This window comes from Nannospalax galili, unplaced genomic scaffold (assembly GCF_000622305.1).
Source record: "Nannospalax galili isolate Female #2095 unplaced genomic scaffold, S.galili_v1.0 scaffold87, whole genome shotgun sequence".
In the NCBI taxonomy this organism is placed as follows: domain Eukaryota; kingdom Metazoa; phylum Chordata; class Mammalia; order Rodentia; family Spalacidae; genus Nannospalax; species Nannospalax galili.
Window position 1 is genome coordinate 13871345 of NW_008360320.1, and position 58338 is coordinate 13929682.

Below are 58338 nucleotides of genomic sequence, written 5' to 3' on the forward strand. Positions count from 1 at the left end.
GACCCTCCTACTCTGCCCTTTCTTCTCCCCCCTCCATCCATTAGTCCCCTTTATTTTCCTGTAGAATTTCACTTCTACTTCTATGTCATATATAAATATGTGATTTAGGTATCTATATAAAATGTAGACACCACAAATGAGAGAACGCATCCAATATTTCTTTTTCTGAGAGTTCCAGTTTACTTAATATGTTTATTTCCACTTGTTTCCACTGTTGTGTTAATGATATAACTTAATTCCTCCAGAATGAATGGGGAAGAGGCTCATGAAATCCAACACTTCCCTGAGTAGCTATGAGGAATTATTGCCTGGGTAAGGGTGTTGTCAGTTTTCTTCAGGGATGTGGTTCCTGAGTGGCTACCCATGCTCCCGTAGATGATCCTATACCCATGCACATGCAGGCAACAATAGGCTTTAAAAATAGATAAACTTGGGAGGGAAAAGTGGGGGTGGGATGGTTAGGGGAAGAATTGGAGAGGAGAAAATGAGGGGTGGATTATCAAAACACCTTATGTAGAGCTATGAAATTCTCAATTCCAATATATGGGGTCAAGTAAAAGAAGAGGATAGGCAGGGCAAATAATTCATAAAGTTCTTTAAATAGATCCAAATCCTAGAGAAAAGAGAAGATCAAGAGAGCAAAAGATGTACCTGGCACATTGTCTAACAGGCCTAGTGAGTATTCATCTGGAATTAAAGACAGGGACATTCCAGGAGTTTCTCCAAAGATAAAAAATATGAGAAAGAAAATATTTTGGTTTTAGAGCATCATTCAGTCAAAAAAGTATTATCTCGGAAGCTCTGATTTATTATAAGATCAGATGGAAACTATCACTAATTTTTTTCCCCTGAGTTGTTTTTAAAAATTGTTTTCCTCTTGACAATGAAAGCTGTTTTGTATTTATAGGACTCCATTTAAAAATAATTTAGGAAACCAAAAGGCTGTACAAGAAGATGCAGTGGCAGAAAAATCTGTCTACTCATCTATCTGATGAGGATACTGCTCAGATCACTCGTATTATGTGAAATGAATACGGGTCTCAAAGTTCTTGAAAGAAGATTTCATAGTTCATGAAGGGAATCTTGAAATTAAAGATTAATATTATAGAACAAAATGTATGTAATATGTGTAATATGTGAATATCTAAATTCTAGTTCTGCCACAAAGTCGCTGTGTAGTTTCTATGATGTTAAAGACTCAAATGAAATTTTGTGACTTTCTATATTGTCATGAAGAAATTACAAGAATTTATTTCAGTTATGAAATTAGATAACATAATGTATGTAATTAACAGTTCAGGTGCTATAATGTCCTTACCAAGTGGCAGATATGTTTTCTTTACCTACTGCTTTATCTATACCAATCTGTCTATATACATATATATATATATATATCATCTATCTATTTATTTATCTATCTATCTCTATATCTACCTATCTATCTAATCTATCTATCTATCTATCTATCTATCTATTCTTTTAAATTTCTATTTCCTATGAGAAACGTCAGCAGAAAGCACTCTTATTGCAGTAATAAGCTTTGAAATTTGTATGTGGTATGTGTTGGGGGAGAAGGAGACAAACAGGTAATTTCTCTCACCAAATCACTCCACAGGACAGCAAAAGTGAAAAGGAACTGAGGGAGGAAAAGCCAGGAGGCCAAGATCAGCAGAGCCAAGCACCAAAACTCAGGAATGCTGAAGCTGTGGTGACCAGCATTATTTTTTAGAGAATACTCAAGGTGTTGTCATGATAACTGGCCATCCATCAGGTGCTAAGTCTACAAACAGTACTTTCAATTAAAATTTTCTATTAAAGGGGCTGAAGAGATGGTTCAGTGGTTAAGAGCACTGGCTGCTCTTGCAGAGGACCCAGGTTTGATTCCCAGCACTCACATAGCAGCTAATAACTATCTGTGACTCCAGTTCCAGGAGAATCCATCATTCTCTTCTGACTTCCGGGCACTGCATGACAAAGGTGCACTTACATACATGCAGACAATACACTCATACACATAAAAAATAAATAAAAATTTAAAAGACCCTTGCTATTAAAGTTCTTAAATTTAGGAAGTAGATCTTGGATAGTTGCTAGATTACAAAAGTCCTGAAAATCCATTAGGAAAACCATAGAATGAAAATTTTTAAAAATCAAGCCAGGTCACAAAGAAGACTTCAAAGGTCCCTGTTGGCCTAGGGGCAGATAGTTATAGTGTCTAACACTGCAGTGAAATGGGACCTGCTTTTAAAGGCAGAGGGTTTGGGGGCACTGGGAGGGGCTGGAAGATGCAAAGACTCCCCCTTCCCATTTCAGATTGGGCAGAGCTTTGAACGTAACAGAAGGATCTTCCTTATATTGGAGAATAATCCAGCCCTCAATACCATCTTATATCTGCTATGGCTCTAGAGCACAGCAGCAAGAGTGTCTTAATATATAATAGATAAAATTTCATCCAAAAAATAAAATAAAATAAATATTATTGTAAACCCAACCCCCAACAACAATTCCTATTTTAAGTTTAAACCCACAACTTGTGCTGTTAATACTTAATATACTTAATTGGAAACCTAGATCCAAAAAATTGAAATGGAATCTTTCACCCTCAAACAAAATGAGTAACTTTAGGTTTATGGCATATCGTTTAGATCAACACACATTCAAAAAGGAGGCAGGGGATACAGAGGTTTCCAAAGCAAAGCTGTGATTGAACACATCCAATTAGGTAGATGTCTATACAGAGTGTAGTGGGACATCTGGTAAGGCTCTGCATGGATTTATGTGCACACACCTGGAGACCCCAGATCCCTCCATGACACATCTATGTACAGGGAGCTAAGGGAGGAAGTCACTTTCATCATTCCTGTTTTAGAAGCTCCCTATCAAAGATAGAGTGGTGTGTGGTAGGATGATACCAGGGTGCTAGGTAGGGTAGCTTCTTAGGCATAGTCTAAGGAGATTGTCAGCTTGGTGCTCTGACACACACTCATCTGAAACAATCCTTCTTCCCAGCTTTGGACCATCCCCTGGTTGCCTAGCATAAATGTAAAAGTCTTGATTTTGTCTTAGGAGGAATCAAATTTCTTGCTATCTTCAAGAATCAGGGTGAAGTGTACCATATAGGTCTTCAGGAAGGTGCACCCATTTCTGGGGGTGATAGCCTCCACTGCATTGCCATTTCTGATTGATAGTGGCAGAGCAGGACTCTATTCCTCATAGTTTTGTAGACTGTGAAAAACCGTGATCAAGATGCTAAGCAGGATTTAGCTAGAAATAGACAAGTGTTGATTGTGCCTAAGATAAGAGTGCCACTATTGTACCAATAAGCATAATTTGCTGAGTCAGCCATTGTTGTGTTTATTAGGCTTTACACATAGCTGGGTAGGACCACTGATGGTCTTCTCCCTTGGCAGCTTGCCTAGTATCCTGATACAATGAGATCTATCTAGTCTTCCCTGAAGAGGCTTCCAGGTCAGTTCCAGCTGGATTTCCTCAAGTCCTGTGTCTGAATTATGGCCTGCCTTCAGCAACAGGGCCTTACTTTCAAGTTCTGGGAGGAAATCAAGGGCTGTGGCAATGGCCTGTGTTATCTGAGGAGTCTCTTGGACAACCCTGAACAACCATGTAAAGGGAGGTTTCTCTGGCCTGGCAGTCTGTTTTTTGTTATATAGCCTTCAGCTATACACATGCACTGGTACATATACTGTATGTGTATTTGTCAGTAAGCTGTTGAAAGTAATCCATTTTCCTCCAGGTTCATGCCACCAGTGTTATTTATTCTTCCAGTGTCTCCCTCTGTATGGCCCTTCCTCCTCCTTCCACTCTTAATGCACCTTATTTTCCCCATTTCATCTTTGATAAAACTTGCCTTCTATATCCCCCTCTCTCCAGCTCCTTCTTTCCCTTTATCCCCAAAGTTTCTTTCCATTTTCCTGCCTCCTGTGGTTACAACAGGATATATACTCATGTCTAAGGATTTTTAGCTATCATTCAAAAATGAGAGTAAATATATTTCACATACTTCGGTTGTTATTTCTGAGTATGTGTGACTTAGTATAACAGCTTCTAGTTTCATCCATTTACCTGAAACTAAGGCCTGCTCAATGTGTGTGGGGGGACTTATGTTTGGTATTGTAAACAAAGCCAAATACACAAGGCTGGAGAGGTCATAAGTTCCTAGAGAAAAACCTAATTTCATTACATGGCTAGACTGTACTCTAATTATGCATCCTTATATAACAGACAAGTGTGTATATCATAACTCATCAAACAGGCTTCTTTCTGAAAAAGATAGAGACTACTACAGAGTACTAGGTTGACCACAACTGGTCAAATGGAGAGAATAAGTGTCTGTGAGATGCCCATCCCAAAGTGACACATCTACAATGCAATCTCTATACCTATGGCTCAAGGAACATAATGGAACAGGGGCCAGAAAAAATATTAATGCATCTCTCAGCTCACACCAGTGAAGCTTCCTCATGCAACAGATGGTGATTAACCCAGAAGGCTATAACTGGCCAAAGTGCAGAGAATAAGAGACTGCTTATCCCTGGGGAGGACACCTATATCAAACCACACGAGGCTCAGGAACCATTGCAGAAGAGGGAGCAGTAAGGCTGTAAGAGCCAGGGGTGGTGGATGAGCATAAGGAAACAGTTTTCCAGACAGCTGGGAAGTTACTCATAGGAACTTACAGAAATGGTGACAGCACACACAAGACCTGTGCAGGCTCAAACAGACAAAACTTGCACAGAAATGGTGAAATGATAAGAAGTCTGACCTTAGCTGAGGATATTTGCAACTGATGACTACCAGTAGAGGGAGAGTTGGTTTTCTTTATGGGAGTGACTCTAAATAGGCTGACTAGGCTCCAGTGGATGGACTCACACTGAAGGACACTGTGGGACACACTTGGCTCATGGCTCCACAAGCCTTAACATATATGACAGGATACATGAAATCCAGTTGGGGGTTATGAGGAAAGTTGTGGTTGGAAAAGGGATCCAAATATGATCAAGACGTGTTGTACAAAATTCACAAAAATTCAATGAAACTTTTTTCTAAGAAAAAAAAAAGATGTTGAACAAGGCTGGTTGTAGTGGTTCACACCTTTAATCTCAGCACTTGGGAAGCAGAGACAGGTGATCTCTGTGAGAATACAAGCTGCCTGGTCTACATAGAGAGTTCTAGGCCACCTGGGGCTACAGGGAGGCCTGAACAGTCATTCACTGCTGGTGGGAATGCAAACTCGTGCAACCACTATGGAAAACAGTGTGGAGAACCCTCAAAAATCTAAAAATGTACTTACCATGTGATCCAGTTGTACCACTCCTTGGCATATACCAAAAGGACTCATCCTACTGTAGATACCTGTACATGCATGTTTGTCGCTGCTCTCTTCACAATAGCTAAGAAATAAAAACAACCTAAATGTCACCCAACTGATGAATGGTTAATGAAAATGTGGTCCATATACACGATGGAGTTCTACTCAGCAGTAAGAAAAGATGAAATTTTCAAGTACATGGATGGAACTAAAGAATGTTAAATTAAGTGAAGAAACTCAAAGGCAGAAAAGCAAGTGAAGTATGTTCTCCCTCATTTGAGGATTGTAGCACCAATCCCTTATATGTGACTATATAAATTCTGATATAACACCAGGAACCAGGGAAAGGGGAGGGATACATGGAGGTAAAGGAAAAGAAAGAACCTGAAAGGGGAATAGTAGGGAACAGATGTTACCAGGGGGAGATGGAAAAGAGGGAGTATTCAGCAGGATGAAAAGGAGGGAGGGACATGCAAGGGGCTATGGTGTAGGGGAGGGAGTGAAGTCAGGAGAGGGAGGATGATGGGAGGTTGGTGGTACTAGGGGAAGGTGGGGATAATGTGGGGCACTATAAGGAGGGAGGGAAGAGGGAAGTCATATTGGGGGAAAAAAAAGAGTAAAGATGAATGAATCCTAAAGGGCTAAGAAACCCAGAAGGAAAAGTGATGTCCTCAAACCCCTATGAGAAATGCATATACAGTATCTGAAAATTAATGCATATGTATGCCTGGGAGCTGCTTGGCAGGGAGCACAGTGCCAGAGAGAAAAGACCTCCCTTAGAGAGGTTGGTGAAAGGTGGTCCAGGAGACTCCCAAAATAACAGGATATTGACAAACCTCTTGGTTATCTCCCAGAACTAGTAGATAAAATCCTATTGTAGAGGACAAGACATACTTAGGGTACAGGACTTGAAATAATGGAGGAGGAATTGACTTGGAAGTCTTCTAAGTGAAGTTTGGCTACTATAATGCCAGCTGATGATATGCAAACTGCCAAGGGAGAAAAACAATCAATTGTCCAACCCAGCCCTAAAGCCTAATAACCATAACAACTGGTGTGGTAAACTACCTCTGTTGGTGCAATAGTGGCACTGTTATCTGGGGAGCAATAAACAGCTATCTAATTGGACTTGAAGTTCTCTCAATAGGGAGGGAGCTCATGGATGCACTGTAAACTCAGCCAAATATACATGACAGGAAACAGCACAGATCCTGGAGGAAACCCTACCTCTGTCATATCTCAAGACAAATGAAACTTCTTACTATATGCTAAATATCAATCCTTATAATTACAGACAAGCATACCATACAGAACTCATCGAAGAAGCTTCTTTTTGCAATAGATGGAGGCTACTACCGAACTGCACATCTGGTTGGATACAGAGAACATTTGTCTGACAGATGTCCAGCACTGGGTGACACATCTACAGTTGAACCTCTACAACCACAGCTCATGGAACACAGAAGAATAAGGGGTGGAGAGGAAACCCCTACATTCTTCAACTCTCACCAGTAAAGCTTCCTTATACAATACACTATAATGCACACAGAAGGGCACAACTGGCCGTATTTTAAAGAATAAGAGATTGTAGAGTGTAAGATAGGACTCCTATGTGGAACCTCATTCACCTATGGCTCAGAGACCATTACAGAAGAAGGGGTGGAAAGATTATAAGAGCCAGGGCTGGTGCATGAACACAGGGAAGTGAAGCTTCTTGCCACTGGAAGCTTGCACATGAGAACTTGTGACAATAGTGGTGTCACACACAGGACCCATGTCAACTCAGTTGTGTGCGGACCCAGAAGAGAGGAGAGAAATGGGTGGCCGGAGGCACTAGAATGAGAACTGTTGGACACTGATTGCTGCTGGGTGAGGATGAGTATGACTTACATAAGATCACTACGTGGGCTTACTGGACTCCAGTGGACCATTTGTGCTGAAGGACACTTGGGTACAAATGCCTGAATGAATAGGACTTAGCATGTATGGCTGAATACATGAGGTTCAGTGGGTGGATAACGAAGACATGAATGGGGTGGAGGGTCTGCTTTTGATTAAGAACTGTTGTATGAAGGTGCAAAAGCTCAATTTAAAAAATGAACTAAGAAAAGTAAAATATTCTTTGTATCCTGAGTGAAGAGCCAGTGAGATGGGGTCCTGCACATTGCCTCCTGTAGAGGGCCTTCCATTAGGGTCTTACCTGGCTTAAGAATGGAAGGTCAAACCCTTATGTCTGTTAAAGGACATTATCTCATCATGAAGAAGAAGCCCTTTTACCCTCAGCACCTCCTAAAAGCCTCATCTGCTCCAAGCTGCTACATAAAGGATTAGCTTTCAGAATTAACCATTCATCTTAAAGCCATTATCAAATGCCACTTAGAGTTTTTCAAATTAAACGTAGTATGTATATATCTAACACCTAACTTTGGAAACACATAGTTACAAGAAAACTCTATTTAATAATAAAAGAATATTGAGAGAATTCTCTGCTTTAGCAAAGGTAGTAGAACAGTATTAGAAATGAATTTAACAACTAAAACATTATTGTAACTCACTATAAGATAAACATTCACATCAGCCAGAAGTTTTTAATAAACTCAAGGCATTTCACGAAGAAGAAAAACATAGTAAGTCAATGTTTAGAGAAAAAACTGGCAATAAAGGAAGCAGTTGTTGGCTTCTCTTTACACTAATGTTTGCCAGCTTTAGCTAATGCATTTTATATTTTAAACTTGGCCTGAAATTTTAAATCATATGTATGTTATTGTCTATTTGAACAACTTATTTTTATTTCATTTTTAACAGAGAGAAATGTTTACAATTACTAATAGAATTATCCTCTATAAAATCTATACCTAAAACTATTAGGCCACTAAGCCTATGGTACAATAATCAAAACTACCAATCACTTGGAAGCACTTCCACTGAAATTAAAGGCAAGCAGAGTTTGTTTCTTTGAGGCGTCCTCTGAAACATCAATTCTTGAAAGGAATTAGAGAGCTCAGTAAGGAGGCAGAATTTTCAGAAGAAAGTTGTTTCTTCTGTGTTTTTCCCCACCCCTCTTAGGGCCTACATCCTGAGAAATGAACTAAAAATGTATTTACTAAAAGGAATTATAAAGTGGATTATTACTGTTATTAATGCAGTTTTATTTCAAAGCCATTCTCATTTACAGAATCAAAAGGGCTAAGAGTAATGTTGTGAGGCAGCGTGATCACACCTGTGACACTAAGAATGACAACTCTGGAGGCGTAATTCAGAGTCTAGTACAGACTTCTTAGACATCAAATTCCTCCAGTAAAACTTTCCCTAGGAGAAAGTTACTTGAATTGGGAATCCATTTGGGATTCCCTCTTCACAACCACCCCCAAATGGGTCTTGTTTTTTTAACATGTACTATGTCAGAAACAGACAAATACAGTTAGTCTTTCCAGGATGTCAGAATTAATTTAATAACTAAAAAATTGAAAGTTATATGGTTTTGATGTAGCAATTTGAAAGATACTTGTACTTCCTTGATAATTCTAACTCAGGTATTTTATTTCAATCTCAATTACTAATATTAACTCTCATATTATACATTACACATCACATAATAAATCTAAGTGTAGAGATCAATAGATAAATGTATATGTGGGTTAAAGTGTGACCTCAACAGATTAAAGAAGCAAGAAATTTCAAAGAGACCTTATAAGCCAAAACTAGGACACCAACAGGGAAGCAAGAGATCTGTGTTGATGACTAACCAAACCACCAAACTGAGCTGGAGAAGGAGCTGCCATTGGGAGTCAGGCCACTGTGGGTCACAGGTTCGAAAGCAAACTGGAGAGCAGAATTCAGTTATAGAGGCAAAAGAGCATGACTGGGTCCACATGAAAGGACAGATAGGTGGATGGACTGCAGGTCCAGGCAAGCACTCAAGAGCAAATGGCAGTTTCAGCAGGCTGAATCAACGGCATGTACCGAACTGAGCTGAAGCCCTGAGAACTCCCGAATTCTCTGAGTGTTGGTCATTGACTCACCCACCACATAGTTAGATGACATGTCAGTGGAGGCAAACATCATTGTTTTGTGTCCTCCTCTTTTGCTGTCTGAGTAAGGGCATTACACCCTTTCTTTGGTCTGGTGTTTCCAATAAGTTCTTTGAGACCGGATTTCCTGATTAGTTTTAACACATCCTTGTGCCATTCAGCCAATTTTAATTGGCTTAATAATAAATTTATAGGGTGGTAAACTTTAAACTCCAAAAAAATAAGCCATTCATCAGAATGCTCTCCATGGGTTGTCTGGATAAGTTTCCTGTGAAATATTTCTACCAGGGAAGGTCCACTTGTCCACAGTTGAACAGTCATTCTTCATCCTCGAAATGAAGTAAAATGGAGTCTCTCGGGACAAGAAATAATCTGAAAAATCAAAGCTTCACACAAATGGAGTAATTTAGAACAAAGTACAGCCTTACTTCAATGATCTTACCAATTGCTATGTGTGATGGTTAGTTAGTACCGACTTGACAGAACCTAGAATGACCTGGAAAGAGTCTCAATGAGTCTAGATCAGCTTGACCTGTAGTGTGGTTATGGGGGACTGCCCTCATTTCCTTGGTTGATGTGGGAAGACACAGCCTGAAAGCAGACAGCAACATTCCCAGATCTGCAGCCCTGTGCTATGTACAAATAGACAAATCTAGCTGATCACAAACTGTGTTGGCATTTATTTCCCTCTGCCTTTGACTGTGACTGTGACCAGCTGCTTCCAGCGTCTGTACTGAGACTTCCAGCTATGATGGATTGTAACTTGGAATTGAAAACTGGCTATACTCCTTTCTCTTCTAAATAGTTTTTTTGGGGATATTTGATGGTAGCAACAGACATGAATCTAGGCTACCATACCATCTGATTTCTTCAAAGATGTCTCTCCTCCTCCTCCTCCTCCTCTGAGATAAACTTCCAGGATCACCTTTGGCACATGATCAGAGCATTGAGAACAAGGTTGAAGTCAATAAAAATTATATATTTGTTATGACCTAATAAACACACAGAACTGAGTTCCTTACTTCAGATCTTCTAAAACACTTGTCTTATACAATCTGCATTTCTCACCTTCATTTAGACAAATTCTCAGAATTCCAAGTTTGGGTGAGCAATTTTCTATAAACATCCTTGCTGATACAATGATTGAAATACCCATATACCACAATATACATTCACCCCAGCCCTCCACCCAGTGTACATATACCACCAATAATATTCTAGGGAAAAATTGTTAGTTTTTAAATATGAAGTCAGCTTTTATTTCAGCCCAAATGCCATACCTCTACTATTTAGCATTAATAAATGGCTGTATACAGTTTTCCTACAGGGGTTCACATTGAGAATAAACTGGCTATTAAAGTTAAATCCTTAATTGTGATCAACTACTATCAATCAAATCCAATATTTTTAGTAATTTCATGTTTTGGAAACACTTTTATGTTATCAAATGTGACTGTCTTTATTTAAAGATACATCCCAAAAGATACATTGCAACTGTAGCATAGAACTGTTCTCCAAATACAAACCTGACTGTTGACACACTGCAAGACCTCCCAACCAATCAATTGGCCCAAGTTGCACCAGGGGGAGGGACTAAGGATAGCAAAAACCACCATGAAACACCGTCCATGGTCATTTTAGATAGCTGCTAGAAAGTCAACCCATGCCAGGGTGGGGTGAGGGGACTGCCTACACGCCTGTAAAGTAACTCCTCACCCGTCACTACTCTGTATGGACACCCAATGAACTCTTTAGTTCTCCAAACTGCAGTTTGGAGAACTGGGGCCTCAGTTTGTTGTAAGGCCAGTGGCAGGAGGGGTTTCAAGGGTGTTCCTGCTTCCCAGAAGGAATTTTAGCAATAGCAATGTGTTAATGTTTCTAATCTCTCAGCCTTGATTTCTTTACCAAATGTGTTTGTTGTCTGTGGTAATGAATGTTCTTTATGTCACAACCCTTGGGATACACAGTATGATACTAATGCCTACAGAGCTACTAATGGAGATGCCTTCACCAAAATTTCCAATTATCCTAGATCTCTTTTCAAAAGTAAACTTCTTTAAAATTTTACCCTGAAATCTGATTCCTTTTTCTGTTCATGTGGTACATAGAATTCAAAAGTAAGAGGCTACTGATGTTACAACTTGGTCACTCCTGGTTGTTAGGTTCCTGGAAGGCTGCTAAACAAGGTGGCACAGCTCCCAACATTCTAAAATGGTGGGTTCAAATTTAGCTCCGGGAAAGTCCCTCTGCTTATTTGGAAACCAACCAATCCTGAGCTAAATTGCCCAGTCAACATCATGTAAAGTTGCCCAACCACCTAACTGCCTATAAAAGATATCTGACTTCTCCTGCTTGTTGCTGTTTCTCAGCTACCAGAGAGGCAGCCCAGAGGTCTGTTTGCTCTTGAATAAACCACTGTCCCCCATGGAGTTGTCTGGTCAATGGTCTTCACTGCACCTCTCCATACACTGGTAATTATTTGCAAGCTGACAGTTTCTATTTAACTGCAAAATTAAATATTTCTGCAAACATGTAACAGGATGGTAATATTGGGGCTTGTTATTATAGACATTTCTTATTGTTCACTTACTGGTTATGTGGAAATTATCAGTAACTATTTGTTCTATGACATTATTCCTGGAGAGAAGTAAACAAAAGTCTTCTTACCACAAATAAAGAACCAACAAAGACCAACTTGGTGAGGCAATGAGTTTTACTGGGTTTACTTACAGAGTATGAGTGAGAGGTAATTATAGGGGTGGAAGTGACTCAATGACAGCTATATCACCAAAAGCCCATCCCAGCATGGGTGACACTTCACAAAACAGGAGGCCTAGAGTGTGTACAACCTGCAGGCATCTCAACAGGTTGTAGAGTGTCCTTTCTAGGTAACTAAGTTGGTCTGAGCCCTTTCAGGCAGCTGGGCAGCTCTGCCTCTTCCAGGTGGCTTGTTTTGTCTGAGAACGTCTCTCAGCAGTTCTTAGGATTTTAATATGCTTGGGAAGGGAGGGTACTAGTGATTCCGGTCAGTTTCCAGGACTTCCTCAACCTATTGAACTGTGAATTATCTGAGCTTAATGAGCTTTCCTGAGGGATGGAATATTTCAGCACCCCTTACAACATCCTGTTTACCTCCCTTTAGAACGTCATGCTTTAGGGAGCTTTCCTCCAAGATGGAATGTTTTATTTCAGATGAAATTGCTACACACCATGATTCTACACAAAATCTGATGATTTTCCTTAACTCTTGGGACTATAATACTCTCTATGACTTAAACTATGTGTAGTAATATTCAGCCTTGTTTGGTCTCCAATGTGTTCAAGATATCCAAATAGTCCAGTTTTTCATTTGGTGCCGTATCTTGAAACATATATCCAAAGCATCAAGCACTATTCAGATAAATATGATATAAAGTACAAGTCAATGAGGAGTTAGTGTTGATATGTTAGATTTGTATTTGGCTAAGTTGACTTAGCACCATTCATTAAGAAATGATTTTTCCAATTCTCATTGTATGTATTAGTACAATGTTCTCCTAACTAATATAGCAGTATTTTCCTTTTGTTGCCTACATGTTGTAACTTTTAGTTTTATTATAATTTAGTGCAGATATCAGGGAGAAGGAGAATACTTTCAATTGAATATGCCTTACAGATAAACTGTTTAGTTAATCATATCTGGAACAGGAACAAGTTGCCAATTAGGACACTTTTGCTTTAAAAAGAAGCTTGATCCCCTTGAGTGAACATTTCATGCAAGCTGTTGGCAGAATTCCTAAAACAGCAGACAGTTGACAATTCACTGAGCTGAAAGAGTGAATTTCATGAATAATTTTTATGTGATTATTGGTCAGTGCTTGTATGTATGGCATTATTCATTCTGAGAACTGCTTTTGTTTTGTTGTTTTGTTTTTGTTTGCTTTTCTACCTACATGGTAGTGCAGTGGAAAGCAAGAGCTCTACAATCTTCATCCACTTTTAATGATCTTAAATTTGGAAAATATACTAAACATAATAATTTGTGGATTAACAAATTCTGAGTGTTCACATTATCTCAATCTTTATATCTCCACTCATTAAGCTTCACAGGTACTTTCAGAATATAACATGTAATATAGCACATATTACAAGAACATGTCTGTCATCTTTCCATTTACCTTACTATTTCGCTTATTCCTTTTAAAATTTGCTGGATCTTATGGAAACCAACTTTAACTCTTTCATTTATTTCATTTATTTGATATTTTCATCACCACCGGAGGCAGAAGCACAGCATAAAATGTGTATAAACTTTAGAATCATATGACAACACTATACAACTTTATAGCCATGGGACTTTCAGTAAGTAATTGACAATTACAACACCTCAGTTATGGTCCATGAGAGGCAGACATGACACACAACTGAGTTGAGCATATGACAAATAAGTCTATGGAAATAAATTGCTGGCCATAATGATAGACATAAAGCACATGCTCTAAAATTACTGGTTGCCTTCCTTTTTACTTAGTAGAGTACTAAAGCATGCAAATTAAGAACTCAGAAAATACTTGCTGGTTGATTTGCAAGTGCACATCAACTTTTATTGTGTGAGTTAAGAAATAATTTCATTTTGGTTAAATATGTTTCATAATTGTCTCCAATGCCAATAGTGTAATGTTCATGTAGTCCCCTTGGTGGTAAATATAGATCACTGATTATGCAGTATCTAATTAGTTCCTGGAAGACAAATGGTCATGAATGCCAATTGAATTATCAAATAAACCGTAAGCATGAATGGCCAAAATAAACACATAAAACATTTAAGAATAACTTGCTTAACGACACGATAATTAACAAGGTTCTATATGTTCATTCTTCAACAGAATGTTGACATTGGATATTTCAGCTAATGTTAAAAACATCAATTAAACCCAAATTCAAAAATTAAATACCCATTTCATTTATACTAAAAAGAAATAAAGAGAAACAACCTCACAGAAAAGGTAGTAGTTTAAATTAACTATCATTTATAGGAAAAGGCAAAAGAAGCAAAATGTCAATGAAACCCAAAGCACATAAAGGTTGATAAGCAAAGAGTGACACATTTCCATTTCTCTTGTTTATTGGAAAAGTCAATTATAAGCTTTGCTCTACTGATCTAAAATGATTTCTATAGCATCTGGACTTATGTTGATATATAGAGAAAGCTAAAAAAAATGTGTCTAGTCTTGGCTGATTTGTATTCTCTATGTCAGTTTTATCTTTTTGTTATTCAGGTCCAAGTAATGCAATGAATCAGGAGAATGGTGTCTGTGCATCACATCAAGTTTGATGAGTTTGTGTCATTGTGGTGTGTTATTTCATCTGCTTGTCACTATCTTTGGAGGTGACATATTGGTCTGAGGTTACTTATGTATGTGTGAATTCTGCCTTTATTTTCATACATATTTAAGCTTCAAATCTTTTATTATTTTGGAAGCATTCAGTCTATATCAGAAATAATTAATTTTATGTCAGTATTTTTAAATTTTTATTATTTATTTGTCATCAATTATGGAAGAGCAATGAAATTTTAAACTACAGATGCCACGGATTACTGTCTAAGAATCCTTCCTATAGTAGAAGTATTTTAATTTTTGTATTCCGTGAATATAAAATACTATATTACCATAGTACAAAAGTTTTTCAAAATCAATAGGCTATATTCAACACAAAAACCAACACAGCTGATTGACCAAACACAAACATACAGCTGGTATGGAAAATGGTAATTTAAATCATTATCAACAGATTAAAAGTAAATTCTTTCTGTGGGGGTCTGGGGAAATGGCTTGTTGGTTGGTTAAGAGCACAGATGCTCTTGCAGAGAACCCGGGTTCAATTCCCAGCACCCACATGGTAGCTAACAACCTTCTGTAACTTGATTTTCAGAGGATTCAGTGCCCATCTTCTGACCTCCATGGGCACTGCATGACACAGGTATACTTACACACATGTAGGCAATATATTCATTCACATAAAATAAAAATAGAAAAAATAAAATAAAATGTTTAAATTAAAAAATTTAGTCTGTGCATACTTAGGCTACTTATTTACTGCTACTTATACCGATATACAAAATTTTAAATATATATCAGATCTTTGTCAATGTGTTCTTTTATACTAATACACAAATATATCATAAATATACAAATTCAGCAAAAAAATGTGTAAAACACATGAAATAGATATTTGTCTAACCCAGCATGAAAGAATTCTTGAATGTAGTTGTTTTGTCATCTGTGACACTGTCTCTGAACCAAGATTTTGTGGGTCCAAATCTCAGAACCTCTTCTGTGGCATGCGATGTTGATCAAGATATTAGGCCACCTCTCCCAAATGAAAATAAGATATAATAAGATGTAACACATACAGTTTGTGAAAATTAAATGATTTCAGTCATATGAGGTATCATATAATAATGTTCATGAACTACAAATACTATGAATTTGTTGTTTTTTCCCAAATATACATTTACTTGAGACCATAGTAATTGTGATCATTTTGGTATTCAGGATAACTCTTTTACAGAGCCATAGAATGTGGGTGATATTTCATAGATCTGATTTTAGCTTAGTTTGTTAAATAAAACAATTACATTTCATTAAATATCTAATACCAATCAATCAAGACATAAGAACTCTATATGGATACTGGAATATTTTCATGTACTAAAGTAAATCAAGTGCTATTATAGCCCTCACATTACACAGGAGATAAAAGCCTAAGAAATATGGGCATTTCATTTAAATTGCATGGCAAGTATATTTTAAAACTGGATTCTGGAACAGATTGATTTAAGGCCAACATTTGTGTTCCTGGTTATTCACGTTACGCCACTTGCAAATGAAACAACAGCATCTTGTTGAAAGGATACGGCAAGCAATTAACTTTAAAGAAGTTCCTTATAAGTGCTAAAATTATTTACTTGCTGCATAACCTACTCTGCTAATTTGTTCTTATATAAGATGCAGTCCTGTGGAATGGAGAAGCAGAGTTGATACACACTGTAAAATTAAACATAGTTACATTAAGTAATATAATATCTTTAAATCTTTTCAAAAGTTTTGTGTGTAAATGTGTACTTACATGTATTTGTACATGTGTACACATGCATGTGAAGGCCACATCTTGACACTGTGTTTTTCTCAATCCATCCCCACTTTATTTGTTCTTAGAGTCTCTCACTGAACCTAGAGGTAGCAAATTCTGCAAGATTAACAGACCAGCAAGCCCCAGTGTGGTCTAGCAATTTATTTCACTATAAAACTTTCCATCCTGGAGGGAAGCTGAGTTAACAACAGAATGTTCTAAAGGAAGGTAAACAACAGAATGTCTGAAAGGAGGTAAACACAGGATATCTAAAGGAAGGTAAACAGCAAGATGTCTGAGGGGAGGTGAAACAGTCCATCCTTCAGGGAAGCTCCTTAACTCAGGAAGTAAACAACTCAGTAGCTTCAGGGAGTCCCAAAATTGACCAGGTTCACTAGGGTCCTCCCTCCCAAAGAGACACTCTCAGACCAGCCAACTGCCTGGAAAAAACAAAGACCAGCAGAGCTGACTAGAAGCAACAGAAACCAGCTAAGTTCTGTCGAAGAGGCTCAGACTAACTGAACTGTGTGAACAACAGCGCCCAACACGTTGAGCTGCCTGAAGATTGTGCGATGCACTCCATGTTTCTTGTTTCATGAGCTGTTCCTCCTGTGGTGGGCTTTGGTGATGAAACGTTGAGTCATTTCTGCTCCTGTAACACATCACCTTTATCCTGTAAGTAACCCCAATAAAATTCATTTGTTCAACAAGTTGGATTTTAGTGGATTCCCTCTTTGGTCTGTCATTAGTTCCCTATCTGGGATGAGTAAACAGTTGTTCGTGTCTCCCCAGGAATAGCATCACACAATACCCAGAGGTCCCTGAGTCTCAGCCTCTACAGTATTGGGATTACAAGTAAGCACTGACACACCATTTTATTATGCGTGCTGGGGACTGAACTCTGTTCCTCGTGCTTTCATGACTAGTACTTTACTGACAGAGTAAAGTCATCCCTCTAGACCCTAGTTCTCAAATATTTTCAAAAGATTTATTTTATGTATTTGTATGTGTGTGTGTGTGTGTGTGTGTGTGTGTGTGTTTAAATATATATGTGTATGTGTATGCACAAATCTCTGGGTGCGTGGAGACCAGAAAAGGGTATCAGATCATTCAGAGATGAAGTTCCAGGTATTTGTTGCATGGCCGTCTTGTTGCTTGGATGCTAGGATATAAACTCTGATCATTAGGGTTGCTTAGACACCTCTCTTTATTACTTAGCCATCTCCCCAGGCTCCTGGCTCCCCTTTTCAATGTTTTTAATTTATATATATAATTCTTTACTTACGTTTGTGACTTTTTTTTTCTACTCTCACCTATTTCTTTAAAATTTCCGCTAAGGTATGAAAACTGAAAATATATACAGTGTTACATAAAGAGCATGGTGAATTCTAGTAGATGCTTCTATTTTGGGAAGAGCTTTTCTGTTATTACATCTCAATTCAATTTTACCCTTCATTCTGAGAAAACTTAGTTTTCCTTTAACAGTGTTAAACAATTTCTGCACTCACCATCTCACTCTTTTCATCTTTATTTTCAGGCACCCTGTTTCTAAGCTTGGGGAATAATTATTTAGGCAAGGCTTATACAATATTTGTTTGAACAGAGTAGTCCCTTGAGTTCTGTGAGAAATGAGCTCAATGCACAAAGAAACTAAACCAATTCCAGCCTTGTCACAGAGTTTCCCAGTGCAGACTTAGAAATAAACACTTATTTCTACTGAGTGATCATTCCCCAATTTGATGTCATAAAAACTTCTCTTTCATAGATCTCATCTCTGGTAGAGGTCCTGGAGATCCTGTCTCATTGATTCTCCTCTACCTTTTGTCAAATTGGTGCTGCAACTGTATATTGCTAATTTGGAACATTTTATAGAGTACTGGAGAAGAGTTGGAGAAAATGACTTCCATTTACTTGATTTGTGACTGCATCTACGCTAGTCAATAATGGTAAGAGGAAAATAGAAACAGAGTAAGCAATAGGAATAAGTTCTTGAATTGTGAACTTGATTGTTATCTTGATTTGATTCTAGAACTTACATTCCATTATTAAGGTGTGTAATAGTGTTAAGTGTGAGTAAGCATATTTGTTTAGCTATAGAAGTGGATGATAAAGGAAATGTATAATTTAAGTAATATCTGACTATCCCTTTGTGAAAAGCTATTGAATTCATATGGAATAAATGTGGAAGCCTGATTTTTTAAAATACATCTATTCTATTGAATTCCTACTTCCAGTTAGCATCCAAGGGGTATGGAAATTATCACCACTATCCCCACAACAATAACATAAGTAAACTAAAAATCAACAGTTTTTCTTAACTCTAGCAGACTGCTAAGCTGCAGGATAGACACTGGCCCCAAATAAAAGGATACAGCACATATGAAGAAGCCAGATTCTCCAGAGCAGGGGCTGCTGGAACCAGTTCAAGGGAAACAAAGAAAATATGAATATATGGAGAAATACATCAGTTTTATGGACTGGAAGATGAATCTTTAACATGCAAGTTATCTTTATATTCTATTAGATTCAACACAATTGTCAGATTTGTAATGCATTGTGTTTATTTTTTTTAAGAAAATATCAAGTTGAGTCAAAATGTGGGGTGGAAATGCAAAGAACTCAGAATATCTAAGGCAATAGTAAATAATAATTTCTTTAACTTCTAAGTTTTTAGAATATATAGTCAATGTACAAAATACTGGTTTCATTATGACAGTTGCACATGTTATGCATTTTGATCAGATTCACCCCATTTAACCTTTCATTCAATCTGATCCCATTCCTTCTTGTTCCTATCCTCTTCCCAAATAGTATCCCTTTTACACTTATGTACTGTGTATTTCTTTCTTTAAATGTATATTTTACTTAAATTTTATGTATTTCATTGAAAACATCTTAATCATCTTTGAACCTGCTCCCACATCACACCCCCGCAAGTTCCCCCACCAGATTTCATGCATTCTGTCATATATGTTAAGTCCTATCGAGTCAAGTTTTTGTCCCTCAGTGCAAACTCAACCACTGGAGTCTAGTCAGCTTATCTAGAGTCTCTCCCTTAAAGATCAACTCCCTTCACTAGCAGTAATCAGCTACCAATAGTTCTTTGTCTAAGGTTGGGCACTGCAGCCCATTTTCCTAGTTCTGTGCTGGGTTTTTATTAGTTTGAGGTTGCATGATCTTGTGTATGCTGTCTCCATTGCTGTAAGTTCAAATCAGCAAGTTCCCAACGACCTGAGAGACTCTGTTATGATCACACCCCAACCCCAACATTAACAATTTTTCTGTCCCCTCTTCCCCAATGATTGCTGAACCATGGATTGGCCAGGTTTAATATAGGAATCCTATCCAGGGACACACTCTCTTCAGTCTCTTATTCTCTACATTTTGGTCAGTTGTAGCCTTCTGTGTGCGCTGTATTCTATTGCATGCCGAAGCATAGATGGTGAAACTTGAGAGATGCCTTAGTATCCTCTATGACTTCTGCCATGTTTCATGAGCCTTAGGCATAGAGGTTCTGTTGTAGATCTGTCACTTATGGCTGAGTGTCTCACAGACGCTTATTCTGTGTGTGTGTGTGTAACTGGTTGTGGAGTGCTGTAATAATCTCTCTTGCAAAAAGAAGTTTCTTTAATGAGCAGTGATACTTCTCTGCAAATATACTGATTAATATTTAGTATACAGTACAAAATTACAGTTCTCCAGGGGTATGGCAGAGGTAGGGTTTCCTCTAGCACCCATGACCTCTCTAGCTATGTGTATTTGGCTATGTTTACAGTACCACACATGAATTGCATCCCACTGAGAGGGCTGTAAGTCCAACTAGATGATCCCCAAGATAAAAGTGCCACTATTTTACCAATATAATTTGCTGTGCCAGTCATTGTGGTTATTAGGATTGAAAGTGTGGTTGGACCATTGATTTTCTCCCTTAGCAGCATGCATGATATCATCTAGAACTATGAGAGCAGTCTTCAGGGAGGAGGTCTTGAGGTCAGTTCTAGCTCCATTACTCCAAGTACTGTGTCTGAACTATGTCCTGTTTTCAGCAATAGGGTCTTACCTTCAAGTTCTATAATAAAAATCAAGGACTGTGATAATAGACTGTGTTATTTGGGGAGTCTCTTGGAATACCATGGCCAACAATTCCATGGGAGTGTTCTCCTGTCAGGCATTTTTTCTTATTATATAGCCTTTTACAGTCATGTTCAGATATTCTATGTGTATTTCTCAGGAGGTTTTTGAGGTAATACATTTCCCTCTGTTTTTTTTTAATTATTTATTTAATAACCACATACTTAGAAGAAGCATTTCATTACAATAGCATTGACATATTCATTAACAATTTTCTGAGATAAGATGCATCTCTTTCAAAATTGGCTGTAAAATTTTAAGTTTACAGTTGAATTATTACAGTTATACAATATTGTACTCAGTATAAACCCTATAAGACATAACATTAAATGAGGTTTTAACCTTTAATAAAGATCTCCATTTCATTACTAAAATACACAGTTTCATATAGAAAAATTCATTTTTAATGCAATTGACGTTTAGATGTTTGCTCTATATATCTGATCGTTACTAGTCACAGTGGCTTACTTTCTGAGCTCCTTGGCTTCTGAGCATGGATATAAAGTCGTCAGGTAGATTTCAATGGTAATGTTTTTCACATCTACTAATTATTAAGGAGCAAATTTTAATGATTTGAAGAATTATTATTATTTTTAATCATTTTTTTTTAATTTTTAGTAACTACATGATTAGAAGAAGCATTTCACTACAGCTTTAACATATTCAGCAACACACTCGACCTGCAGGCCTCTCTCTGGGGTAAGCCCATTGCACCCTCTGTGCCTTGACTCCCCCAGCCCCATTCACCCTCTCATCTCCCTGGTGTCTCCCCTACTAGCCTGGGTCCTATCCCATTCCTTGTCTTGGTGCTCCAGGCACAGGGGGAACCACCACTTCTTCCTGATCCTTTGCATCCAGATCAACTCAGTTCTTTCTCGGGAGCATTGCTTCTGGGCCTGGCGCCACCCTCACCTTCTTCTGCTTCCCTGGGCCTGCAGGATCCCGCAGACCTCTCTCTGACCGGCAGGCCTCTCTCCTGCAAGCCTCTCTCTCAGGGGTAAGTGGATCGGGCCCTCCCGCTCCGTGCCCTGACTCCCCCAGCCTCATTCACCCTCCCACCTCCCCCGCCGGTCTCTCCTTCTCTCTGATTTTTAAACCACCTAAGCTTTATTTATCTCTCTTTCTTTGGCTAACCTCCTTCCTCCCTCCCCAGTTAAAGTACCCCCATTCCCCCACTTTTCCCCTTGATAATATGTCTCTTATTATTTCCCACAATCTTGAGCTCCTTCTTTCCCTTTACCCACACAGTTCCTTGAATGTCCTTTTCTCCTCCCTTATGAGCTGACACCTGAATTTTTCCCATTTTCCCCTTGGTAACATCTGTTCCCTAAGATGTCCCTCTCTTGGGCTCTTTCCTTCCCTTTTCCTCATTGGTTCCTTTCCATTTTCCTTGTTTCTGTGGCTACATCAGGATATAGACTCAAGTATAAGGAACTGGGGCTAAGATCCACAATGAGAGGGAACATCCCTCTTACTTCACTTAGTATAACAGTTTCTAGTTCCATCCATTTACCTACAGAATTCATGATTTCATCTTTCTTTACTGCTGAGGAGAACTCCATGAATAAATGAACCACATTTTCATTATTCATTCATCAGTTGAGGGACAGTTAGGTTGTTTCCATTTATTAGCTATTCTGAAAAGATAAGCCACAAACATGAATATACAATTTTCTCTACAGTAGGATGAGTCCTTTAGGTGTATGCCAAGGAGTGGTATAACCAAATCACATGGTAGATTTATTTTTAATTTTTTAAAAAGTTCTCCACACTGCTTTCGATAGTAGTTGCACAAGTTTAATATCCTACTAGCAGTGAATGAGCATTCCCGTCTGCACATCCTCACCAGCATTAGTATCATTTGTTCTCTTGATCTGAGTCAGTCTGACTGGGGTAAGATAAAATCATGAAGTACTTTTGATCTGCATTTCCCTAATTGCTACAGATGTTGAACACTTTTTAAGGTGTTTCTTAATGATTTTTATTCTTAATTTGAGAACTCTCTGTTCAAGTCATTAGCCAATCTTTTATTGGGGGGCGGTCATTAGTTTCCTTCTTTCTTTCTTTTTTAAGTTTTTTGTATATTCTGGATATTATCCACCTGTCAGATGTGTAGCTGTTGAAGATTTTGTCCTACGTTATGGATTTCCTCTTTGCTTCCTTGGTTGTCTCTTTTGCTGCACAAAAGCCTTTCAGTATAATGAAGTCCAACTTGTCAATTACTAACCTTAATTCCTGAGCAATTGATGGACAATTTAGAAAGTCATTTCCTAAACCTATATACTGTAGGGTACTGCCTTTATTTTCTTCCAACAGTTTCAGAGTTTCAGATTTCACACTAAGGTCTTTGATCCATCTGAAGTTTATTTTTGCATAGGGTGAAAGATAAAGAGTCAAATTTCCTTCTTGTACAGATGGAGTCCCAGTTTTGCCAGCACCATTTGTTGAAGATGCTGTCTTTCTCCATTTTGTGTTCTTGGCACCTTTGTCAAATACCAGGTGGCTGAAAGTCCATGCCCACTTGTTTGGGTCTTCTATTATGTTCCATTATACTGTGTCTATTTTTGTGCCAGTATTATGCTGTTTTTACTCAGTAATGTAGTTTGTGATGTCTCATGGTAGTCTTTTTTGCTAAAAGTTTTTTTGGCTACATGGAGTTTTGGTGATTCTTTTTGCTCAAAGCTGTTTTGGTTATACGGGTCTTTGATGATTCCATATAAAATTTTTCTAGTTCTGTGAAGAATGTAATGGAGATTTAGATTGGCAGTGCATTTGCTCTATAGATGACTTTTGGTAGGATCATCATTTTCACAATAGTAATTGTACCAATCCATGAGCACTGGAGGTCTTTCCATCTCCTTCTGTCTTCATCCTTTTTTCTTCAAATATTTAACAATTTCATTGTAGAGAAATTTAATGTCTTTGGTTGTGTTTAGTCCTAGATACTTTATATTTTTTCAGGCTATGGTGAATGAGAGTAACTACACAAAGTCCATAAATGCTTTCTCAGTTTGCTTCTTATTGGTATGTAGAAAGGCTGCTCATTTTTTTAGGCTGATTTTGTAACCTTCCTTCTTGATCAAACTGTTGAACATTTCTAGAAACTTTCTGGTAAATTTTGGGATTTCTTACATATCTTATCATCTGCAAATAGGGATAATTTGACCTCTTCTTCAATTAGTATCCTTTCATTTCCTTCTCTTGTCTTACTGCTGTAGCAAGAGTTTCAATGACTATATTGAACAGGAGTGGAGATAGTGGACAGCTTTGTCTGGTGCCTGATTTTAATGGGAATGATTCCAGTTTTTCTCCATTTAGAATAAAGTTGGCCATGGGTTTGTTGTGTATAGCTTTAATTATGTCAAGGTATGTTCCCTCCAGTCTAGTTCCCTCTAGGACTTTTAATATAAATGCATGTTCAATTTTATCAAAGACCTTTTCTGCATCTATTGAGATGACCATGTGATTTTTTTTTTGTTTTTTAGTCCATTTATATGATTTCTTACATTTATTAACTCATATATATATTGAACCATCGCTGAATCTCTGGCAAAAAGCTGACTTGATCATGGTGGATTATTTTTTTTTTATGTAGTTTGTATTTTGTTGAGAATTTTTTCATCTATGTTCATTGTTATGTCTTTACCCAATTTTGTATTACATTGATACTGGTTTCATAGAAAGAGTTTTGGAGTTCTCCCTCTCTTTCCATCTTTTTGGATACTTTAGGTAGTATTGGTTGCAGATTTTCTTTCACCATCTGGTAGAATTTTACTGTGAGTCCATCTGAGCCTGAGCTGTTTTTAGTTGGGAGATTTTGTATTACTGTTTCAATTTACTTATTTATTATGGGTCTGTTTAAGCTGTTGATCGCTCCTTGATTTAGCTTTGGTGATTTCTATAAATTTAGAAATTCATTTGTTCCTTTTAGATTTTCAAGTTGAGCAGATTAGGTTTTTAAAGTATTCCTTTACAATTCTGGATCTTTTGGTTGTTTGTTGTGATGGTTCCCCTTTCATCTCTGATTTTGTTGATTTTGATTTTCTCTTGTTTGCTTTTCTGGGCTAAGGGTTTAACGTATCAAAGAACAAGCTCATAGAGTCATTGATTCTTTGTATTGTTTTCTTAGTTTTTATTTCATTAATTTCTGCTCTAATTTTTGTTATTTCATCTTGTCTGCTAGGTTTGGGTGTCATTTGTTTTTGCCTTTCTAGAACCTTGAGTTGCAATGCTAAGTCAATAATTTGTGCTCTTTTTTTTTTTTTTAGCTATAAACCTTCCTGCTTTTAAAATGTCCCAGATGATATGTTGTATTGTATTATCCTTTTCATTTAGTTCCAAGAATACTTTTATTTCTTTCTTAATTTCTTCTTTGATACATTCATCATTTGACTCATTTCTTCATTTGACCCATTCAGGAGTGTGTTCTTTAATTTCCATGAGCTAGTGTAGTTACTAGAGTTTCTTTTTTCATTGATTTAATTGCTTTATTCTGTTGTGGTCTGGTAGAATGCATGGAATTATTTCTTTTTTTTCTATTTGTTGATGTTTGGTTTGTTCCTCAATATGTAGTCAATTTAAGAGAAAGTTTCTTGGGGTACTGAATAGACAGTATATTCTTATATTCTTTGGTACTTGGATGGAATATGTGGTAGATGATTGTTAGGCCCATCGGGTGTATGATTTCATTTAATTCAGATGTTTCTCTATTCTTTGTTTGTTTGACCTATCTATTGGAGATAGTGGGGTATTGAAGTCTCCTTCTATTACTGAGTTGGGGTTAATCCGTGTTTTAATGAAATTGGGTGCACCAGAGTTTGGTACATGTATGTTCATGATTGTAATATCTTCTTGGTCAATTGGTCCTTTGACAATTTCAGAATGAACTGACCTTCTTTATCTCTCTGATTAGTTTTAATTTGAAGTCTATTTTGTCATATAATGGAACTGTAGCTTAGCCCCTGCTTGTTTCTTAGTGCTATTTGCTTGGAACATTTTTTTTCAGCCTTTTACCCTAAGGTCATGACTACCCTTGAAATTTAGATGTGTTTCTTGTAGATGCTAAAAAGATGGATTTTGCTTCTATTCCATTTCACTAGCCATGTCTTTTGACTGGGGAGTTGAGGCCATTGATATTTAGTTATAATTGAAATACATGTATTGCTTACTTTCATTTTAATTTGTTTGTGTTCTTGGTTCTATTTTGTGTTTCCTTAATTATAATTTCATTTCTTTTCTTTCTGTAACCACTTGGATATAGTCTTTCCTATCTTCAGAATTATTTTGTCATTTCATTCAGCCATATATTTGTATTTTCTTGAGCTTGGGTCAGGAGCTTATTCCTATCATCTTTGAAATTTTTAAGTTGCTTATCTGTGTGTTCTTTAAGTTTTCTTATCATGTTTATGATTGTACTTTCTTCATTTTATTTTTATTTTAGTGTATGAGTGTATTTCCTGCTTGAATGTAAGTGCACCTTTGTCATGCAGTGCCAATAGAGATCAGAAGAGGGTGCTGGATTATTCCCTGGAGCTGCATCCACAGACAGTTGTTAGCCATTGTGTGGGTGCTGAGAATCAAACCCAGGTCCTCTGCAAGAGCATCTAGTGGTGTTAATCATTTCACCATCTCTCCAGTCTCATGAGTATTCTTGTAAATTCTGCATCCTGGGATTCCTCTGGATAGTTCTCATTGTAGTACACTCTGTAAGACTGGTAAGTTTTCTTGGGGATATATTCTCATGGTCTTTCATGTTGTTTGTGTTTTTGCATTGTCATTTGGGTGCATGGATTTCTTTTGCTGGTAGTGTGACTGATAATGAAATTCTAGTCTGCCTTTGTTTAGTTGCTTTGGTTCTGTTTATATTGTTGATGTAGCTTAGTTGCTTTCTGCTCAGGTGTGAATAGTTAGTTGGTGTGTGCTTTAGGTTCTTGTTTTTGATTTTTTATTGGTGGGAGAGGATGGTTCCAAGTTGATTAGTGAAGAGCTCTCCAGTGGTGTGAAGGTTCTCACAGGTTAGTGAGGAAGTCTCAGGCAAAAGGATCAGGAGGGGGTCATAGAGCTAAGGCTGTGGTGGGGTCAGCCTAGGAAGCATCAAAGGAGCTAGGCAAATAGGTATAGGTCCTGAAGCTTGAGATTTCAGCTAGTCTGGATTCAGGGGACCAGATTGCAGTGGGCAGGGTCTGGGTTAGGAGGCTAGTCCAGAGATCTGAGACAGGAAGTGCAGGAAGCGACCTAGGCCCAAGGTTCAGCTTTTGGAGAGATAATGGAATTGTTAAGGGTGCAGAGGAATCAAGTTGCAGTGGGCAGGGTCTGGGTTAGGAAGCTAGTCCAGAGATCTGAGACAGGAAGAGCAAAAGTGGGCCTAAGGCCAAGTTGAAAGGAGGACAGTGAGTGGAGAAAGAATGGATTTGGTCAAGGTACAGGAGAATCAAGTAACATTGGATGAATCTGACTTACCAGGGCAGTATGCAGGTCTCTGTCAGGCAGACCAGAAGCAATTCTCTTGGCAAGATGGGGGTGGGGACAGCCTGGGAAGGGTCTAATAAAATAGGCAGAGTAGGTGTGGGCCTAGAGCTGGAGGATGCCACTAGCCTGGGTGCAGGGGACCAGGGTGCAGTAAGAAGGGTCTTAGTAGGAGGCTGATTCCTGAGGCAGGAAGAACAGAATTGGGCCTAGGCCCAAGCTGGGAGGAAGGACAGCATGTAGAGAGAGAATGGAGTTGGTCAGGGTGCAGGGGAATCAAGCCACAGTGGGCATGGGTAGACTTACCAGAATAGTATGCATGTCTTTGGCAGGCATAGTGGGAAGGATTAGAGATGGTCTCAAAGCAGGGCGTGGGTATGGTGGAATTTGCATACTCACCCCCAGAGACTGGAAGCTGAGTCTGGCACTTTCAGGCAGTCTCAGAGGGACAGATCTAAGACCCAAGGTAAGAGGGTGGGAAAAGGATGTTCATTGTATATTTCTTTAACAATCTAGAGTCCATATACTGGAGCTGCACATGAAATTTTTATTCATGAGTAAGTCTTATTTCACTTAGTGTGATAATCTTCAGCTCTACCCATTTTCCTACAAATACCATAATTTCATTCTTTTTATGACTGAATGAAATTTCATTGTGCATATACATCACATATTCTTTACTCATTCACGTGTTGAAAAATATTTTTAATAAAAGTGATAGAATTTCAAGGAAAAAAAGATTGCACAGCTGATTAAGGGTCTACTGTGCAAATTTGAGGCCTTGTGTTTAGATCTCCAGCACCAAAATAAAAGTGTTGTGCAGCTGTGTATGCCTGTAATCCAAGCACAGGTGAGCAGCAAGGCAAGCATATTGCTGGAGTTCACTGCTTAGCTAGTGTAACTAATTTGTGAGTTCTAGGCTCAGTGAGAGACCCCGTCTCAATAGGAATGTGTAGAGTGACAGAAGACACCTGGCAGTGACTTCTGATGGCTTTATTCATGCTCACACCTGACACATGTACTTTCACATACACTGCATACACACAAATACATATGTACACAGCAAAGAAGTTATAGGACTTCAAAGTTTACTAAGCAACATTACAGTAAATAAGGCAATGACATTGGCAAGAAGAACACAATGGAAAAATGGGAAAGATGCTTGAACAGGCATTTCATTAAATAAGATATTCAAAACAGCCAGACGAATGAAGTTATGCCTGTTCTAACTAGCAATCTAAGAAATACAAGTAAAAATTGTATTGAAATATCATTATTCTTTTCTTTGTAGGATGACCAAAATTAGTCTTTCTTGATCAAATATTGAAATTGATGTAAACTAGTGAGAAGTTTTTGTACACTGCTTGTCGTGGAGTAAATATGCACATGATTTTGAACATGCTTGGCCTATTGTATTGTGGTTCAGTATACTTAGTTTCAATGACTCCGTATTCCATTCCTAGGTTGTCATCCGAAAGAAATGTGTGCATATGCCCCCAAAATGTTATGCTTAAGAGATATACAAAATCATTCATTCAAGGCCACATCAAGGTTTCAAAATGTTAAAGAGCATCTTATTTCTGCAATTGGCATACTAGATAGAAAAGACAACAGTCCCTGCAACCACAAAAATTGATCTTGCTGAAAACAATACATGGAGTTAATGGTAGCTACAACAATAGAAAGCATATTATATATTTGAATATACACATGTAAATATGAATCAAAAAGCATCAAAACACACAAGACATGGTCAGGACATATATGTAGGTGATAACATTGAAAATACATAAATAAAATACAAAAAATGAGATCATAAATAAAAATGAGAGTGATAACTGCATTTTGGAATGAGAGATGTAGTGATAGGATGTCTTAGTTCCTTTTATGAACTGTGATAAAATAGCCTGAGATTGGCTACTTAAGAAAGAAAGGGTTGATTTTGGCTCACAGTTCCAGCCTACAGTCAATCGTAGCTGGGAAGTGACAGTGGAAGAGTTTGAGGGACACATCACATCCATAATCAAGAACATTGAGCTATGACTGCATGCATGCTGCTTAGTTCTTTTTTTCCAGCTATACAATCTAAAACCCCAGTTAGGGAATGATGCCACCAGTAGTGAACAGTCTTTCCATTTCAATTAACTTAATGAAGACAATGCATCATGGGCATTCTCAGGGGCCCATCTCCCAGGTGATTCTAGGTTTTTGACAAGTTGACAATTAATACTAACCATCACAGAAGATAGAGGATATAGAGTTGTGGTTGGTCTTCTTTGTTTGGCATGGGCATTGTTTTGTGATAACTGAATGAATTGTGCATGTTTTCTTGCTTTCCTATACATACTTAATGTTTTAATTTTTAGAAGAATAATCTTGGCAGATGTAACTGATTTGTATAGGGCACCTACAAAAATCTATGAGTTCTTCAACTTCTTAGCTGTTTGATTTGAGGAAGTTTAATTTCTTTTGGTTTTAACTTCCTCATTATATAAAGGGTGGTATAACTATTCCTCCATTTTACCTTAAGTTTTTAATGAGTTAATGGATTAAAATAATTAAGTCAGGTAGAAAGCAAGAACAATAAACACTAGGAATGAACATCATCTTCTTTTTCAATACCAATAAAGCACTAGAGCTGTAAACAGACAAGAAATATTTGGGAAATAACTCTGGCCATGTAGATTTATTCCATAACTCTAGTTGAAAAATAAAACAATAACAGCTCTTAAAACAAAATAAGGAAGACTTGACTCCAGACTCTCTCACGTGGTTGGTCAAGTAATTCATCAGTGGTGAAGTGAGTGGATTCAATTCACACCACAATATGGGTGGGTGGGATTTACAGCCAAGGACAAGAGTAAGGGCCAGCAGATAAAAATTACTGAGGAGAAAGTTCAGAAAGAAGGGGGCCTGTGCTAAAAACAATCTAGCAGAACTGACTATTGTTGACATAGGCAATGGCAGGCAGGAATCACTTGAGAGATGACAGAAGCTTGTACCCCTATATTAGTTACTATTCTTGTCACTGTGATAAAATGCTAGAAAGAGACAATCTAAGGACAATTTGTTTTGGATCATAACTTGAGGGTACAGTCCACCATGGTGGAAAGGGAATGGGGACAAAGGCATATTGGTGGGGTCTTGCTCACATCTATCTGGACAGGTGAGGGAGCAGAGATAAAGCAAGAAGCCAAACTGGGCTATGAACCTCAAGGTCCCTGCCTAATAATCCATTGTGTCCAGGAAGACCTCACCTTCTAATGATTCCTAAGCCTCCAGAAGTAATATTCCCAGCTGGTGTTCAAACATATAAGCCTATAGGGATATTTCACTTTCAAATCATAACATTCTGTACCTGCTCCCCATAAGTACATGACCATGTCGTAATGCAAAATTCATTCAGCCAAACTTCAAAGGCTCCCATAGTTGTTAACAGTCCCAACACTATTAAAAAACTAGAAAGTCTCTTCTGGGACTCAAGGAAATCTTTCACTGTGAATACTTAAAACAAATTATGTACTTCCAGGATACAACACCACAAAACAAGCATTTCGTTTACGTAGGAAGAAATGAAAGTATAGCAAGAAAGGATTGTACAAAGCAAAACCAAAACCAGCAGGGCAAACAGCAAATGCTATACCTACATGTCTAGCAATCTGGCAATCTTGATGACCTGTGTCTTCCACTGAGATTGGTAACCCCTTCCCTTTAGCCTTGTAGGTGCAGCACAGGTGGACTCTGTCTCAAGTCAAAGTCAACTCCACTCAGTTCTTTGAGTTTTCTTTGGAAGTTTCCCTGTATTTCTGTCATGTTGCATTTCCATTGGGCTTCAGCTTCAGAGCTGCATGCACAGCCCTTTCAGAAGCTCTGTACAGGGACTCTAACCCTGTTAGATGTTGCCTGGCCTCAGCAACTTTCTGGAATCTTGCTTCAAGCCTCCATGATGCCAACCTACATAGACATGTAGGAAATGCAGCACAAATTTTGCTGCCAGCTGAAAATCCAGCCTGATTACCTTGTACCACAGCTTCAGTGTCCTCTGTGTATGTTTGTGCCTGAGACTGGGAACACTCCAGAGGTGGCCCTTCTAGATCAGAATGGCCTGAATCTTCTCTTTGTTCCAGCACTCTCTCATTTTAAATGAAAGTCTTTGAAATGAGTTTTCACTGTTAAATAATGAAATGCTTGGTGGGTTAAGTCTTGTCCTTAAGGCACCTTTCCTACAGTCCCTTTCAAAGTATAAGATTTCTGTTTAAGGGTTTTAATCTATTTAACAATTATAGCTGCTTTGCCCTGCCTTTGCTGCAGCTTTAATGGGAATCTGTCTTTTTCAACAAACTCCACTTTTTCACATCTTCTCAGCCTTCTGCTCCTTCTCACTGTATCTCTGCAGAAACAACCAGTTTCTTTGGCAGAATGTAACAAGAATGCCCTCTATCCTGCTCCTAATAAAGTACTTCCGTTCCTCTGAAACCACATGAGCCTTGCTATCACTAGTCACATTTCCATTGGCATTCTGGCCTTCCAGCCTCCCACCAGAACGGTCTGTTAAGCTTTTCTTACAGCATTACATTTCTCTGTCCTTTTTATTGACTTCTTCACACGCCTCCTGCAATCCTGCTTCAAAGACTTCAGAACCACATGTTCTGGTTTATCACAAGGACAGCTTAATTCTCACTACCAACTTTCTATATTGATTATTTGTTTCTGTTAAGCAACATAAAGAAAGAGGGATTCACTTTGGCTCATGGTTGGAGATGATACAGTCTAACCTGGCAGAAAATATAGGGTGACTTCTAGCTATGTACAGGTAGGAGCAAGGGCTGAGATGCCTCATATCTGCGCAGATTAGGAAGCAGCAATTGAGTGAGAAATTGGGCAGGCTATATACCTCAAAGCCTGCCATAGTTACCTATTTCCTCCAACAAAGTTCAACGTCCTAAAATTATGTTATTGGAATTTTGGGATTCCTTTTGAAATCACAACATGTTACTGAGGGAACTGGATTCACTCTTGGGGTTCTCGGTTTTGTTAATAAAATAATATTTGAATGGACTTGAAAGACAGCTCAAGGACAATTTTATTATAGTTTAGAGGAAAAACACTAGAGCGAGCAAACTGTAAATCTTGGCAGCTGCTAGGAGGAGGAAGCTTTAGAAGCGAATTGAAAATGTCACACTATTTGAGCTAAGCTGTCATGGAGGTTTCCACATGGCAGGAGAGTAACCAGAGAAAAAGTACATAAAAAGCATACTTTAGTTCTGACCAACATCTGAAAAAGAGACAGAAGAGAAGAAAATAGAAAAATTACTTCTTTCTGAGTAAGAAATGTGGGCCAGCCACCAGAACCTTATGGTATTCTGTAATTTTTGCACAGCAGCAAAAATTTTGGGAAGGAAAAGTACATTATCTCATTAGAGGTATTATTCTTCCTCCTAATTCTTTAAGGTGAGTTTGCTTTCCTGAAGGGTGGTCCCCTAGCCAAGTGATGGATTTGTCCAACTAGACTAATTATTTAGGGAGGAGACAGCAGCGGGTCTCCACCCAGGCAGATGACATTCTTTTGACTAGGAGATAAAACCTTTTCTTAATCTGCCTTCAATGCTGATGTCAGAGTGAGAACAAGAGATAGCCCTTGGTCACCTAGAGCAGGGCCCAAAGCCGCAGTTCTGAGGTTATCCTTGCTAGGGGCCAGGAATGCCAGAAAGGAGTTCTAATTCCTGAACACTTGTGACCTCTTACGCTTGCCTGAAAGCTGATGTGATTGAAATGGAGAGGAGGTACCTGGATCAACTGCATTGACCAGCTCCTCCCCTCTCTATGCTTCACCCCAGTTTCTGCCATAAGTCCTTTTAAAGGTCCCATACTAGCAGCCGGATGGTATGATGGTATCCTATTTCCTGGAGAGCTGTTATTACTTTGCAGATGCTTGCTCTCTCTGTTAAACTCCCACAAGTGAATATGTAGCAAACTTTTCTCTAAAACTTACCCTCTGTGGTCCATGAATTTCATTCTTTGAATGTTCCATACAAGAGCCCAAAAGTCCCTGGGTCAGGAAAGCTTTGAAAGCTGTTGAAATTTGCAGGACTATAGCCCCCAAAGCTAAGTTCACAAGACCTTACAAAAGGCTCCATCATTCTCAAAGACACACCAAAATTTCAGGTACCACTAAAGTTTCCTCAGCCTTCTAAAACATCACAGCTAGGTGTTTTAGAACCAGGTCTTCAAACATGTAAGCCTGTAGTGGACATTTCATGTTCACACAATTTCAAGCCCTGTTCCATGTCCTGAGCAATCAGAGAGTAGCAAGGTTCTTGTTAAAGCTTGATATTTCAAGGTCGTGCACAGAGAGGCCTATGAAAAGATTCAGGAACCTGACTAAGGTTTTAAAAAATATTTTAAATATTTATTTTTGTTTTATTTTATGCATATGAGTGTATTGCTTGCATGCATGTAAGTGCACCTGTGTCTTGCAATGCCTGCAGATATCAGAAGAAGATGTTGGATCCCCTGGAACTGGCATTACGGATAGTTGTTACCTGCCGTGTGGGTACTGGGAATTGAACCTGGGTCCTCTGCAAGAGCAGACAGTGCTCTTAACCACTGAGCTATCTTTCTAGCTCCAGTTTTTAAAAATATTTTATTTATTATTTATAGTTTATGCGTATGAATATATTGCCTGCATATATGTAAGTGCACCTGTGTTGTGCAGTGCCCACAGAGGTCAGAAAAGGGTGTCAGATTCCACTGGAACTAGAGTTATGGAGGGTTCTTAGCCACCATGTGGGTGCTGGAATTGAACCTGGGTCCTCTGCAAGAGCAGACAGTGCTCTTAACCACTGAGCTATCTTTCTAGCTCCAGTTTTTAAAAATATTTTATTTATTATTTATAGTTTATGCGTATGAATATATTGCCTGCATGTATGTAAGTGCACCTGTGTTGTGCAGTGCCCACAGAGGTCAGAAAAGGGTGTCAGATTCCACTGGAACTAGAGTTATGGAGGGTTCTTAGCCACCATGTGGGTGCTGGAATTGAACCTGGGTCCTCTGCAAGAACAGTCAGTGCTCTTAACTGCCGAGCCACCTCTCCAAGCCCCTGATTAAAGTTTGGTTGAGCAAAGAATCTTTGTTGCAGTCTGGCACCAAAAAATGTTTAATAATAACGGTATTTATTATTACTATCAGAATCTTGTAGATGAAATACTGAAACTTAAAGGAATTGATGACCTTTCCTGGGATCAACTGCGCAGTAACCAAAGACCAGAAATTCAAAGGTTTCCAAAATCTAAAGCTGAGAGATCTCAAAAAGGAAGACTCTAATGGTAGAAAAGAGGCTGTCAATAGCCTATACAAACACACTGGGTAACTGTAGCGAAAACCTAAAATTGAGGACAGCCAAGAATCCACAGGATTTGAACAAAGGTGCACTGTGGAAGCAAGGAAAGAATCACAGAGGCAACAATTTTTAGGACTGAGCGTCTGGGTTAAAAAGGTGGCATCGTAAACAAAATTAGTGATTCCAAAACCAGGCAGAAATTTTGCACTTGTGACATAAAAAATAAACTACACAAAGTAATTAATGATGGGGTCAGCATAAGCTCCATGATGCAAATTCTGCATCATGACAGGAAGCCTGTGCTTAACAAGACAAGCCAAGCAGAACTGTCCACCAAACTCCTTAGGAGGAACAGAAAGAAACTCCTGCAGTTTGAAGCACAGCAGGGGAGCCTGAGGAAAAGCATGAAAGGTTTACGGCATTTGGTAAGCTCCCTCATAGGGAAGTCCTGGACAGTTCAGAGGCTCTGGAAATCAGTGAGGCAGAACAGGAAGAAACCTTCGACAAATTTTGCCTCTTGTGTACCCTGTCAGAGTTTTCTGTGCCTGGGACAGTCTGAGTGTGGTATAGAGCAGTGTGGACCTGGTGGTCAAGTTCCAAGAAGACAACTCAAATATTTGTCCAATGATAAAGCCGGAGTCATGCTAAGCTGCAAGGCAGAGACAGGTGCAAAGCAATGAGAACACTAAATCACTTAGGCGAGAGCAGGCAGATGGGAAGCAACAGGTAGAGACATTCGTTCTGCACGGTCTGGAGCCTCAGACGGTGTGTCCTTTTATAGGGAGCCTCAGGACTTGGCTAGGGTTGATAAGGGAGATTCTTACAGGAACTGAGCCTGTTCAGACACAGCAAAAATGGGCAGAGAGTTCCAGGGTGACAAACAGTACACAGATGAAGGTGAAGTGCAATATAAAAGGAAGACCACGGCTCTTATCACTCTCAAACTTTACAGGAGCCCAGAAGGCATTGTGTGAATCCAACTTACTATGTTGTTTCCCCCCTTTCTGACTGCTTTGTATATTTCAACTCTTTTTAAAAGAAATTCTCTTGAAATCGTATTTTTCACAGATGACGCACTCTCCCACAGAGCTCTTTCTCCAGCATGGGAACGCTGGCATATGGCTGTTGTGAGGAGGGAAGTTCTGCCATTTCTTATCAGATCACACTTAGCTCTTAGATAACACAGGACTTTCAACTCTCTGACTGCCAATCCTCCTTCTTTTATCTGTAACAAATTCACATAAATGAGGAATAAAGGAAAGTAATTTATTTCTCAATGGGACTGCTATAAAACATGATCTGTGCTATATACCAAGTAAGCAATCATAACAGAGGAACAGAGAACATTGTCAATGGGCAGTGAAAATAGCAGAAGGAAGATTTCACAAAATATGAGTAATAAGAATATTTGCTGCAGTGAGTTTTCCTCACAGAGTCTCACAGCACGAACTGATCCTCTACAAAAAGTTATTGCAGCTCTTTATATCTCTGTGTGGAATCCCATCCCAAGATGAGCATCTGTCAAGCCTAGAAAACACGGCATTTATAACACTGTTCTCGGCTGAACTCACGTGAAACAATCTAGTTGGAAGGATGTCCTATATGCATGGTTTGCTCAAAGCCTTTACACAGACCCTGTCAGACCCCTTTCTATTATTTAAAGAACATTGATAGGTTTCATTCAAAGGGTCATTATGATTGAAATAAGATTAATTTCAGGAATTTCTCTGGAGATGGCTCTAAGGAAAGTATGGGAATTCAGGGATACCTAGCCCGAAATTATCTTCAAATTCCCATTTTTAAAATGCCACAATAGGAAACAATTTATTATTGAGAGAAGAAAAATTTCTCATCCAAAATTTAGAAGAAATCTTCACAACCTTGCTATAATCAATAGAAATGAAGTATAAAAATTTATACCAGTTCATAATTTATCCAATGAAAGAGGACTATCAAGGTTCACAAAATAGATGTTTTATGGAAAACACATTTACCCTGTGAGTCCAGTAAATGATTACTATTTGCTAGAGTGTGGAGTTCTAGGGTGATTTCAGGTTCGCCCACACCTTACACTTAAGTTTCCACATCAGTTACTTCAAGGGAAATCTGTACTTCAAAGAACCCTTTTCTGTAGCCACTCTTGCAGAGGAATATGCATTATTACAATAGAAAGTTATCGGTAACTTTTCTGGCAGGTCAGTAGGAGAACTCAACATTTTAAGCATGATGGTACTGGAAATTTTACAAGACTTTCACCTAGCACCTAAATGTATAAATCTACATGAAGACAAAGTAGTATGCATGACCGGGAGAAATGGTCAGAACTTGAACTGTGTTTTTGACTTTGAAAGTAGCAAGTGACCAGAATTTCAGTGGCCACAGGCTTTTAAAAAACCCGTAAAAAGACACATGTCCATTCTTATGTGTTTTATTATCATTGTGTTAGATTCAGGTTTTCTCGGCTTGGAGTTTGGAATCCTGAAGCCTGACTAACCAGTTCCCTTTCCTTCCAGCTAGAGTTCTGTTCTGTGACAGTTCAGGTTCCGAGGAGGAGGCTGCCCACCAGGCAGTTGGCCTCCGCTGCTTCATTCGGCTCTTGGACACAAATACATTGTGATCTACACATTTAGCTGTGAGACATGATTTCTTTTTAATATTAATATTTTTACTTTACATGTATGAGTGTATTGCCTGCATGTAAGTGAGTGCACCCATGTTGTACAATGCTGCGGAGGTCAGAAGAAGGCTTTGGATTCCCCTGGAATTGGAGTTAAGGGTGGTTCATAGCCACTATGTGGGTGCTGGGAATCGAACCCGGGTCTTCTGCAAGAGCAGTCAGTGCTCTTAACTTCTGAGCCATCTCTCCAGCCCCAAGAGAACATGATTTCTTAAGACAGGTTGTTACTCCCTACAATTCTCAAAAAGTTGTACTGAGCTAACTGGATGATTTGTTTGGAAGGAGATAAGAGAGAGTAAAAGTAATTGGTCACTATCAGGAATATTTCTTATTGTAAAAATGTTACTCAAGAGCCTCTGTTTGAATGTACTTTTTCTACTGATTGTTCATCCTCAGGATGGGGCCCATCCTGTTAGGACTTTGGAATACTGTTGTCAAGGGCAAAGATCTATAGACCCAAAACTTATTCTATCATTTATTTTAATTTTTTTTACTTATTTTTATTTTATGTGTATGTGTGTTGACTGCATGTACGTGTGTGCCTGTCTGTGCAGTCCCCATGGAGACCAGAAGATGGCATCAGCATTGGGTCCTCTGGAACTGGAGTTACAGAGAACAATTGCTAGCTACCATTTGGATGCTGGGTACTAAACCCTGGTCGTCTGGAAGACCAGGTACTACATAACTGCTGAGCAATCTCTCCAGTCCCTCTGCCTCTTATTATCTGGGTGATCTTAAACACACTGTCTTTTTAATCCACTTATCTGTTCATTTGAAAGATGGAGATTAAAAATACCACTTGAAAGAATTATTTGACGATAAAGTGTTCTGTGTGTATCAGTTCCACTGCTAATTCACTACTTGGCCCTCAAACACATTTCATTATAATAGTTATTTGTCAATATTCTGTTAGACTAAACAATTATGGCCTGAATCAGGTATGTTGGGAATAAAGCAAAATTCGGCTCAGGAATGACTCCTTGCCTGTGCCCACTCAGCATGTGCTTACAAAGCACAGTGTTTTTCTCTTACAGATTTCCTCCAGGACTCCTCCAGGGCTCCATTTCATTTTCCTTTGCCATAACTCAGGGCCATGAGGGAAAGACACAGGGAGAGTAGAGCATTACTTCCCTGCAAAGAAGCAGCTGAAAATCTCCCTCATCCCGTTAGGGTAGGTAAACCTGGTTTCTGATAATGCTACTCATGTAGTTTCCTATGATGTGCACCATACATTCCAGATACCACTCTGATTTTATCACAGTAATTCAGAAAGAGTTGCATGTAATCCTCAAAACACTTTTCAGAGCAATGCTTTGTGGAAACCATCAGTTGAGTTACCATTTTTCATACTATATCACTTCATTTTCAATGGGTTACTTTTATCTTAAAGCTGTGATTCTCAGCCTTAGGTGCACATTAAAATCACTGAAGGTGAAATTTAAATGCATCCCCTGGCTGAAAGTGCTTCCATGCATGCTCCCTCCCAGGTCATAAACAGTGCAGCACAAACTGGAGGGGAGGTGCACAGGGCATGTTGTAAAGACCCCCAAGAGCTTCTAATGGAGAAAAACAGCAGAAAGTCCCTGTTCTTTATGAATTTATGAATTTGCACCCAGGACAGCAGCTAGACTAGCTGACCAGATGAGGTTCAGAGATCAATGTTGGTGAACAACGAGATAAAGCCACTGGTGACTGACACTTTGATCCATAGGTATTTTGTTGAATACCAATATACCTTCCTGGATTCATCTTTCTAATCTCTCACGTCTTTTAATACTGCCGTTTTCCCTCTCCACTCAAATATTTTCTTCTAAGAGTACAATATTTGATTTATCTTAGTATTTTGGTGAGTGAATTTATTCTCAAGAAAAGAACAAAACATAGAACATTGTAGTTGATGTTTTCTGAGAATTTTAGGCAGCTTCTGCTGATATGAGTTCTAACACTAAGAGTTTCATAGAAGTATACAAATAACAATAGACTAAGTAAGTAAGGATTGTAGGACACTGCAAAACTCTTAATAATCAATAACTGACTAATGCAGTGGAAAAATCATGGAGAATAAAAGTCAAGGTTCAGTTCTAGTCTTTCATTAAAATAAGTGTTGAATGAACACACACACACACACAGAGCAAGAGAAAGCTGTGGGAACTGCTCTTGGCTGCTCTATGCTTTGGTGCACAGAGATGGCAAGACCAATCCAGATTCCTGCTCATGTGGAAACTGCTGGGGGAGCAAAAGACAAAGCAAATAACATGATGTTTCCACCCACAAAAACAAAACATAAAACATAGTGATGAAGGAAACTATGGAGTAACTGAGACACCACTGAGCGGACTGGCATGACAGCAGCCGTGGAGGGCTGACAGAGAAGGTAACTTTGGGTGGAAATCCAAATGATGATGCTAACACACCACTCTCTGAAGGAAGAGATTTCCAGGTGAAGAAAAAACTAAATGCAAGGAAATCAGGAAAGAAAATCTTAAATGTTGAAGGTACAGAAAAAGATTATAATAACTTAATGGTGCAATGTCACATCAGTGGTAAAGGATTTCAGCATCATCTTTGTTGCTAAAATTTCTTCTGGGAGGCCCTGAGGCATCTGCTCCCTCCTCCCACCATCCTTAATACAAAACAAGGTATAATTTCTCCAAAATACAGTTTGGGGAACTAAGGAATTTATTGGACTTCCATGCAGATCAACGGGTGAGGGAGTTACTTACAGAAGTGTGGGCATGGATGGGTTCTCCTCTACATTGTGGCAGGGATCCTGTGATCTCCTGGTGTCTGACCAGGATGACAAAGACCATCCCCTCTTTCTGGCTTCCCTGGTCCCTATCCTTAGTCCCTCCCCCATGTACCACTCAGGCCAGCTGGTTGGATGGAAGGTATGACTGACTCTCTGCCCTTTGCCTCCAATGGAAAATTTGTTTGTGGTGTTTGGAGAAAGCAGGTGAATCCCACCTTGAGAAGAAGGCATTTGTCCACTGCTTTCCAGTCTAGCTTGCTGGGCAGAGGATAAGTCTGTACAACAATCTTCTTCTAGACAGGCCTAAATACCCTCTCTTATCACATTAAAGCATTTGTTAAATGTCATTCCATCTGTGTACAACACACACACACACACACACACACACACTTCCATTTAGCTATTTTTCTAATCCATATGTAGGTAGTACATGAAAATTATGGAATATCAAGGTGAACAACTGATATTTGAGTGAATAAATGAATGAAAGTGAAAGACAGAAATTATACTGTATATGGATTTTAGCTCATAATAAAGACTTAACTCCAGCTCCAGGGGAATCTAGTATCCTCTTCTGACCTCTGCAGCATTACATGACACAGGTGCACTCACATACATGCAGACAATATACTCATACACATAAAATAACAATAATAAATGAAATATTTTTACAAATAAAGACAAGAAGGAACTGGATTGTAATAAGTAAGGGAACACTGCAATCTAAAACAATTTATTTTAAAATATAACTCTGTGTGGGTCTTAATTCCTGTACTTGACAGACTGAGGCAGGTTTCTGAGTTGGAAGCCAGCCTGGGCAATATAGCAAGTTCCAGATCAGACTGGGATTCAAATTAAGATGCTGTCAACAAATAAGAACAACATCAACACCAAATCCACCACAACTAAAATTACCAAACATTCTTCTTCTTTCTGTGTGGGAAGAGGACTCCAGAGAGTAGGGGTGGAAGAGAGAGGTTAGGGCTTCCTTATGAGGTTCAGATGAGACTAGTGCTGCTACACTGTGAGCAGCAGCTTGAGAGATCTGATGATGAGGCATCGTGGCCTGTCCCGATACGGCTGAAGTTCGTGTTCCAAGGAAGTACTGTGTGATAGGTGTAGATCAGAGATTACCTTGGGCCTGAAATATAAATGTGGGGCAAATTATAAATAAATGAAATTTAAAAGTCTCACTGGTTGAGAGCATCAGAGAAAGTTCAGGCAGAGTACTGATGGTCTAGTAGCAAACCTGACGAGGTCCACATCAGAAGACTGGCCAGAGGAGGAAGTGTTAGACAAAGAGAAGTGCTACTGGTATAGCAGGAGCATCAAAGATTCCGGTACTCATGGAGCAAAAACTATCAAGAAAAAGGGCATGGTCAGATGAGAGCTGTGTTGAGCATTTCTGGAAGATGAAAGGATGAAAGCGGAGAACAGAGCAAGGGCTTTGGCAAGATACAGATGTTGGGTCCACTATAAGAAGACACACTTAAGTACAATAGTCTTCATAAAGAGTAGTGGATAGAAAATGAAAAAGTTAGTCTGGAGTCTCAACTACAGTCTTCACCAACTGGGTTGTGAATAAGCTCAGAAAAGGTGAGAGGTTCAATTTCTGCTTTCTGATTTGAAACACTATGGGAAGTGTCTAACCTCCCAGGTTTGAGAGGCCTTTATGACATAGCAGGCAAAGTATCTGTTATCAATATCCTTATTTTGTGAAAAACAACCATTATTATTCAGACCACATAATACATTAAGATGAATAAGAATAGAACATTAAGATGCTTAACATTCTTTATTTTTATTTTTATTCTAAAAAAGAAGGGACTCTCATATGAACATATGAAAATTGCCCTGTTCTGACTTTTTTCTAGCTCCATCTAGAACTTGTACTGCTAATTAATCTTGCCTTTACTTCTCCTTCACATCTCCTATTCATGATTCAAGGACTTTCTTTTCCCCTTAGAGATCAGAGTTATGCAATTTGGGAGTCTTTTAGATAGACTCACTGAAGGGGTACTCCAATTGCCTCACCCTGTGTCCCTATTCAGCATGGAAGAATCCAGAGCGGTCTACATCCCATTCACTATTGGCAATTTGGGTAACCCCTTCAGAGGATAGCATAATAAGAATCAGAGGTAAGAATTGGCTAGGCGGTTAGGGTAAAAATGTCCCAATGAAAAGTAGCCAGTTTCTTGGTTAAAAGTCAAAATGTCCTTGGGCCTGTTAGCAACATACTCTGTTCCAAAGGCCAAAAATGTCAAAAGTATTTGGGAGCTTGTATATAATCCTTAAAAGATTTTAGGGTTACCTCTTCAGAGGGGGGAATGTTGGAGGGGAGGGATAGACATGGTTTTGATCAAAACACCTTATATGCATGTGTGAAAGTCTCAATAAAGTTTTTGTAAAAGTTACAAAAAAAAAAGGGGGAGGGAAGGCAAAAAGGATGAAGAAAGACATAACCTAAACAACCTAGTGGTACAAAAATGTTTCTCTCCTCCCCTCCACCCTTCCCTCCTCTCTTTTATCTCTTACCCTCTTTCTTTTCATTCTAAACTATCATTTTCCCAAGGCTTCAGAGCACATGCTTTTAGGGTTTGCTGAGATGAACTTCTCTACTCTAAAACATCAATTAAGATGGAATGCTTCTGAATGACAGGAAAGGAGGAAAACAATGTGGTTGCCAATATCTCCCACAGTGCTTGGGTGAGCATTGCTACAACTAATAATCAGATTTAAAAGAAAGAGCCCCTAACTTATTTTCTTAAAGTGGGAGGAATTTTCCAAAGCCAAAGTCTTCTACCTCGGCAGTACTTGGAAATTACCTGGGAAGATTAGTACTTTACAAACACTAATGCCTGGGCTGCCCTATGGCCAGAATGAGAGAGATTCTCACTTTATATATTCTGGGGTAAAGCCTATCTTAAAGGTCTCAATTGAGCATGTACCTTCAGTGATAGAGTGGCAGCCTACCAGGGAGCGAGGTCCTGAGTTTGCTCATACCCTAGCAAGAGAGAGAAATAGAGATAGGAGAGAGAGAGAGAGAGAGAGAGAGAGAGAGAGAGAGAGAGAATAGAACTAAAGAAAAAAAAGAAAAAGCCCCCAGTAGATCCTAAGGGAGTCAAGGAGAAGAATCTTTGCACAAAGTTTGATGCCCAATGTCACCTCAATAGGACTTTGTCCTGTGAAGGAGCTGCAGTCATCCTCAGGCACAGAGTAGGGACTTTTGTTACCTTTCTATTTTGCCTGATATTTTGTCATTTCTTCTTGCAGAACACTAAATTTATTACTCCTTAAAGGCAATAGTACCTGAAAAAGAATGATTAAAAGAATGATCAATGCAAAACACTTACAAAGAGAGAAAAAAGTCTAAACTTGGCTTTTAATAGAACTATTCCCTTGGCTGTGCAAGTAATAATAGCTCAAGGGAGATTGGACAAAACTCCGTAGTGATAGCTTTAACTTATTAATGTGGAAGTTATTTCCTTAAATTCCCCAGTGGTGATTTGTAAAACCCCCTTTTCATTTACTTTACTGGAGGCTGCTCATATTTAATCTGAGGTTATAGAGCTTTCAACGTTTAATTTAAAAGGTACTTTTTGAATTTTTTCTAATTATAGTCTTTTCACTACACATGTCAAGGTATGCCCAACGTACTAACATCCATAAGTAAGGGGACATTATTAACTTCAGTAAGGTTGAAGGTTTGCTGCTGCTTTTTGCTGTGTTTGAATTTATAGGGAATGAACAAAAGAAGAAAGCAAGAAAATGAATGTGCCATCAACTTATTTTGTAGGCTTCATTATGGTATCTGGCTTAAAATGTGAGTAATGAAGACATTGAAAAAAATGTAAGAATTCAGTATTTTGAAACTTAGGGATGTAATAGCCTAAATTTGTACACTTTCTAAATTATAGACAGATATAAAGCAAATGTTGGATGTTCACAGATATTCAGTCTAGTCACTTGCTAAAATCAGCAGATATAGTAGTTTTAACTAATATTTCAAGTTAGTTCCCTGCACACACAATCATTCTATAAAATCCCCACATGAAGTTCTGTGAACTAGACATTCATGCATCCGTTTCAGGAGTAAGGAAAGCAAGATGCAGATGCTGTTCCCACAGATACGAGTTTTCCTCCTTAGAGCTGTGACTGGCCTGACTTACGCATTTTCCTCCATAGAGCTGTGAATGGCCTGACTACAGCTCATCTCCCCACCACTGGTATGTGGATGCCATCACCCAGAATCAACCTCAAAGCTGATTGTCAAAATACATTCTTATGAACTAGAAAACATTCGCATTATTTGAACTTCAAATGCTTTTAATATGATTGTATATTTGACTGAAGCTACAAGTAATGAAATAAATGTGTCACAGAGCAACACTGGCTGCCAGCTATAGGCCGAGTGCTACAAGATGCCAATGTCTTGACATTCTCACTACACATAATCTGGTCCTTAATCTTATAGATATGGAAACTGACTTGTGCTGATTTGCACAAAGTTGATCATGCTATCAGAGAATGATTTATTAAACAAATACACAGAATCACAATATGTTTGCTGTTTATCAGGGGCATTATGTTGTATTTTCAAAATTACAATGTTTTTGTTTAGTGAATTTTTATCGCTTCTTGAAAAAAAATTCCAGCTTATGTGGCTTCTTGTTGAAAAAGGATTCTTTGTAAACCAAATTAAAGCTACTTTCCAAAATAGGATCTTCCTCAAGGTAGTATAAATCACTTTTCCTATAGAGAATTAGAATTCAGACAAATAAAACTCATAGAAAAATATACCATCCAAAAGTTATTTGAAGGATATTTCAAAGATGGATCAGTGGGTAAGAGTGCCTGCTGCATAATTTAGAAGACGTGAGTTTAAATCCAGCACACACGAAAGCCAAGAATGATCACATATTACTGGAATGTTGATATCAAGAGGCAAAGATAGGCAGATACCAGGAGCTCACTGGCCATCTAGTCAGGTTGAAACCCTGAGCTTTAGGTTTAGTGAAAGAACCTGTTTCAAAAAAAAAACGAAAGAAAAGAAAAAGATGAAGAGGCTGGAGAGATGGCTCAGCAGCTAAGAACACTGGCAGCTCTTGCAGAGGATCCAGATTTGGTTCCTAGCACCCACATGGCAGCCAACAACTGTCCATAACACTAGTTCCAGGGGATCAGTTGCCTTAGACTTCTGCAGGAACTGCTGAACGTGGGTGCACTTACATATATGCAGGAAATACACTCATACACATAAAATAAAATTTAGAAAAGATAAAGTGTAATAGAGGAAGACACCCGACATCTCCTCTGGCCTCCACATGCTTGCCCACAACCTGCTCCCAACAGATAAACACACACAACAAAAACAAATAAATTTTACAAAGGGATACTTTTCTATACTAAAGAAAATAGGTGAAATAACACGGTTTAAAGAATTTCATATTATTTTAAATTTGTTGATACCAAATATCAGTAGAAATGATTTAGGTAGATTAAGTAATTTATATATAATTATATAACTGCCTTCTGCAATTATAATTATATTTTTAGCCCTAAAAGCAATATAAAAAGTGATGTTGTTCTACTGTAGAAAATTTTAAAAATATAAATGTATATTATTATTGTAGTTCTCCTCACTTTGGACTCAGTCTGCAAATTGGTTTGTACCTGCTGTGCACTCAGCACTGGGCAATCAGCTGCATAATACACTAAAAGAAATATCAGAAAAGTCAAGGGTAAATTTTCCTATAGCATGGAGTGTTGCAATGATGTTATAGGATGAAGGAAATGGAAGAGTCAAAGATCAGACGAAACTCTCTGAGTAAATTGTTGTAGGACAGATAAGAGGACACCAGGAGATGAAGGAAGCAGGCTTATTCAGGCTGCAATCTGGTCCACAGGACTTAAGTCTCAACATCTAAACTCAGGAAGGAGGAAGCATTCATCTTTTATACCTTAGGCAGTTAGTTACAGCGAGAAGGAAACTTATGTACAGTCTCAAAATTAGGCAAATTATTATAAATTTAGAAAGAAAACAAAAATTTGAATAACCCTCTATTTGAAAATCATTGCAGAAGTCTCATCTGAGAAAAACAGAACTAAGGATGTTTCATCAGGACACACGGCAAGTGGTTCTAGCTAGCTGTGTTGGCATTCTAACCACAAACGTGTCAGTTAAAATTTGCTGTCAGAGACAGAGGGATAAAACAAGCATATTTTCCTTTAAATATTCCATTTAGCTACATCAAAATAGTAGCAAAATGAGAATTAAAAGTAAAACAGAAATCCAAAGAGAAAAAACTTAACTCATTTGTATACATTTAATTGGTAACTTTGAAAAACAGTTTATTTCTCAAAAAGTTAAAAAATAGTTGACATCTCGAGGCGAGATAAATGGATTAAGAGCACTGGCTGCTCTTGCACAGCTGTCTGTAACTTCAGTTCCAGGGGATCTAATGTTCTCTTCTGGCCTCCATGGGCATTGCATTATGTCATACCCATTAAATCAAATTTAATTAAAAAAAAAAACCTTATAACACAGCAACTTAATCCCTATCTATACATCTGAGAATCCTGAACATGCATCCATGCAAAACCTTGCACATGAATGCTCAAAATGGATGGGAGGTTCATCTTCTAATGAATAAATTAAAAATGTGATATGTCCCTCTTATTGAATAATATTTGCCTACATGAAGGAATGAAATACTGATGCAAGATACACCATCTCTGAGAGAGAGAACAATAGGAGACAGGTGTTACCAAGGAGGAAATGGGTAAAATGGGGGTATTTAAATGAGAGGAACTGGGGGGAAAGGGAAAGAAGGAGCTCAAGGGAGGGGGAATTATTGGAGACATGTATTATCAAGGGTGTAGTGGGGAAAATGAGGGTCCTTGCACTGCGGAACATCAGGGGACACTTTACTCGATAGACCTTGAAGTCAAAAAGACACCCCCCCAAAATAGATGAAAGAATGCATGACATACAGTGGGGGGTATAGGAAGGTACCTGTGGGGAAGGGGATGTAAAGATGATTAAGATGTTGTGTATTAAATACACAAAAATTCAATTAAATAAAAATAAATAAAAATAACATATAACCCAGTAGTTCAACCCCTATCTATACATCTCAGAAATCCAAACATGCATCCATGCAAAACCTTGCACATGTCTGCTCAAAATGGAAGACAAACGCTAATCATCTGCTAAATAAAAAATGTGATGTAAGATATAACATAAACATGCAAAGTAAAAGAATTCTGACCTGTACATACAACCAAACACAGACACAGAAATACACACACACACACACACACACACACACACACACACACACACACACACACGTTACTCCTTTTTCTAAAATGCCCCAAATCAGAACAGAAAACAAACAGAAAAACAGTAGTGTTTATTTCTCAAAGGCTAGGGGAAGAAGGATTAGGAAAATGTGTTGCAGACTAAAGTTTCTGGGATTTCTTTGTGAGGTAATGAAAATATTTGAAAATTCATTTTGCTGACTGTCTCATAAGTCTGTGACTATACATAGAAACATTGAATTGTATATTCTCTTTTATTTTATTGACCTGGACACATGTTTTATTGCCACTGGGATGAACAAGGGCAGGGTTATATGCAAGCCAAGACTTCCAGGGCATGTCTTATTCCCCTCATGTACTCCCTGCCACACTGCTCAGGGCCTCCCACTTGGGAGGATAGGATAAGATTTATACAAGACCGATCTTGCCTCAAGGGGCAGGGGACAGAAGCTGGATCTTAGCATCAAAGCTTCAATGTCACCCTTGCTGGGGAGATCTCTTAGATATGGAAGGATGATCTTGTCCACAGCTAAGAAAGAAGTGTACTCTCTGGAACTGGGATATGCCCTCTTGCTTATAGGGCAGAGTGGGGATTTAGCTTCCTGACTTACTTTTTTTGTTAAAATATTTTACTTTTATTTTATGTGTATGAATGTGATGCCTGCATGCATGTATGTGCACCCATGTTGTGCAATGTCTTTGGAGGTTGGAAGAGGATGTTGGATTCCCTGGAACTGGAGTTACAGAAGGTTGTTAGGTGCCATATGGGTGCTGGGAATCAATCCGGAATCCTCTCTGAGAGCAGCCAATGCTCTTAACAGCTGAGCCATTTCCCAGCTCCTTGCTGGCAGTTTTAAAGTACTGGAGCGCCATTCCCCTCCTCTTCCTTTATCAGCTCCTCTGAAACTTGGATTCCACCAGCCTCTGGCCTGAGTGCTTCTTGTTGATATCAGACTCTATCCAGCTGGGAGGAGATTAAGCCAGGTTGATGTCACTTGGGCTGGATGATTTCTATTACGGATCTGGTAACCATTAATCTTCCTTCCGTAATCATGAATGCTCATTGTCCTGTGGTCAGTCGGGTGCTGCCCCTTGAGGGGTCCCCAATCTCCCCTTCTCCCAAGCTCATCTTCTCTTCTACTCCCACCGTTGCATTTTCCTCCCCTTTGCCTGGATGCAGATGCTTGATGAGCTGGTTGGGATGAGAGAACAGGAGCTATAAGGCTTGTACCCTGGTCCCCTTGCTCCCACTGGAGGTCCTTCTGCAAGGAGAAGCATTCTCTTCCCCTAGCTGGGACTTTTCCCAGGCCTGGAAGCACTAAGACTAGTCACTGAAGCCTCCCTCCTGGGCTGCCTCAGGCAGAACCCAAGACACCAGTCGGGGTGAAAATCAAACCAGTGCCAGAAGCAAGCCAGGGCCAAGTTCAGGATCCTGGGCCACTGAGTGTGAATGAGTGATGTGGAGTCTGCAGCTAGCGCCCCTGGTTCCCATGCCGGCTTATGTTATGTCTTTTAAATGGGTGAATTATATGATATGTGAACTGCATCTCAGTAATAATGTTGTTTCTAAGAGAAACCTCTTAAAGGGAAGTCCTTTGTCGAGTGAAATTCACTTCATATAACATTTCTGTTTTCAGAATCTTGACAATTCTTAATAAAATGTGACCTGTTTTTTAAAAGTTTAAATAAATATTCCATTTCTGCAAGTTTCCTTATGTGTAATTAAAAATCGGCAGAATCAGTACTTTAAAGTCAGGGATTTAATTTCCCACAGAGGTTTTTTTTGTTTTTGTTTGTTTGTTTGTTTCCTGAATAATTGATTAATTCACAGCTCACACAAAGTATAATATCATGTCATAAAAAATAACAATATGCATTTTACATCTAATTTGTTAACATTACTCAGATATTTATAAGAATTGTGCAGATATAAGAACATGATAGTGGCTATATTACTAAATACCAAAAGAATGCTTAAGGTACAACACATCCTGGCCTGTGGACAAGGAGAGTGGAGGGTTTGTCAGCAGGAGAAAAGGAGTTTGCTTTCCCCTAGGAATCAGTGTTTTCTATGCTTGTCACAAAGGAGAAGGATCATCAGATGGAGATAAGAAAAAAGGTTGAAGAGATCACTAAAGTGGTATATTATGAAAGGAGAAGATGAAAAGTCTCCTCACCACTAAAAAGGATACTTTTGGAGAATGAAGATGATTAGTTGTGGATGGCTTCAGGTTAGTCACCTGTCTGAGCCACCGGTCAACTTAAAGTTAACTTCTCACCTTACTAGCTGCTATTGAGGATCCAATAACACCTCAAGGTTAATCACTCAGAAGGAGTCTGGTGCTCAGAAATGAAGTGAGAAATGATTTCTGATTGTATGTGAACTAATCCAACTCATATACCTGGACTGCTTTACCATCCAGAATTTTCACCCGATCCACTCTGGATTTCTCATACTATCTTTAGATTATCTCTGATTCTGTTCTGTATTCTTTGGTCTTTTCCTTGGCTTATAAACAAACTCAAATCTTGCTCATTGAAAAGAAGACAAACTGTCTTTTTGTCCTGTCATCTTACTCTCCTATTCATATCATGACCCTAAAATTTAATTACCTCCCTTCTCCTTCCATGTATTACTACAAAGAAGCCTCAGAAGTTAGGATCACCCCACTCCACCTACAAAGAACGTTGCCAGTCATTGCTTAGTTGCTAAATCTAATCTCTGCCTCATCTAGCTTTCTGATAGATTTTTGGCAGTACATCTGCTAACCATCCCATTCCTTTTTCACTTCTGCCTTGCTCTCAATAAGTCAATTTCTGCTCTAATTGTGACGATCTAGCTGGCCCCTCCAGTCTCACTCTGTCCTTCTTGAAGGTCTCTGTTTTTCAGGTTCTCACTATGGCTTTGATCTGTAAACACTAGTGGATCAAATAATGGTCTCTTAGTCAGAAACAATATGAAAATCCAAATAGGATGCTGAAGGAGACAGTTACAGTCATGAAAATTCTGGATCCTTGCTCAAAGCATGCGCAGTCACCTTCCTACAGGCTTTCCAAACCCTAATTCCCACCCTAGTACACTATTTAATCTATGACTATATTAATTATGATAGCCACTAGTCACGTCTGGCTACCTAAATTTACATTGAAATTAATTAAATGTCATTTAAAATAGCTGTCTTCCATTAAATTGCACTAACTATATTTCAAATATTTAATAGTTACACATGGCTAGTGACTACCATATGGGATAAGTATTGTGTAGCAATTTTCTTCCAATTAGAAACCTCCACTGAAGGGAGGTTCATTAAAACTCAGAAAGTAAACTACACTTAAAAGACTCAGGAAGTAAGCAAATCACAAGGCTCAGGAAGCTCAAGAAACAAGATTCATGAGGCCCTTCTCCAAAGTTTTACCAGCAAGCAGTAACTATGGCTGGGGACAGGAGTGTAGGGGACTGTCTAACCTGCTATGCTGTTGGCAAGTCATGGAGGGAACCCCAGGGGCACACTTCCATGAGCTGCCTCCCAGGCTGAGGTTGGCTGTACAGTAACACAATTGCCTTTGAGTCACCCAAGTTCCTCAACAATACTCCCATAATTAATCCCAATAAACTCACTGATTCTCCAAGTTGAACTTGTGTAGAATTATTACTTCGGTTTGTTGTTGACTTCCATATCTGGGGTGAATGGATATTTGTTAACATATCCTCAGGAAAAGACACACAACAATAGGCTAGATGCAGAATGTTTCTTAGATTGCAGAGAATTCTGCTGGAGAGTGATCCATCTGTGTCTGATTTGACCAGTTAGTTCTTCTTTGGGGATGTTTTTCTTTCACCTATGTACATTCAATAGTTTACTTGATGATAGATGATAGATGTTTGATAGATGATACATAGATACATGATTGATAGATAGATTCTTTTCCCTAAGTGGTGCATTGTGGGAGACAGGCTTGAGCCTAGGGTGAAAGTCTTATTGACAGCCATACAGCAGGCCTGAGGCAACAGCCTGACAGCTGGAGCCACAAGGAACGCCTTGTGCCATTTGCTCCCATTGGCAGATCATGAGACTGATGCCTAGAGCTCGCCACTCCCTAATCATCACCCTTGGAATTCCAAATTGCAACACTTAGATATTGCAACAGTCAGGGTCACGTGGTTTCCAGGAATCCAGGCTCTGTAATCTGAAGCCCGGTATGCTATTGAGGCATCCTATCTGCTATTCTGTGATAGGATGTTAAGTCTGTTATGCTAATAGGATGCTAAGTCTGTTATGCTAATAAGGTATCCTACTTGCTGTACTGTGGTTGGACCACTACCCCTATATAAGGTGGTGCCTTCCTGCAATAAATAAGACCTGTGTAACTGAACCTGGTCTCCTGTGTCTGAATGCAGCTCCGCTGACACAGTCTCCTCACCAGCCCTGGGGTCCGGGACTGGGCAGAAGCAGCGATGACAGAAGACAACAACAGGCAAGCAGAAGAGTGGCCTCAGCCCAGGGCAGGCAGAAGAACAGCCTCAGCCCAGGGCAGGCAGAAGAGCGGCCTCAGCCCAGGGCAAGTGCAGGAGCAGCCTCAATGGCCATGAGAACAAAGGAGTGGCTGCTGCTGGTGGTTACCGCAGTACATAAAACAAAGACAGAATATAAATCAGCCCAAGCAAGTCAATGTATTTTAATGAAGAAAAACAAATCCTCACTGAAGTATATGTTCTAGAAAACATAAGTCAATAAACATTCATACATATGAACTCTTTTATCTCATACAAATCTAGTTCTTAAATTCATAGATCCAAATTAAAACCAGAAAAAGTCATTGATGATTTGAAAGCTGTGTTATTGATTTTATCAATGAGAAATACTCTTTTAAATATTACTGACCAAATATTTGCAGCTAGTGATTTTTAAGCTTATCAGTTAAAATATTTTTATATAACAGTTGTAAATTCTACACAAATAATATAATAACCTGATTGAAGCACTGTTGTTTTGTATCAGAATTCTAAAGCTTTAAATATTATTTGGAAATCAGTATTTGTTTAACCCAATACAGTTAGTTTACCCATTGTAAAGCTAGTTTGATCATATGTCCCAATCTTAATTCAGAGAAATCCACTCCAGTAATGTCTTCCATAGTTCAAAATTCCTTCCTTCCTCTAAAATTCACCTTTCAATTGAATACAGTGCAACTAGTGAGGCATTTAAGAAATGATTAGGTTACAAGTCTCTCATGAATAGATTAGTTAGAATCTGTGGGAGTGTTTTATTAGGAAAAGATGAATCTCTCTCTCACTTCCTCTCTTCTCCCTCTCTCCTTCTCAACCCCTCCCTTCCCCTGTCCCACCCAGCAAGGGGATGACTGAGGAAGAAGAATTTCTCTGGATCTTAAATGACTGAACTTTATAAAATAGAACAAATCAGTACTTAATTTAAATCTATGAATATAAAGTCATGTTTCCAAAATCTTTGTTGTAATTAACAAAGGCTTCTTTGAAGTAATATAAACTACATAGAAATTCATGTAAATAAATTAGAAAACTATTTGTTACTTTCTTTTATTTGTTCCTCCTCTTCCCCACCCTCCCACTCCCCTCCCACTGATCCCTTTCCTCCACCACACAGACACTTATTCTGTTTTCATGGCTATAGATTCCATTGGTCTATCTCCCCCACATCCATTCCTAACAAACTCATCCTCTCCTCATATATTACCATTTCTCTTTTCATGTATATGTTGTCATATATTTTTCCATTTAAATTTTTTCATACAGACATATGTGGGTGTCATAATTTAAGTCTATATTCCACATGAGCATAAATATGATATCTGTCTTTCTGATTTTGGTTTACTTGTGTAACATGACTTACAGTTCCATTCACTTTTCTATGCAAGTGAATAAAACTGAATCATGTATATGATCCATGCTTTTTAAAAAATTATTAGTCTGTTGAATGACAGCTAGGCAGGTTTTGCGTCTTGGCTATTGTGACTAGTACAGAAATAAACATTGACATCAAGTATTTCTGTAGTACACTGTCTCAGAAACCTTTGATATATATTCAGGAGTAGTATAGCTAGATTATATGGTAGCTCTGTATTTAACTTCTTACATTGATTTACATGGTGGCTATACCAGTTTCTATTTGGACCAACAGTTTATAAGGTTCAATGTCATTCTCAGTTCAAGCTTTCTCCTATTAAATGAATGTGCATTTTCAAAGGATGGAACCTTTGTTGAGTCGAGTCTTGTTCTCAGGGCACTTTTCCTGTTGTCCCAGTACAGATCACTAGGTTTTTCTTTAATGGTGTTACGCTCTTCACCAACTAAATAGGCCATGTAATGCTTATTACACAGCCTTAAGCTTGCTCACATGCCTATTCTTCCAAAATCACATTTCAATATTTTTCTGCTCCATGTTTTCTCTCACTTTATACCTGAATGAGAACAGTGAGCAGTAACCATGGCATCTTCAGTGTTACCCTGACTTTCAGTTTCCTCCACCAAAGAAATTAGATTTCATTTAACTAAAGTTCTCAGGACACGAACTTAATGCACCCAGAGTTTGCCAGATTACCATATAAATGGCTCCTAATCTAGGTCCTGATAAGACCTTACTCCTCTCTGAAACCTCATGAACTGGGCCTACACTGTCCATATTTCTCTCAATAGTCTTTTTCAAGTTCCCATCAGGATAGCCTAACCAAGCTTTGCATAAGTATTCAAGGGCTATTCTAGCCCAGGGGTCCATAGGCTTCCATGTTTCTCTCACAAACCAAGTACAAAAGCCTAAGGAGAAGGTAGTCATTTTTATCACAGCAATGCCCCCATTCCTCAGTACCAATTTTCTGTATTAATGATTTATCTCATTGCTGTACCAAATATCTGACAAAAGGAACTTAAGAAAGGAACGGTTTATTTTTGCTCACATCGCAGTTCCAAGGATTATAGTTCATGAAGCTGGGCAAGGCATCATGGCAGAAACAGGAGGTGCCTGGTTTCTCACTTAATAATTTGAATGTAGAGTTTCTTTAGCCTTATTATCCATACTTGATTCTCCCTCTCTTTCTCTCTCTTGTTTCTTTTTAGATAGGGTCTCACTCTGTACCCCTTACTTACCTGGAACTCACTATGTACAGCAAGGTGGCTTAAAACTCACAGAGCTCCAACTGCCTCTGCCTCCCAAGTGCTGGGATTAAATGTGAGACTCACCATGCCCTGCTTTGATAGTCTTTCTTTTGCTTCATTTTTTACACTGGTGATGTTTATAATGTATTTTTATTCAATATATTGAATTATTTATTTCCATCATTTAGATTTTTTTCTTCTGGCTGTACTAGAGATTGAACCTAGGGACTCATGCAGGCTATTGGAAAGTACTCTACCACTGAACTACAGCTGCAGAATTTTTCTTCCATATGCTGATATTTTCATCCATTTATTCCTGTCATTGACCTTCCTATCCATGTCCTGTATTGTATTCATTTTCCTATCTGCATTCTGTCTGAGGCCAGTGATCATTTTTACTATTACATTTTTGAAATTTTCCTACAGCACTTTGTTAATTTCGGTAAATTTGAATTCAGTCATAGAGTTGTGCTTTCTGTGAGGAGCTGTATTAGTCAGATTTCTTCAAAGAAACAGAACTGGTAGAATGAATATATATGTATAGGGATTTATCACCTTAGCTCACAAGATAGAGCCCAAGCAGTCCAACGATTGCTGCCCCACACTGGAGAGGCTGGGAATCTGTAGTCGTTCAGTCCATGAGGCTGATGTCTCAGTAGTCCTAATCTGGCACTGAAGGTCTGATGAATTACTAAAGATTGGCTAGTCTTCAGTCTACAGCAGCAATATGAAATCACCAGTGAGAGAAAAGGAAAGCAGCAAAAAGCAAAAGCTGTCTTCTGCCGTGGCCTTTTATACAGGCTGCCATCACAAGGTAACAGCCACATTTAGGGTATGTTTTCCAGTTTCAGATCCCTCTCAGTATGTCTTCCAGTTTCAGATCCAGTCAAGTCAACACCCAGGATTAGCCATCAGAGGAGTTCTGCTCTTTTTCTTTTTCATGCTTCTTGTGTTGCAATTTGCACATTTGTTGGTTTGCATACACCTTGCAATGTTATTTGGGTGCCTTCTTATTGAGCAGACTATTCTTGGGAGCTTAATCCTCAATTGGCCAAAAAAAAGAGAAAATGACATCAATTCATACAAGATATAGAAGTACACTTAAAATAAATTTGTCCCCACTAATATATCATCATTTACCCTAAAATAGAAAATGAGAAAACTAATGTGCAATATGACACAATAAATTAAAATTAGAGAGATGGTTCAGTAGTTAAGAGTATTGGATGCTCTTGCAGAAGACCTGGGTTTGAATGCTAGCACTCACCAATACACTCATACACATAAAAATAATAAATAAAACACTTAAAAATTATTTAGTGTAGTTATGAATTTTCAATTTGATGAAATGAAGGAAATAGGCTGGGAAAGAGAATAATGATATTAAGCAAGGTATAAAAGAAAAGAAAGAACAAGTTTGGAAAGCGGTGTACAGAACTCTTAAAAAACTAGAAATGAACCTACCATTTGACCCAGTTCTACCACTCCTTGGCATATACCCAAAGAATTCATCCTATTGCACAACACTTGTACATCCATGTTTGTTGCTCCTCTTTTCACAATAGCTAAGTAACCTAAGTCACTTGGAAGCAACCTAAGTGTCCCTCAATTGATGAGTGGATAATGAAAATGTGGTTCATTTATACGATGGAGTTTTACTCAGCAATTAAAAAAGGGTGAAATCATGAAATTTGCAAGTAAATGGATGGAACTAGAACCTGTTATACTAACTGAAGTAATACAGACCCAGAAAAAAAATCGACATATGTTCTCCCTCATATGTGGATCCTAGAACCAGACTCTGATAAATGAGTATGTAACCAAACATAACTACAAGAACCAGGATAATGGAAAGGAAACAGGGAGGTAAAGGAAAAGAAAGAACCTGAAAAAGAAGAACAATACAAAACAGGCCTTAATAAGGGAGATATGGACAAAAATTGGCTTAGTTTAAGGGAGTGGGAGGGAAGGGTATACAAGGAACCTAGGGGTTAAGGGGAAAGAAGGCACTCAAGAGAGGTAGGATCACAGGAGAAGGGTATTTTTAAGGGAGAAAGGGGGAAATGGGGGCACCTTAAGTGGGAAAACTATGGTGGAGGCATGAGACAATGCAAGAGATAAATAATGCCTAGCTAGTTTTGAAAATCAGAGGGAACCATATTACTCCTACAACCTACTGACAAATTATACATAGCTGATCAAGAAATATATGTCTAGGTAAGGTTTATCTGAGGACAATTGGTCTTTGCCAAGATTTATCTAAAAGACACACAGTAATTAAAAGTACCAGCCTGGTGGAACTAACCTTCTTGGATGTTTACCATACTTTGAGGCCTATATTAATTTGGTCAGAGGGACATAAAGGACAGTTTTTGCTCCTTGCCCTCCTAGGTTGACTAGTTCCAGGGGACGATGAGCATCTCTCAAAATGTCCTGTAATTGTGGTGGGTCACCTGTCCTCTTGATCAAGGAGGCCGAGGAGACCCCACCAGATGGACTTGAACCAGTGTCCAGTCTACAAAGAGGAGGGTCAATGAAGAGGATTCATTTCCTCCATGCTTCCAAGCGAAGTGAACCATGGTTGAGCTGAACTGATAAAAGAAAGGAGGCAGTGGCTCCTCCCAAGCCCATGTGAACCCTGAGGAAGAGATCCTCAAAAGACCTTAAGAGTAAAAATAAATTGGTTTATCTGGGCCAACTGTATGGTCTTAAATATCCAAAAGGAAAGTATAACCAAAGATTAAAGGGGTCAATATAATTTCTTAAGAGTCCATATGCATAGCTAAAAGCTACATAACAAGCAACAATGCCAGATAGGAGGTGCTTTCTTTTGAGTTTTTGGACAGTGTGACCAAAGGGACTCCCAAATAGTAACCCAGCATAGAACTTGGAAAATGAACAGCAGACCCTAATCTCACCTAAAGGAGTACTGACAACTGATTGTTGCTAGAAGAGGAACAGCTGACCCTCCTAAAACAAAGACCTCTAGATAGGCTGACTAGATTCACCAGAATGGCAAGTAGTGGGGAATTGCTGGGGGTGCTGACAACACAGCAGACCGTAGCAGGAATATCAAAGTATAAGGGCTGTTGTGGGGGGAGGGAGGCTATGGGAGAGTGCCATCTAGGAAGTAGGTGTATAGTTGAGAAAGATGGTTTGGGATGTTCTGTGTGATATACATATACAAAAAAAATCAACAAATTTTTAAAAATGTATTGTATTTGAGTAGGAAGAGTGGAAATTTATGTCATGTTAATTAGTAGAGGTAATAAACGTTACCATTGAAATCTACCAGATGACTTTATAGACACACAGGCGCCAAGGATCCAAGTGCAACTGATTATGTCTAGTAATAATCAGATACATACAGATTAGAGATGCAGGCGCCATCTCAGTGTTAGTAGCAAAAACAATGAGTCTTGCTGCAAGGAAGAATATATTCTAAAATGAAATGGAGATCTTTTTTAAAGGTTAAAAAACTCATTCAATTTTACGTCTTACAGGGCTTGTATTGAGTTCAATATTGTATAACTGTATTAACTCAACTGTGAATCTAGAAACTTGCACCCACTTGTGAAAGAGATGCACTCTTGTTCTGGAGTGTGTTACTGAATGTGTTAAAGCTGTAGTGAAATGCTTCTAAACATATAGTTATTAAAAAGTTTTTTTAAAAAGACCAAAAAATTTATGTGTATGAGTATTTTCCCTGCATGTAGGTTGGTGTACCATGTGTGGAATGCCCATGGAGGCCAGAAGAGGGTAAGATCCCCTGTAACTGGAGTTATGGATGATTGTTAGCTGCCATGTGGGTGCTGGGCAAATGCATATGCATCTTAGTGTCAATTGTATTAAAAATGAATTTTTATGTATGAAACTCTGTATTTTAATAATGAAATGGAGATCTTTTTTAAAGTTTAAAACCTCATTTAATTTTATGTCTTATAGGGTTTATACTGAGTACAGTATTGTGTAACTGTAATAATTCAACTGTAAACCTAAAAATCTACAACCAATTTTGAAAAAGATGCATCTTAGCTCAGAAAATTGTTATTGAA

The 58338-nt window shown here is 38.6% G+C and overlaps 1 pseudogene; it reads right to left on the minus strand.

The window, feature by feature from the left end:
- Positions 1-2854: 2854 nt before the first annotated feature.
- LOC108490292 lies at positions 2855-30449 on the minus strand (annotated as a pseudogene).
- Positions 30450-58338: the final 27889 nt, after the last annotated feature.